Source organism: Schistocerca gregaria, chromosome 8 (genome assembly GCF_023897955.1).
Source record: "Schistocerca gregaria isolate iqSchGreg1 chromosome 8, iqSchGreg1.2, whole genome shotgun sequence".
NCBI classification, from domain to species: domain Eukaryota; kingdom Metazoa; phylum Arthropoda; class Insecta; order Orthoptera; family Acrididae; genus Schistocerca; species Schistocerca gregaria.
The window spans coordinates 390,073,118-390,145,206 of NC_064927.1; the positions used below are offsets into that span (position 1 = coordinate 390,073,118).

Here is a 72,089-nt window from a genome sequence, read left to right on the forward strand (position 1 = left end):
AGTGACAGATTGCTAACTCTCATTAAATATTCAATAATGTATAATTGTACTTTTCATAAACGAAAAAACGTAACAAGCTATGAGGACAATGTCAATGAGTCACAGTTGAAATCAGTCAACTCATACTAATGCCAGGGTGTAATACTTTGTAAGGATATGAAATGAAACGATCACATATAGTTTCTGTCGTAGATGAAGCACGTGGCAGAATGCTCTTCATTGGTAAATGACTAGAGATATGCAATCAGTCTACAACAGAGATTGCTTACAAAATGCTCTTTTGACCTATGGTTGAATATTGCCTATGAGTGCGAGGCGTGTAACAAACAGCACTAAGAACGGCTATCGAATAGATAAAAAAAGCACAGCACAAACTTCCACAAGTTTATTTGTCCCATGAGAGAGCGTAGCGAAGATGAACTGAGCTAGCGGACCCTTGAAAATAGAAGCAAACTATCACGTGAAAGCCTACTTACAAAGTTTCTCGAACCATCTTTGAGTGTTAAATCTAGGAACGTACTACAAGCCCTTACGTATCGCTTCCGCAGTAATCCCGAAAAGAAGGTCAAGCTAAGTACAGCGCACACACAGGCGTTAAGGATATTCTTAGAGAGCAAGTCAATTACCTATAGGCTGAAGCGAAAGGTGATATTTGCTGAGCAGATGCTAAAGTCTATTTGAGGGCATTACACACTGAACCACTACATTCTTTACATACGTTTCTACTAATAATATGTGTGGAACTTCGCTGTAGTACTTTATATGACGCCAATATTGATAATTTCCACACTAGTGAAGTAAGAAGGAATGTTTGGACTCTTGCCTTCAAAAGAAAGAATTTTTAAGCAAAAAAGCCTCACAGCTAACATATTTCGCCAGACAATTTTGTATTTGAGAGATGTGATATCTGAAGGATTAGTGAAGTCGTATGTTATGCCACAAATTTTCCTTCAATTTTTTCTCCTTAGCTATCAACCGAGGAATAAAAAAACCTGAGAACTATTCGTCCAGAGCAATGCCTTCGAAGCGCATTCTGCATCGTGAAATGTATAAGCTGCGTTTATTCGCAGTTTTATCGGTTTAAGGTGATGGGTAAAATCGTGTGCCATTTCTTTTAACCTTTAAGTACACGCAGGGGGTCCGTGAGGCCAAAGGGAATATTTTCATATTAACCAATGTCTGACAATAGCTTCGAAGCAGCTATTTTCTCAGCCTCTTTTAAGTGTCAATAATACTCGTCGTTTAGTATGGCGGGACCTGCTACGTTAGCAGTAACACTTTCGGTTAGCTTACAACTAGCTCTAGGTTACCACGGACCAGCCGCGTGCATTAGTGTCAGTTTTTTGTTAGTCTGCTTACTTTATTCCCGCGCGCACATGTATGCGTTGTTGAGTTTGTTCAGTATTAGAACAGACGTTTTCTTGCTTGGTACCTTGTTTTATTATCTTGTAAGTGTTGTAACAGCATCATGGAATGTACTTACGCGGCAGAAGAGGGGAAAATTAGATGTCACTATTATTTTCGAAACAAATTAAAAGGAGCAATTAAGAAGAAGAGCATTCTTGAGGCTGCTTTCTGTTGCTCTTCTGCAAGACCATCTTCAGCAAAGGGCAATGCCAAAAACTTTGACAAAGAAAGATAACTGAGGTAATTGGAGAGCTTTGTAGTCTGGAAAGCTCTGAAGTGGAATCAACTGCATGAGAACATGTGTGAACTGCAAAAGCAAAACCAGAAAAACTAGATATGTTTGTAAAAACTGCGAGACCACTTTGCCTTGAGCATTCTGGTACAGTGTACCAAGACCGTATTGACAAAAATATTTCGTACAGTATATGTATATTTTGGTAGCACCTCAATTTTTTTGTTTCTTCGTGTAAATGCTTTTGATCAAAATATATTTTTTTATTTTAAATAGATATACCGAACTATCAATTTAATAAGTCACGGCTGCAAAATACTAACGCGAATTCTTTACAGACGAATGGAAAAACTAGTAGAAGCCGACGTCGGGGAAGATCAGTTTGGATTCCGTAGAAATATGGGAACACGTGAGGCAATACTGACCCTACGACTTACCTTAGAACCTAGATTAAGAAAAGGCAAACCTACGTTTCTAGCATTTGTAGACTTGGAGAAAGCTTTTGATAATGTTTACTGGAATACACTCTTTCAAATTCTGAAAGTGACAGGGGTAAAATACAGGGAGCGAAAGGCTATTTACAATTTGTACAGAAACCAGATGGCAGTTATAAGAGTCGAGGGACATGAAAGGGAAGCAGTTGTTGGGAAGGATGCTATTCACTCTGTATATTGAGCAAGCAGTAAAGGAAATAAAAGAAAAATTCGGAGTAGGTATTAAAATCGATGGAGAAGAAAACTGCTTGAATACTGCTCAGCAGCGTGGGATCCGTACCAGATAGGGTTGATAGAAGAGATAGAGAAGATCCAACGGAGAGCAGCGCGCTTCGTTACAGGAGCATTTAGTAATCACGAAAGCGTTACGGATATGATAGATAAACTCCAGTGGAAGACTGCAGGAGAGACGCTCAGTAGCTCGGTACGGGCTTTTGTTTAAGTTTCGAGAACATACCTTCACCAAGGTGTCAAGCAGTATATTCCTCCCTCCTACGTATATCTCGCGAAGAGACCATGAGGATAAAGAGAGATTAGAGCCCACACAGAGGCATACCGACAATCCTTCTTTCCACGAACAATACGAGACTGGAATAGAAGGGAGAACCGATAGAGGTACTCAAAGTACCCTCTGCCACCCACCGTCAGGTGGCTTGGGGTGTATGGATGTAGATGTAGAAGCACAATAATAACTTGTTTGATTGTTGCACCTGCCATAGTCTATCCAGGGCTTTCATTGCGCGTAACGCTTTTTTCTGTTATTAACTCTTGTGTTTGGATTCAGTTCAGTCAGGACGTTGCAGCTACTCGTTTCTCTGTCCGAGGCTTATTGTGCTCAGCTCATGTTTGCGTGTGTGGGAAGTGAACTCCAAATGCCAAAGCGAAAGTGTTGCTTTGAAGACAAATGTACAGAAGAATGGGTTTTCATCAAACGAGGATGACATTTTGCTGACGTGGGATATGTAATTCATATGTTTCCATTTACGTGGAGGAAGGGCAGATATTACAGATCATTTAGGCAGCCAAAAGCATTTATCAAACATGTGCTCTGCTAGCACTTGAAAAAAAATTGACAGCTTTTTTTATTTCAAAGTCATGAAAACAGAGCTAGTCAGTAGTAGCAGCAAAATTAACGATGTGTTATCATACCATTAAACATCAAATGTCTTTGAAATCCGTAGATGTTCTTTTAGGCTAAGCTTCAATCGAAGAGTGACATTGGCAATGGTTGAAGGAGAGAAGGAGATAGAAGATCTAGATTTTGGAGTAGGAGAATCCGATGTGCCTCCAATGTCACTGGCTTCTGATTGTAGCACTGAAGGATTTAAATATCTTGCTGGATATGTAGCTTACCGATGCAGACAGTATGACAGACCACTGGCTACACCCACTGGAGAGTTACTGACACTGCCTGAGGAGACATCGAGAGGATGGCTGGGCATGGTTTCTCGTGGGGGTTTTCTTGTGCCTTCAGAAACGTGGCTCGAAACAATTAGCAGATTTGAATTAATTTTTGCCCAGATCCATGGACACGAAAGTTTTTCCAGGGAAACTGGTGTCGTCAAGAACCTGTGCACTATACTTACCGAGCGATTCCCCGCTATTTACCCAGAAATCATTAAGATTTACGCTAGGACGAGAACATTTAACCGACTGCGTTGGCTGTCTGCAAAGGACAAGTCGAAGAAAGCAGTTGCCGCTCAGCAACGGAAAGCAAGGAAGTGGTATTTGTCATCGCTTTAGAATGTAAATATACACTATTTGTGAAAGTTAAATAATATATAAACTTAGTGATAGAAGTGAAGGTCCTCTGTGTGTTTCACAACTAGCAAGAATCTGCACTGACAGTGTCAAGGATTGGCTTATTGTTTCCCACACTACATACCAACTTTGCTGAACGGCGGACTCGGTAAGTTAATTTACCGCTATTTCCTGTAAATCGTATTTTGCAGCACTTTTTTTGATTGAATCCCCTTTTATATAAGTGAATTTTAACAACGAGGGCAAACATTATACAGCCACCTTGATAAAAATACAAACCAAAGGTTTAAGGTGTGAGAAAATTAAGATTTTGTGTGTGTGTGTGTGTGTGTGTGTGTGTGTGTGTGTGTGTGTGTGTGTGTGTGTGTTTGTGGCAGTTCAGGTAGGTAATTCAAATGCTTCCTACAAATAAGGCAATTACATAATTTCTTGAGTGAAAATTTCAGTGTTTTTGTAGACATGATATAAACAGAATAAAAATGAGCGTCACATAGAGCTTGTCTATAAGTTAACGCTTTTCCCACAGCCAAAGTTAGAAAACTGAATGCTCATTTCGAAGGTTTACTTCGTAGAGAACTGCAAAACATACTGTACTTTGCACTTATTTTTGTATAGTTTGATCTATGGAGGCTTCATTATATTAAAGTCAGCACTCAGCAGTGTCTTTTTAAAAGCTGGTCAAGTTACAGAATATAGCAGTAACTTTCTAGAAATAGCAAATAACAATTTACCTTTTACTATTTCTGTAGAAACTGAAACATTTCACAAATACATCGCTTAAATGCGCGGGCTGCGTCTTGTAGCGCTGTTCAGAGGCAGCGGCGGTTCCTTCGTGACGTCACAGCCTCAGCCAATGGCAGGACAGAACGCTTACTGCTCAACCTTATTTTTTTTTACGGACCTTCGGCAGAACCAAAACAGCAGTTTGAAAGCAGATTTTTACCACACTGTCAAATATGCCACGGCTTCTCCCTGCTCCGCTATTATTCAATAGCTACAGATTCGAGTAATCACAACGTTAAAAAAATATTTCCGTTGTTTGTTCAATATTTTACACCTCAGAATGGCATTAAAGTGAAATTGCTGAATTTAGTTTCGTTGTCAAATGAAACCGCCTACTGCATTAGAAGAAAATAAAATTGATCAGAATAAGAGTATTGCAGTGTCAGTGCTAATACTAATTTTGGACGAGTGCGACGAGCAGATACAATGTATTTGCTAGAATGAAAAGTGAAGTAAACGAAAATCTTTTAGGAGTTGGCTACCCTGCTCACATGTTACACACTGCTGCCAAGACAGTCGCTCACGTGCTGAGTGTTGACGGAGAAATCTTTATAATTAAACTTTTCAGTTGCTTCTCCATATACACAGTAGGAAAGGAGCGTCTAAAAGAGTTTGAGTTTCCGGACATAGAGTATCACGCATTGTTGTCACATACAAAACAAGGTGGCTATCTTTGTTTGTTACTGTAGAGAGAGTACTGAAGTTGTATGATGCTCTTAAATCATTCTTCGTCGTAGAAAAAAGGGACCTAAATTTCTGACATCCCTTTTCCAGAATCGAAACGGAAGTCTATCTGCGTGGTTCCTGTATAGCCAGTTGAGCGTGTTTCAGAGACAAATACTTGAACTTGAGAAAGCAGACAGCAGTGCTATAGAAGTAGCTGCGATTTTGGAAATTACTAGCAGAATCTTAGAACATCGTAAAGAAGGAAGTTTTGTTCCGCTCAATGTGGAACGGCGAGGTTGCATTAACTATTTAAAATCAAAAATTTCATGTTGGTGTAGAACAGTTATGAAAAGTGCACAGCTTATTTAGAAAAATGGTTAACAAATCTCAGTGAGTTCTTTGTTTTCAAATGGATGTTGCTGGACGCGGAACCTGAGTGGAGCAATGTGACAAGGTTGGTTGGTTTGTGGGGATTGAAGGGACCAGACTACAAAGGCCATCGGTCCGTTTTTCCACGATCATGAAACACCCACAACGTGACAAGGACATTAACATTTGTACAATGTAGAGGGTTGCCAGTAGGTTGCAGTTTATTGTTTGACCTGTTTTCTTTACTCAAACAGTTCACTGAGTCAGAAATCAATAAATAACTGGGGTAGCAAATCATGTCAGGAGAAATGGAGCTATTTCTTTCGACAGATAGGATGCGAAGAACAGTATTCTCAGTTGCTGAATCTGTGTGAATTCGCCTTCAATATTCCGGGGCATAATGCAAACGTGAAACGAATACTTTCTCTTATGAATGCGCAATGAACGAAACAAATTGCAACTACCAACGGTCGAAGCAATAATTAAATGTTTTTAATTATCAAGTGAATTGCTCTAAGTTTTATGAATACATCATGCAGCGGAAAGATCTTTCCTCCAAAGCTCAATATTCAAATAAATATGAGGTGTAAGACAACAAATTATGTGAACTTTTCACTTCAACATACAGTGTAGTAGATAATTTTGTATCTGGTATTAATGTTTCAAAATAAAAATTTTTTTGTTAGCAGTACTAATATTGTTAAATGTTATTACCATCTGAATGCCCTCTCTTGGGTTAGAGTGTAAAGTGTTCATTTATTTATTTATTTTACTAAATCAATTAAATACAACAGTAATTTGCACAAATATTTCACTTTTTTAACGTTAAGAAAAGTGACTCGAAGTGTCCCGGTTTATGATACATAAATAATGACCGGTGTTAGTTAATTTTAGAGAAACGTCCCGGTTTGCTAGCAACAAATTCTAGTACCCCTACGCAAGGCGACTTAGGTACTGGCTTCAAACCTCAATAAGGCCGGTGCGTTAATGTTTGTTTAATAAGCCGCCTGCAGACGAATTCCAGCCATCAGCTGACATGAATGTTGGTTTCGTACAAAAGCATCACGCGCGGTCTATATTATGCATGGCCTTATCCAGGGGCTATAACTGCCTCTGTCCGTGTGTACACCCCTAGCTTGCACACTGCTGCGCTGCCTCTGACTGTAATACAGCCTCCTCGAAAAGCGTTGATTGTCGCACGTGGATGCCTGCGGCAGCTTCCTCTGCCCTCGTGTACACCCCTGCCCACGCTGTGCTGCGTTGCCTCGCGGGCCAACTTGCTTGCGCAGCAGCCGTCCCGCGCTTCAGTGTGTGTCGAGACGCGAGTACTGCGCCGCGTGCTAGCCTGTGCAAACCGGTTTGTAACGGAAAAGCTGCGCGCGCACGGACGAGAATAGCCCAGCTGGCGCAGGTCGATAAGTGTCGCTTGTGGAACCGTCGGCCTGGCGAAGGCCTTAACTGCACAAACTCAGTTTGCACGGCGAAGCTCTCGAGTGTGAAGGCGATAAACGTTAGCGAAGTTGCTTCCATTACCATTGCAGTTACCGAAGACTTTTTTGCGTATGTTTAAAAATGACGGACGTGCGTTGTTATCCTAAGGCATTTATAACAGAATTTATTGAACTGTACAAATCTCTACCTTGCCTTTGGAAGGTAAAATCGAAAGAATACAACGACCGAAATAAGAAAAACTTGGCATATCGTAAAATGGTTGCCAAATTGAAGGAGGTTAGTAAGTGTTAGAATTTTTGTTTCATTGTTGCTGTTTATTGTACTTAAGAATTATTATGCGTCTTGTGATGTGTACTGATAAGGTTTCCCGCATAAACTATTGCAGATGGATCCTAGCGCAGACAGGGATTCAGTAATAAAGAAAATCAACTCACTCCGGAGTTCTTATCGCAAGGAAAAGAGGAAAACAAACGAGTCGATGATGTCTGGCGCAGGCGAGGATGACGTGCACATTCCCAGGCTTTGGTACTACCATCTACTTCAATTCCTAGATGGCGAAGAAACGCAGCATGGAATGACAGTATCAAATTACGAGGAATCAGTGTCACAGGTATGTAATGTAAAGGGTTTTAAGTTATAGTATTTATTCACAGGACAATGTAACTTGGTAGTTTTTGTTTATGCGAGCAGAGGAATCGGTGGGAGTCGATTGATTTCGGGCCGGTACGGATTACAGTATATCCGCCCTTACCAACCTAAGGTAACAACGCAGCGAGCGCCTTGTAGTAGGCAATGTCAATGGAATGTAATATACGGGTACACTAAGTTGACGCTGATGGGAAAGACCATAAAGGCGCTTTCTATTTACGGTCGCTCCCATCAGCCGCCGCGTCAAGTGTCAATGTTGTTGGCGCGAATAATAGAATCCACTGTGGTGCATGCCGGGCGATGGTGGGGTGAGAGAGGGGTAGGGTTGACTCCCCCTCCCTGCGCTGCCCCTCACGTGGCGGCACCCCCCCCCCCCCCCCTCTCCACGTGCCCTCTACAGTGCACGTGCTAGGCGGTGATACCGTGCTTACCCTCCCAGCAACCCTTGCGAAAAGTGCCAAGTTAAATCGTGGGTATAATACGCTGCTGTGGGCATCACACAACTTATTATTTGCAAGTCGCGAACTAAATTATATATTACTGAGAAAGCTTTTGATTCGATTTCAACAACTCGTCAGTCAGCACGCAAGGAAAGAGGCATTAATTATTATAATGAATGTATCTTCGTCATTGTTAGTTGCCATCTGGATAGCGAGTGATATAAAACTGAAATATACAAACAAGGAAAACCCATTACCGCCAAAACTATTTTGAGCAGGCCTAGATAGATTTTCCAGATACCTAAACTTCAAAGCTGCAGAAGGAATACATGTGAATGGAACATAGTGAACCACCATCATTTTGCAGATGACTTTGTACTGTTTGTCTAGCTTAGATAAATGAAGAGCTGCTTGTTGAGAATCGCAAGGACAGACAGGAAATAAACACAAAAATCATCAGCAGACTTTTTCTTCACGTGATTTAGAAAGTAAAACAATGTTGATCTTTTTCAATATCACTTAAATCAAAACACTTTGTTAGTAAACTTGGTGATTGTGACGATTATAACCATCTCCGTCACAGATACTTCTGCGTATTGCAGTTGATTTTTTTTTTTTTATTTTAATCTTGGTATTTCCGTGGCCGAGCGGTTCTAGGCGCTTCAGTCTGGAACCGCGCGAAGCTACGGTCGCAGGTTCGAATCCTGCTTCGGGCATGGATGTGTGTGATGTCCTTAGGTTAGTTAGGTTTAAATAGTTCTACATTCTATGGGACTGATGGCCTCAGATGTTAAGTCCCGTAGTGCTTAGAGCCATTTGAACCAGCTTGGTATTTTCGTTCTGCTGCTTATTTCTAGTTGGTACAAGAGAGCCAATTTTAGCAAGGGCTTGTATTCCATTCATTTAATGACCACATGCTCAGTAGTCACCAACTTTATTATTCGCTGCAAATACTTTCTCGGACTGAGTCGTTTATTGTGCAGTCCAGTCCGGTACATCCGTGAACTGTTCTGAGAAATTTCATTTTAGTCGTGTGGACGCTACATTTGCTCTTGGCTTATTTTATTTTCTTCTTATCTATGTTTTGTTGCATAAAAAATTCGGATACGATCATAACTTCACGAAATTTAATTTTTGTATCTTGTCACTAGTGTTGGCCACAAAGCTCATGTAATTGTTCCGCACATTCTTGAAACGTTGGATGGTTTTATTTTCAAGATCTCTACAACTATGTGCAACATGAAATACGTAAAATGAGATATGTTGTAACGTTATTTAAATGGCTCTGAGCACTATGGGGCTTAACTGCTGAGGTCATCAGTTCCCTAGAATTTAGAACTACTTAAACCTAACTAACCTAAGGACATCACACACATCCATGCCCGTGGCAGGATTCGAACTTGCGACCGTAGCGATCGCGCGGTTCCAGACTGTAGCGCCTAGAACCGCTCGGCTACACCGCCTGGCTTAACGTTATTTAAAGATATTGTTGAGCGCTTAATACGTTTGCAATAGATTACCATCGCTTTAGTTTTCGTTTCTGAAATCTCAGAATTGTTGCCTGCGGTGGGCTTACTGTCCCAAGCAGATAGAACCTCGTGTCTAATCTTGAAAACTTCTGTGCTCAGCAAGGACGAGATCTTCAAGTAGCTGGTCTTACATTTTTCGAACAGATCAGATGACAGGGATATATATACAGGGTGGTCCATTGATCGTGACCGGGCCAAATATCTCACTTCCATGAGAAGTCGCAGGGTCAGTATTGCCTCTCGTTTTCCTACATGTCTCCGAAATCCAAACTAATCTTCTCCAAGGTCGGCTTCTAACAGTTTTTACAGTCTTTAAACGATTCGTGTTAGTATGTTGCAGCCATGGCTTATTAAACTGACAGTTCGGTAATTTTCACATCTGTCAACACCTGCTTTCTTTGGTACAGTTTTCTCAGAACTGGCTCTCCCAAGGCTGTCAGTAGTTCTAATGGAATGTTGTCTACTCCCAGGATCTTGTTTCGACTTAGGTCTTGCAGTGCTCTGTCAAACTCTTCATGCAGTATCATATCTCCCATTTCATCTTCATCTACATCCCCCTCCATTTCCTCGCCCTTGTATAGACCCTCTATATACTCCTTCCACCTTTCTGCTTCCCCTTTTTTGCTTGGAACTGGGTTCCCATCTGAGCTCTAGATATTCGTACAAGTGGTTCTCTTTTCTCCAGAGGTCTCTTTAATTTTCCTGTAGGTAGCATTTATCTTACCACAAGTGGTTTATGCTTCTGTATCCTTACATTTGTCCTCTAGCCATTTTGCATTTCCTGTCGATCTCTCTTTATATGTTTGTATTCCATTTCGCCTGCCTCACCTACTGCATGTTTATATTTTCTCCTTTCATCGATTAAATTCAATATCTCTTTTGTTATCCAAGGATTTCTACTAGCCCTCATCTCTTAATCTACTTGAACCTCTTCTGCCTTCACTATTACATCTCTCAAAGCTACCCATTTTTCTTATACTGTATTCCTCTGGTTCTTTCAGTTTATCTCCTTATACTCCCGCGTTTTTGCGGCTTCTTCAATTTTAATCTACAGTTCATAACCAATAAATTGTGCTCGGAGTCCACATCTGTCCCTGGAAATGTCTTACAATGTAAAACCTGGTTCCCAAATCTTTCTTATCATTACATAGGCCTGTTGTTGTTGTTGTTGTGGTCTTCAGTCCTGAGACTGGTTTGATGCAGCTCTCCATGCGTCTCTATCCCGTGGTTTGCGGCTTTGCAGGAGTTTGGTAAGCAGAGGCATTGTGCGAGGTCATGTAAAGGTATTACCCAGCTGGGCGTGGGGTTTGCTGATAGACACAGACTTGTTGTGGTTGTGGTCTTCAGTCCTGAGACTGGTTTGGCGCAGCTCTCCATGCTACTCAATCATGTGCAAGCTTCTTCCTCTCCCAGTACCTACTGCAACCTACATCCTTCTGAATCTGCTTAGTGTAGTCATCTCTTGGTCTCCCTCTACGATGTTTACCCTCCACGCTGAACTCCAATACTAAATACATAGGCCTAATCAATCTGAAACCTCCCGTTGTCTCCAGGTCTTTTCCACGTGTACAACCTTCTTTCGTGATGCTTAAAACAAGTGTTAGCTATGATTAAATTTGGCTCTGGTCTCGCGGTTCTAGGCGCTCAGTCCGGAACCGTGAGACTGCTACGGTCGCAGGTTCGAATCCTGCCTCGGGCATGGATGTGTGTGATGTCCTTAGGTTAGTTAGGTTTAAGTATGGGACTAATGACCACAGCAGTTGAGTCCAATAGTGCTCAGAGCCATTTGAACTATTTGAACCTTATCACAAATTAGATTTTTGTCACTCTTAACTATCTCAATAATCTATCTCATCATACACTTCCGCAGTCTCCTCCATTCTTCTGATTGGTTTGATATTGCCGGCTCGAATTCCTATCCTGTGCCAACCTCTTCATCTCAGCGTAGCACTTGCAACCTGCGTCCTCAATTATTTGCTGAATGTATTCTAATCTCTGTCTTCCTCTATAGTTTTTGTCCTATACAGCTCCCTCTAGTACTATGGATGTCATTCCCTGATGTCTTAACAGATGTCCTATCACCCTGTCCCTTCTTCTGGTCAGTGTTTCCCATATATTCCTTTCCTTCCCGATTCTGCGCATAACCTCCTCATTCCACACCTTATCAATCCACCTAATTTTCAACTTTCGTCTGTTGCACCACATCTCAAATACTTCGATGCTCTTCTGTTCCGGTTTTCCATGTTTCACTAGCCCGACATCGTAGCTGAGTGGACAGTGCACTGGCTTGTCATGCTGAAGGGCCCGGGTTCGATTCCTGGCTTGGTTGGAGATTTTCCCCGCCTTGGGACTGGGTGTTTGTGTCGACTTCATCTTCATCATTTCATCTTCACCGACACGCAAGTCGCCGAAGTGGGGTCACCTCAAAATCCTCGCACCAGGCGATCAGCTCTACCCGTTGGGAAGACCTCGCCACAAGATACTTCATTTCACTGCCATACATTGCTGTGCTCCAAACGTACATTCCCAGAAATTTCTTTGTCAAATTAAGGTCTATGTTTGATGCTAGTAGACTTATCTTGGCCAGGAATGCCCTTTTTGCCAGTGCTAGTCTGATTTTCATGTCCTTACTCCGCCCGTTAATTGGTTATTTTACTGCCCAAGTAGCAAAATTCCTTAGCTTCATCTACTTTGTGACTGTCAGTCTTGATGTTAAGTTTCTCGCTGCTACTGATTACTTTCGTCTTTCTTCGATTTACTCTCAGTCCGTATTTGTATTCATTAGACCATTACATTCAGTAGATCTGTAATTCTTCTTCACTTTCGCTCAGTATACATCGTTAGCGAATTGTATCATTGATATCGTTTCACCTTGAGTTTTAATCTCACTGCAGAACCTTTCTTTTATTTCCATCATTGCTTCTTCGATATACAGATTGAACATTACGGGTGAAAGACTACATTCCCATCTTACACCGTTTCTAATCCGAGCACTTCGTTCTTAGTCGTCCACTCTTATTATTCCTCTTGGTTCTTGTACATATTGTATATAAACATCTCTTCCTATAACCAACCCTGTTTTTCTCAGAATTCCGAACATCTTGCACTATCTTACATTGTCGAACGCTTTTTCCATGTCGACAAATCCTGTGAACGTGTCTTGATTTTTCTTTAGTTTTGCTTCCATTATCAACCACAATGTCACAATCGCCTCTGCGGAGCTAGATGGCATGTAAACTTATACTACTGTGGTGGGTGTGGGCTTCGTGTCCATCTTGGCTACAATAGCCTGCCGAAGTGGCCGAGCGGTTCTAGGCGCTACAGTCTAAAGCCGCGCGACCGCTACTGTCGCAGGTTCGAATGCTGCCTCAGGCATGGATGTGTGTGATATCCTTAGGTTAGTTAGGTTTAAGTAGTTCTAAGATCTAGGGGACTGATGACCTCAGAAGTTAAATCCCACAGTGCTCAGAGCCATTTGAACCATTTGGCTACATTAATGCGTTCATTATTCTGTTCGTAGTAGCTTACTCGTGTTCCTATTTAGTTATTCGTTGTTAAACCTACTCGTGCATTACCCCTATTTGATTTTGTACATATAACCCTGTAATCACTTGACCAGAAGTCCTGTTCCTCCTGCCGTCGAACTTCACTAATTCCCACCATAACTTAAACCTGTCCATTTTTCTAGCCAAACTGTTGCCCTTGCAAGTACTGAAAAGGCTGTTGCCTCTCATCATGAAGAACCATGATGAGAGGCCATTGTCTGGCCTGTCGCCGCCCCCCCCCCCCCTCCCACCGTCCTTCGTGGTTGAAACTGTGGTACGACTATCTGTATCGCTGAGGCACGCAAGCCTTCCCACCGAAGGCAAGGCACATGATGTAAGAGATGAGCCTAATGCAGATAATAATTTGTAGATATGTATGAGTTTCGAAACACAGTGAGTACAAACAGTTTGTTAATGAAGCTACATGCTAGTTAGTTATATTACAGGGTGATAATTATTGAACTAGATGAAAAAACGTAAATTAGTTAAAAATTACGGCCTGCATACGCTTTATTCAACATGTAAACGTCGTTACAGATATTCAGATTTAGGTTATGACATGCATGATATGCCTACCATCATTGGCGATGATGTAGCACAGACGAACAGCGACGTTCTGCGTGATCTGCTGAGGTGTCGGAACATTGATGCCGTTGATGACCTCCTGAATGGTTGTCTTTAGTTCACCAACGGTTTTGGGGTTATTGTTGTACATCTTCTCTTTAATATAGCGCCAGAAAAAGGAGTCACATGTGTTCAGATCCGGAGAATATGAAGGCCAATCGAGGCCTATGCCAGTGGCCTCTGGGTACCCCAGAGCCAGAATGCGGTCCTCAAAGTGTTCTTCCAGAACATTAAACAATCTTCTGCATCGACGAGGTGGGGAACTTTCTTTCATGAACAACATCTTCTCGAAATTGTGGTCACTTTTGATCATGGAAATGAAATTATCTTCCAAAACCTTCATGTACCGCCGGCCGCGGTGGTATCGCGGTTGTAGGCGCGCAGTCCGGAACCGTTCGACTGCTACGGTCGCAGGTTCGAATCCTGCCTCGGGCATGGATGTGTGTGATGTCCTTAGGTTAGTTAGGTTTAAGTAGTTCTAAGTTCTAGGGGACTAATGACCACAGCAGTTGAGTCCCATAGTGCTCAAAGCCATTTGAATCATTTTTTTTGAACCTTCATGTACCGTTCGGAAGTCACCGTGCCATCAAGCAATATCGCACCGATTATTCCTGACTGGACATAGCACACCACACATCCACCCGTTGAGGATGAAGAGACTTTTCGATCGCGAAATGCGGTTTCTCAGTCCCCAAATGCGCCAATTTTGCTTATTGACGAACCTATCCAAACGAAATTTTTGGAAAAATTGTGGTAATTTCTATGGAAACAAATAGCTCAGGGCATCGGTTCCTTAGTTTACACACTACTTAATCTAACGTAAACTAACTTACGCTAATGACAACACACACACACACACATACATGTCCGAGGGAGGACTCGAACCTCCGACAGGGAGAGCCGCGCGAACCGTAACAAGGCGCCCCAGGCCGCGCGGCTACTTCGCGCGGCCCATCCAAATGGAAGTGGGGTTCACTAAATCAGCAACTAACTCCCATCATGCTCCACGGGCGACAGTACAGTTTGGACGCCATAAAGCAAACCGTTCTGACGATTTTATTTCATATAATTCAATAATTGTCACCCTGTAAATAACAACAGTAACAAGCCTGAACACCGCCTTTCTTGCGTTACAACCCTTAACTCACAAGGTGACCTTTCTGTAACGTATATCACGAGGTGGCGCCTCTGGGCCCTTATGTTTTAACCAAGATTTAGGGCGCAAATCATTTGAAATTTTTGATTTAAGTTATGTGAAATTAATCTTTACAATTTTTTAATTGTTGTTTAAATACACCTCTGTGTATCATCTCATTTCACATCCTTACAAAGTGCTATATCCAGGTATTTGTGTGCGTTGATCGAGTCCAGTTATGACTAATTTATATTATTGTCATAGGATCCTACGGTGTTTCATTTTGTGAAGTGCACAACTTTACATTTCTGAACATTTTATGAAAGTTGCCAATCTTTGTACAGCTTTGAAATTTTAGCAAGATCTGATTGAATATTTATGCAGCTTCAAAATGTTCAAATGTGTGCGAAATATTATGGGACTTAACTGCTGAGGTCATCAATCCCTAAGCTTACACACTACTTAACCTAAATTATCCTAAGCACAAACACACACACCCATGCCCGAGGGAGGACTCGAACCTCCACTGGCACCAGCCGCACAGCCCATGACTGCAGCGACTTAGACCGCGCGGCTCAGCAGCTTCTTTCAGACGGTACTTCATTACAGATAAGTGAATCATCTGCAAAAAGTCCGATGTTACTATTAATATTTTGCGTAACGTCACTAATATATAACATGAATAGCAAGGATTTCTACACACTTCCCTGCGACTCATTCCAAGTCACTTCTACATCTCTTGATGGCTCTGCAAGTTAACGTTCTACGTCCTCTCTAGTCACAAATTTCTGTTGACGTACCACACGATCGTGCTTTTGATAAAGCTTAGTCAAATGGTTTTCAGAAATCAAGAAATACGGCATCTACCTAAATGGCTTGTAAGAAGTGAACAAATTGAGTTTCACGTGATCTATGTTCTCGGAATCCATGCCTGTTGGCATCGAAGAGGTCATTCTGTTCAAGATACCTCATTATGTTTGAGCTCGGGAAATATACTGTAAGATGGTGCACGAAGCTGATGTCAAGGATATTGCGCGGTAGTTTTGTGGATCACTTCTACTACCCGTCCTGTAAAATCTACATCTACATCTACATCTACATCCGTACTCCGCAAGCCACCTGACGGTGTGTGGCGGAGGGTACCCTGAGTACCTCTATCGGTTCTCCCTTCTATTCCAGTCTCGTATTGTACGTGGAAAGAAGGATTGTCGGTATGCTTCTGTGTGGGCTCTAATCTCTCTGATTTTATCCTCATGGTCTCTTCGCGAGATATACGTAGGAGGGAGCAATATACTGCTTGACTCTTCGGTGAAGGTATGTTCTCGAAACTTTAACAAAAGCCCGTACCGAGCTACTGAGCGTCTCTCCTGCAGAGTCTTCCACTGGAGTTTATCTATCATCTCCGTAACGCTTTCGCAATTACTAAATGATCCTGTAACGAAGCGCGCTGCTCTCCGTTGGATCTTCTCTATCTCTTCTATCAACCCTACCTGGTGCGGATCCCACACTGCTGAGCAGTATTCAAGCATTGGGCGAACAAGCGTACTGTAACCTACTTCCTTTGTTGTCGGATTGCATTTCCTTAGGATTCTTCCAATGAATCTCAGTCTGGCATCTGCTTTACCGACGATCAACTTCATATGATCATTCCATTTTAAATCACTCCTAATGCGTACTCCCAGATAATTTATGGAATTAACTGCTTCCAGTTGCTGACCTGCTATTTTGTAGCTAAATGATAAGGGACCTATCTTTCTATGTATTCGCATCACATTACACTTCGCTACATTGAGATTCAATTGCCATTCCGTGCACCATGCGTCAATTCGCTGCAGATCCTCCTGCATTTCAGTACAATTTTCCATTGTTGCAACCTTTCGATACACCACAGCATCATCTGCAAAAAGCCTCAGTGAACTTCCGATGTCATCCACCAGGTCATTTATGTATATTGTGAATAGCAACGGTCCTATGACACTCCCCTGCGGCACACCTGAAATCACTCTTACTTCGGAAGACTTCTCTCCATTGAGAATGACGTGCTGCGTTCTGTTATCTAGGAAATCCTCAATCCAATCACACAATTGATTTGATAGTCCGTATGCTCTTACTTTGTTCATTAAACGAGTGTGGGGAACTGTGTCAAACGCCTTGCGGAAGTCAAGAAACACGGCATCTACCTGTGAACCCGTGTCTAAGGCCCTCTGAGTCTCGTGGACGAATAGCGCGAGCTGGGTTTCACACGATCGTCTTTTTCGAAACCCATGCTGATTCCTACAGAGTAGATTTCTAGTCTCCAGAAAAGACATTATACTCGAACATAATACGTGTTCCAAAATTCTACAACTGATCGACGTTAGAGATATAGGTCTATAGTTCTGCACATCTGTTCGACGTCCCTTCTTGAGAACGGGGATGACCTGTGCCCTTTTCCAATCCTTTGGAACGCTTCGCTCTTCTAGAGACCTACAGTACACCGCTGCAAGAAGGGGGGCAAGTTCCTTCGCGTACTCTGTGTAAAATCGAACTGGTATCCCATCAGGACCAGCGGCCTTTCCTCTTTTGAGCGATTTTAATTGTTTCTCTATCCCTCTGTCGTCTACTTCGATATCTACCATTTTGTCAACTGTGCGACAATCTAGAGAAGGAAGCACAGTGCAGTCTTCCTCTGTGAAACAGCTTTGGAAGAAGACATTTAGTAATTCGGCCTTTAGTCTGTCATCCTCTGTTTCAGTACCATTTTGGTCACAGAGTGTCTGGACATTTTGTTTTGATCCACCTACCGCTTTGACATAGGACCAAAATTTCTTAGGATTTTCTGCCAAGTCAGTACATAGAACTTTACTTTCGAATTCATTGAAAGCCTCTCGCATAGCCCTCCTCACACTACATTTCGCTTCGCGTAATTTTTGTTTGTCTGCAAGGCTTTGGCTATGTTTATGTTTGCTGTGAAGTTCCCTTTGCTTCCGCAGCAGTTTTCTAACTCGGTTGTTGTACCACGGTGGCTCTTTTCCATCTCTTACGATCTTGCTTGGCACATACTCATCTAACGCATATTGTACCATGGTTTTGAACTTCGTCCACTGATGCTCAACACTATCTGTACTTGAGACAAAACTTGTGTGTTGAGCCATCAAGTACTCTGAAATCTGCTTTTTGTCACTTTTGCTAAACAGAAAAATCTTCCTACCTTTTTTAATATTTCTATTTACGGCTGAAATCATCGATGCAATAACCGCTTTATGATCGCTGATTCCCTGTTCTGCATTAACTGATTCAAATAGTTCGGGTCTGTTTGTCACCAGAAGGTCTAATATGTTATCGCCACGAGTCGGTTCTCTGTTTAATTGCTCAAGGTAGTTTTCAGATAAAGCACTTAAAAATATTTCACTGGATTCTTTGTCCCTGCCACCCGTTATGAACGTTTGAGTCTCCCAGTCTATATCCGGCAAATTAAAATCTCCACCCAGAACTATAACATGGTGGGGAAATCTACTCGAAATATTTTCCAAATTATTCTTCAGGTGCTGAGCCACAACAGCTGCTGAGCCCGGGGGCCTATAGAGACATCCAATTACCATGTCTGAGCCTGCTTTAACCGTGACCTTCACCAAAATCATTTCACAATTCGAATCTCCGTCAATTTCCTTCGATACTATTGCACTTCGTATCGCTATAAACACGCCTCCCCCTTCACTGTCCAGCCTATCTCTGCGGTATACATTCCAATCAGAGTTTAGGATTTCATTACTGTTTACGTCTGGTTTCAGCCAACTTTCTGTTCCTAGTACTATATGGGCGTTGTGACCGTTTATTAATGAGAGCAGTTCTGGGACCTTTCTATAGACGCTCCTGCAGTTTACTATTAGCACATTAATATTGTTATTCCTTGTTGCATTTTGCCTACTCCTGCCTTGCCGCGTCTCAGGAGGCGTCTTGTCGGGCCTAGGGAGGGAATTCTCTAACCTAAAAAAACCCCATGTGCACTCCACACGTACTCCGCTACCCTCGTAGCCGCTTCCGGCGTGTAGTGCACGCCTGACCTATTCAGGGGGACCCTACATTTCTCCACCCGATAGCGGAGGTCGAGAAATTTGCACCCCAGCTCTCCGCAGAATCGTCTGAGCCTCTGGTTTAAGCCTTCCACTCGGCTCCAAACCAGAGGACCGCGATCGGTTCTCGGAACGATACTACAAATAGTTAGCTCTGATTCCACCCCGCGAGCGAGGCTTTCCACCTTCACCAACTCCGCCAACCGCCTGTACGAACTGAGGATGACCTCTGAACCCAGACGGCAAGAGTCATTGGTGCCGACATGAGCAACAATTTGCAGTCGGGTGCACCCAGTGCTCTCTATCGCCGCCGGTAGGGCCTCCTCCACATCTCGGATGAGACCCCCCGGCAAGCAGACAGAGTGAACACTGGCCTTCTTCCCCGACCTTTCCGCTATTTCCCTAAGGGGCTCCATCACCCGCCTAACGTTGGAGCTCCCAATAACTAATAAACCCCTCCCCCCGTGTGCCTGCTCGGACCTTGCTGAAGGATCAGCCACATGTCCACTCACAGGCAGAGCGGGCGATGCCACACGGCCAGCCTCCACATTGACCCTCCGCCTCGTGCGCCGCGAACGCCGCTGAACCCGCCACTCCCCTTGGGGAGAGGGTGGCCCAACCGCGCCCGGTACCCGCGAAGATGTCTCGACAGCAGGGACAGTGGGTGAAGCATCTAACACCTGGGGTGCACCATGCGACGCACCAGACTCCCCACTGCCGCTACACTCCGAGGCAGCAGCCTGAAGACGGCTGACCGCGGCCATCAACACGCTCAGCTGTTCGCGAAGAGTGGCCAGCTCCTCCTGCGTCCGTACACAGCAGCCACACATCCTAGCCATCCTAAGAAATCAATTTACTATAGAGTGTTAATCAGCTTTTAACTAGACTGCTAATTCACTAAAGGCGGTTGATTATTGACTAAACTGTGATTGCTAACCACTTCTTGTAGAAACAAGGAAAATAGCACTACCTGTCTCTGGACGGTATTGAAAACAAACACTAGCACTACTAGCACTACGGCTGACTAAAGGGACTCTCTGACTGTATTTAAAACAAACACGAGATCTATGGAACACTTAATAGCACTCGACTATTAAAGCTTCCTAAAAGCAAAAACACGCAGAAGAAGAAGTGACAAGTAAGAAAAATACAGATAATACTTAAATTAAGGTAGCTCGCTGCACAGCAGACGTGAAGCAGACGGCGGTTAGGGCGACCTGTGCTTTCTTCCCTGAAGACTGTGGAACAGTTTATGATGGATCACGGCAAGCGATGTTGTTATTGTTGTCTTCAGTCCTGAGACTGGTTTGATGCAGCTCTCCATGCTACTCTATCCTGTGCAAGCTTCTTCATCTCCCAGTACCTAGTGCAACCTACATCCTTCTGAATCTGCTTAGTGTATTCATCTCTTGGTCTCCCTGTACGATTTTTACCCTCCACGCTGCCCTCCAATGCTAAATTTGTGATCCCTTACTGCCTCAGAGCATGTCCTACCAACCGGTCCCTTCTTCTTGTAAAGTTGTGCCACAAACTCCTCTTCTCCCCAATTCTATTCAATACCTCCTCATTAGTTATGTGATCTACCCATTTAATCTTCAGCATTCTTCTGTAGCACCACATTTCGAAAGCTGCTATACTCTTCTTGTCTAAACTATTTATCGCCCATATTTCACTTCCATACATGGCTACACTCCATACAAATACTTTCATAAATGACTTCCTGACACTTAAATCTACACTCGATGTAACAAATTTATCTTCTTCAGAAACGCTTTCCTTCCCATTGCCAGTCTACATTTTATATCCTCTCTACTTCGATCATCATCAGTTATTTTGCTCCCCAAATAGCAAAACTCCTTTACTACTTTAAGTGACTCATTTCCTAATATAATACCCTCAGCAACACCCGACTTAATTCGACTACATTCCATTATCCTCGTTTTGCTTTTGTTGATGTTCATCTTATATCCTCCTTTCAAGACACTGTCCATTCTGTTCAACTGCTCTTCCAAGTCCTTTGCTGTCTCTGACAGAATTACAATGTCATCGGCAAAGTTCAACGTTTTTATTTCTTCTCCATGGATTTTAATACCTACTCCGAATTTTTCTTTTGTTTCCTTCACTGCTTGCTCAATATACAGATTGAATAAAATGAGGGACAGGCTACAACCCTGTCTCGCTCCCTTCCCAACCGCTGCTTCCCTTTCATGCCTCTCGACTCTTATAACTGCCATCTGCTTTCTGTACAAATTGTAAATAGCCTTTCGCTCCCTGTATATTACCCCTGCCACCTTTAGAATTTGAAAGAGAGTATTCCAGTCAACATTGTCGAAAGCTTTATCTAAGTCTACAAATGCTAGATACATTGGTTTGCCTTTACTTAATCTATTTTCTAAGATAAGTCGTAGGGTCAGTATTGCCTCCCGTGTTCCAACATTACTATGGAATCCAAACTGATCTTGCCCGAGGTCGGCTTCTACCAGCTTTTCCATTCGTCTGTAAAGAATTCGCGTTAGTATTTTGCAGCTGTGTCTTATTAAATTGATAGTTCGGTAACTATCACATCTGTCAACACCTACTTTCTTAGGGATTGGAATTTTTATATTCTTCTTGAAGTCTGAAGGTATTTCGCCTGTCTCATACATATTGCTCACCAGATGGTAGAGTTTTGTCAGGATTGGCTTTCCCAAGGCCGTCAGTAGTTCTAATGGAATGTTGTCTACTCCCGGGGCCTTGTTTCGATTCAGGTCTTTCAGTGCTCTGTCAAACTCTTCACGCAGTATCGTATCTACCATTTCATCTTCATCTACATCCTCTTCCATTTTCATAATATTGTCCTCAAGTACACCGCCCTTGTATAGACCCTCTACATACTCCTTCCACCTTTCTGCTTTCCTTTCTTGCTTAGAACTGTACGGCTGTAGCGATACCATCAGGATATTACCGTCATGGAGGAGAGATAAGTGTGGAAGTGGAGTCCTGCTATTTTGGCAGACTCCTGCAGAACGGTTGCTGGGGATGTTCCAGCTGCAAGTTGGACGCGACAAGCCGGGCGAAAACGCACAGCCGTTTTACAGTTTGATCATAAATTCTCCAAAATGTCAGGTCAGAACATTGATGAGACTAAAAGTGTTTCTAGTACGAAAAAAAGCGCCAAGTGTGAACAGGATTCGCGCACTAAGGGTTCTGTACAATCTTTATTATGTAGTAGATTCTTCATACATCCCCGCGAACCTCGACGTTTTTTGTCTGTTATCGATATCGATGCTGACGCGGCATCCGTCCCGGGAATTCCTAGACAGTACCAAAATCTCTTTATAATAGTTCCTGAGACTAGCCCTAATATTCCATACAAAAAGAAGCGAGCAGAGGATTTCGGTTCATGTATGTAGAGAGAGAAGATGTAATAAAATATTTGATACTTACGTATTAAATCTTGACTAGAACTTATATTTTATATTTCCGTGCAGCAATATTTTTCGATTAGTCTTTTGACGGATGATAATTGCAGTGTAAGTTCTAACGGCAAAAAAATACGCTTTATGTGATATAATGGCAAACTAACAATTTTGGATTTTTTCTTTTGCTTGTACTGTGAAACCCTCATTTTTGGTCCGTTAGACTGTTGGACGAATTTAATGATTCCAGGTCAACGGAACGTATCCTACAGGCTTTGATCGTTGAGTTTGCGAGAGTCAAACTATGTGACATAAATGGTCTTATCTTTTGACTGCATGGACTTAGGAGTTAACGTTCATTATAACGGCAAGGGACCATTGACCTTAGCATGTGATATATATTTCAGCTTGATACGTGAAACTGTTCCTGAAAAAAAAAAAAGGGGCTCTTAACAGATGAACAGACATACTAGTCGGATAACGATTGACAATTTTTTTTTCCTTGTGGTATTGGTTATTTCGATGATTAGTCGACCTAATCCCAAAAGCGGGTCTATGACTGCGCCATCATTTCGGTCGTCTCTTTCGTCTCCCCTCGAATTTTGGTTCTCATTATTGCTGCTTTGCCAGTTCGACCTGTTGCCTTCGTTCCTCTGCCAAATCGATCTGTTGTCTTTGTTCCCCTGGCAGTTCGATCGATTCCCATCGTTCCTCCTTTCGCTTCTCTCCCCGTTCCAAGGACCTGCATTCCCCAGTTATGGTGACAGGGTAGCCAACTCATCTCTCCCCGTGCGGTTGCATTCCCTGGTTCTGCTCCTAACGCGACTGGAATCTCGTGATTGTGCTCCTTTGGTATTCTGTGGTGCCCGTACTTCGGCTTGTCCACATTAGCCTGAATCATTTTGTAATAATGATTTAAGTGAATCTATGTCGTCCTTACAGCGACGCCGCGCGGGATTAGCCGAGCGGTCTCAGGCGCTGCAATCATGGACTGTGCGGCTGGTCCCGGGGGAGGTTCGAGTCCTCCCTCGGGCATGGGTGTGTGTGTTTGTCCTTAGGATAATTTGGGTTAAGTAGTGTTAAGCTTAGGGACTGATGACCTTAGCAGTTAAGTCCCGTAAGATTTCAGACAAAAAACAAAACAAAAAAAAACTTACAGAGACCAGCAAGAATGATGTGACGAAGATGTTCGGACAGGTTTGTCGCCAAATTCGCATCATTTCCGCGGGGCTGAACGGGTTGTAAAGACATTGGTTTGTAATTGGTTCAGATTAGGCAGGCTGATTATTCTATGTTTTACCGAGTCTTGCGCCGCTTTCGCGAGGAACACGCTATGAAATTCCCGCACTGTGGCGCACGTTCCGCGGACCCCTTTGGATTAATGTTTCGCGATCCAGAAATCCACATACGAATTCGATTTTGTAGGTATTTGACCAAGTAAGTGGAAGTGGACATTGGAACTGTTCTGTACAGCCACGAAGATGAAGCGCATTTACCGAATTTTTGATAACCTCGACCTTCCGCACTGAAAGTGTAATCGAAGCAACGCACTTCCTGGCGGGGCGCAAGCTCGTAGGGTTCCGTGATTCACTCCCATCTATTGGCGGTATTTCTTCGAACAGCCCTAATATATCGTCCGCAACACGCGACACTCTCATTATTTTCTCTACTTGCACATTTTCGTGCGCGCCCAGTATTTCTTTTAGCTGGAGCCATTAATTCCTCCATGCGTTCTGTGAGCGTTGCTATCGCGTCTTTACGTTTTTTATTTTCGTTCTTGTTTCCGATTTGAAGACTTGACATGCTTCCTGTTATTAGAGGATGGCCGCAATATTCTTGTCTATCTTGTTCTTTACGGACTCTTGTGCACTCATTTTGAGCCACAGAGACCTCACACTTCGTCCTCAGGGCGTAAAATTCCGCTTCCAAATTGTCACTTTTCAATTTAATGGCCTCACTCATCCTCGTCTGCTCTCTTTCGAGCGCATCGAGTCTTCTGTCTCGCCCTGCTCCCTCCTGTTCAACAGCTGCATCTACCTCAGTAAAGATTCAAAGAAACTAGTACTCCTGCCTACATCTACATCTACATCCATACTCCGCAAGCCACCTGACGGTGTGTGGCGGAGGGTACCCTGAGTACCTCTATCGGTTCTCCCTTCTATTCCAGTCTCGTATTGTACGTGGAAAGAAGGATTGTCGGTATGCTTCTGTGTGGGCTCTAATCTCTCTGATTTTATCCTCATGGTCTCTTCGCGAGACATACGTAGGAGGGAGCAATATACTGCTTGACTCTTCGGTGAAGGTATGTTCTCGAAACTTTAACAAAAGCCCGTACCGAGCTACTGAGCGTCTCTCCTGCAGAGTCTTCCACTGGAGTTTATCTATCATCTCCGTAACGCTTTCGCAATTACTAAATGATCCTGTAACGAAGTATGCTGCTCTCCGTTGGATCTTCTCTATTTCTTCTATCAACCCTATCTGGTACGGATCCCACACTGCTGAGCAGTATTCAAGCATTGGGCGAACAAGCGTACTGTAACCTACTTCCTTTGTTGTCGGATTGCATTTCCTTAGGATTCTTCCAATGAATCTCAGTCTGGCATCTGCTTTACCGACGATCAACTTTATATGATCATTCCATTTTAAATCATTCCTAATGCGTACTCCCAGATAATTTATGGAATTGACTGCTTCCAGTTGCTGACCTGCTATTTTGTAGCTAAATGATAAGGGACCTATCTTTCTATGTATTCGCATCACATTACACTTGTCTACATTGAGATTCAATTGCCATTCCGTGCACCATGCGTCAATTCGCTGCAGATCCTCCTGCATTTCAGTACAATTTTTCATTGTTGCAACCTCTCGATACACCACAGCATCGTCTGCAAAAAGCCTCAGTGAACTTCCGATGTCATCCACCAGGTCATTTATGTATATTGTGAATAGCAACGGTCCTATGACACTCCCCTGCGGCACACCTGAAATCACTCTTACTTCGGAAGACTTCTCTCCATTGAGAATGACATGCTGCGTTCTGTTATCTAGGAACTCCTCAATATCGTGCATGGTCTCCGCGAGCACGCAAAGTGACGCAACACGACCTGGCGTGCACTCCACTAATGTCTGAAGTAGTGCTGTAGGAAAGTGACACCATGAATCCTGCAGGGCTGCCCATAAATCCGTAAGAGTATGAGGGGGTGGAGATCTCTTCTGAACAGCACGTTGCAAGACATCCCAGATGTTCTCAATAATGTTCATGTCTGCGGAATTTCAATGACTACAGGTGACAGTTTACGTTATGGATCTGGAGGGTTATTATTCACAACAAAAATAAAATCTACAGGAAAACTTCTGAATACTTACTTAACGTAGGTATATAGACTTTGTGACAGTGGCAAAAATACTCATTCTATTTTGGATTAAATTTTAAAAGGAACATAAAATTGGACTGCATTTCGTTGGTAGCCCTAGTTTTCAGTCCATGAATACAACAACCTAACCCCATGAACCATGGACCTTGCCGTTGGTGGGGAGGCTTGCGTGCCTCAGCGATACAGATAGCCGTACCGTAGGTGCGACCACAACGTTGGGGTATCTGTTGAGGGGCCAGACAAACGTTTAGTTCCTGAAGAGGGGCAGCAGCCTTTTCAGTAGTTGCAGGGGCAACAGTCTGGATGATTGACTGCTCTGTCTTTGTAACACTAACCAAAACGGCCTTTGCTGTGCTGGTACTGCGAACGGCTGAAAGCAAGGGGAAACTACGGCCGTAATTTTACCCGAGGGCATGCTGCTTTACTGTATGGTTAAATGATGATGGCGTCCTCTTGAGTAAATATTCCGGAGGTAAAGTAGTCCCCCATTCGGATCTCCGGGCTGTAACTATTCGAGAGGATGTCATTATTAGGAGAAGAAAACTGGCGTTCTACGGATCGGAGCGTGGAATGTCAGATCCGTTAATCGGGCAGGTACGTTAGAAAATTTAAAAAGGGAAATGGATAGGTTAAAGTTAGATATAGTGGGAATTAGTGAAGTTCGGTGGCAGGAGGAACAAGACTTCTGGTCAGGTGACTACAGGGTTCTAAACACAAAATCAAATAGGGGTAATGCAGGAGTAGGTTTAATACTGAATAGGAAAATAGAAATGCGGGTAAGCTACTACAAACAGCATAGTGAACGCATTATTGTGGCCAAGATAGATTCGAAGCCCACGCCTACCACAGTAGTACAAGTTTATATGCCAACTAGCTCTGCAGATGACGAAGAAATTGAAGAAATGTATGATGAAATAAAAGAAATTATTCAGATAGTGAAGGGAGATGAAAATTTAATAGTCATGAGTGACTGGAATTCGTCAGTAGGAAAAGGGAGAGAAGGAAACGTAGTAGGTGAATATGGATTGGGGGTAAGAAACTAAAGAGGAAGCAGCCTGGTAGAATTTTGCACAGAGCACAACCTAATCATAGCTAACACTTGGTTCAAGAATCATAAAAGAAGGTTGTATACATGGAAGAATCCTGGAGATACTAGAAGGTATCAGATAGATTATATAATGGTAAGACAGAGATTTAGGAACCAGGTTTTAAATTGTAAGGCATTTCCATTGGCAGATGTTGACTCTGACCACCATCTATTGGTTATGTACTGTAGATTAAAACTGAAGAAACTGCAAAAAGATGGGAATTTAAGGAGATGGGACCTGGATAAACTGACTAAACCAGAGGTTGTACAGAGTTTCAGGGAGAGCATAAGGGAACAATTGACAGGAATGGGGGAAAGAAATACAGTAGAAGAAGAATGGGTAGCTCTGAGGGATGAAGTAGTGAAGGCAGCAGAGGATGAAGTAGGTAAAAAGACGAGGGCTGCTAGAAATCCTTGGGTAACAGAAGGAATATTGAATTTAATTGATGAAAGGAGAAAATATAAAAATGCAGTAAATGAAGCAGGCAAAAAGGAATAGAAAGTCGGAATATTGAGATCGACAGGAAGTGCAAAATGGCTAAGCAGGGATGGCTAGAGGACAAATGTAATGATGTAGAGGTTTATCTCACTAGGGGTAAGATAGATACTGCCTACAGGAAAATTAAGGAGACCTTTGGAGAAAAGAGAGCCACTTGTATGAATATCAAGAGCTCAGATGGAAACCCAGTTCTAAGCAAAGAAAGGAAAGCAGAAAAAATGTGGAGGGCATATATGGAAGGTCTATACAAGGGCGATGTACTTGAGGACAATATTATGGAAATGGAAGAGGATGTAGATGAAGATGAAATGGGAGATATGATACTGCGTGAAGAGTTTGACAGAGCACTGAAAGACCTGAGTCGAAACAAGGCCCCGGGAGTAGACAACATTCCATTAGAACTACTGACAGCCATGGGAGAACCAGTACTGACAAAACTCTACCATCTGGTGAGCAAGATATATGAGACAGGCGAAATACCCTCAGACTTCAAGAAGAGTATAATAATTCCAATCCCAAAGAGAGCAGGTGTTGACAGATGTGAAAATTACCGAACTATCAGTTTAATAAGTCACAGCTGCAGAATACTAACACGAATTCTTTACAGATGAATGGAAAAACTAGTAGAAGCCGACCTCGGGAAAGATCAGTTTGGATTCCGTAGAAATACTGGAACACGTGAGGCAATACTGACCCCACGACTTATCTTAGAACATAGATTAAGTAAAGGCAAACCCACGTTCCTAGCATATGTAGACTTAGAGAAAGCTTTTGACAACGTTGACTGGAATACTCTCCTTCAAATTCTGAAGATGGCAGGGGTTAAATACAGGGAGCGAAAAGCTATTTACAATTTGTACAGAAACCAGATGGCAGTTATAAGAGTCGAGAGGCATGAAAGGGAAGCAGCGGTTGGGAAGGGAGCAAGACAGGGTTGTAGCCTGTCCCTCATGTTATTCAATCTGTATATTGAGCAAGCAGTAAAGGAAACAAAAGAAAAATTCGGAGTAGGTATTAAAATCCACGGAGAAGAAATAAAAACTTTGAAGTTTGCCGATGACATTGTAATTCTGTCAGAGACAGCAAAGGACTTGGAAGAGCAGTTGAACGGAATGGATAGTGTCTTGAAAGGGGGATATAAGATGAACATCAACAAAAGCAAAACGAGGATAATGGAATGTAGTCGAATTAAGTCGGGTGATGTTGAGGGTATTAGATTAGGGAATGAGACACTTAAAGTAGTAAAGGAGTTTTGCTATTTGGGGAGCAAAATAACTGATGATGGTCGAAGTAGAGAGGATATAAAATGTAGGCTGGCAATGGCAAGGAAAGCGTTTCTGAAGAAGAGAGATTTGTTAACATCGAGTATAGATTTAAGTGTCAGGAAGTCATTTCTGAAAGTATTTCTATGGAGTGTAGCCATGTTTTGAAGTGAAACATGGACGATAAATAATTTGGACAAGAAGAGAATAGAAGCTTTCGAAATGTGGTGCTACAGAAGAATGCTGAAGATTAAATGGGTAGATCACATAACTAATGAGGAAGTATTGAATAGGATTGGGGAGAAGAGAAGTTTATGGCACAACTTGACTAGAAGAAGGGATCGGTTGATAGGACATGTTCTGAGGCATCAAGGGATCATTACTTTAGTATTGGAGGGCAGCGTGGAGGGTAAAAATCGTAGAGGGAGACCAAGGGATGAAAACACTAAGCAGATTCAGAAGGATGTAGGTTGCAGTAGGAACTGGGAGATGAAGATGCTTCACAGGATAGGATAGCATGGAGAGCTGCATGAAACCAGTCTCAGGACTGAAGACCACAATACAACAAATAATGTTTCATTTGGCAGAGAAATACTTTTTTGGGCGCTTCATGAGAAAATGACGAGCAAGATTAAATGTAATACCTTCTTTATATGTGACAGGCTTCTCTGTTTATCTTCAGCCATGCTCTCTTTAAGTTAACTCAGGCGCTGTAAGAACTTAAAACATTGCTTGCATGTTACTGCATGGTTCGGCCATCGGTTGGTAAAATTATGAAGTATTGCGAAGCTTTATTGTACGAGCGAGGCGAAGCGAGTGTAGCTGCGGCTGAGCGGCGAACTGGACAACTTCGCTAGGTTTTCGTGCTTTGTGAATGAACTACTTCATTTGAACGCTTCACGGCAAAGAGTGAAATGAATGAAGTAGTTCACGGGAATGAACGAGTTGACCCATCTCTAGTTGACTGGCCCAGGCGAGGCGTAAAGCTTTGTGCCGTGCAGTCATCTTGGTTACAAGGGGGGGGGTCTTCGGCTCCGAAAGCGCATATTGATGATATTTCGTTGAATATTTCGCACACTGACACTTGTTGATTGACCAGCATTGAAATCTGCAGCAATTTGCGGAAGGGTTGCACGTCTGCCACGTTGAACGATTCTCTTCAATCGTCGTTCGTCTCGTGAGCTGACTCTTAACACCACGTTCAAACTCACTTAAATATCGATAACCTGCCGTTGCAGCCGTCGCCGAAAGAAGCGCCGTATTCTGCCTGTTTACATATGCCTGTATTGAATACGCATGCCTATACCAGTTTCGTTGGCGCTTCAATGTAATTACGTTAGTTAAATTTTGAAGTCTTGCTTCATTTCCTTCGAGTATCGAAACTAATTGTGCGTTACCGGTTTTTATTACTTTTTGCCTTTGACCTGTTGTCTGATTCCGCTTGTCTTGCTGTTCTCCTCTCTTCTAATTCTGCTTGTCTTGCCTTTGAGTGGTATTTTCTCATCATACGCACAACTTGTAAGAAATAAAGGTTCAGTCTTTCAGTTACTGTCGAGCTTTGTCTATTTCTTACTGGTGTCCACCCATCGACACTCGCCCTTGGAGCAGGTGTAATTCGGCTCGAATTATACCCTCCTTTGGATGGTGTGTGCAGAGCATATTTAAAATTTAGCAAGCGTGTCGTCTCACTAGGGGCATTTGTCCCCGTTTGCACCTAAGTTTCGTTATCATTTATCAGGTATTTTATCTCGCTGTCTGTGCTTCCGATACATCATCGTACTCTCTGAAATAGCTACCTCACTAGGGACTCCGTGCGACTGCTACGGTCGCAGGTTCGAATCCTGCCTCGGGCATGGATGTGTGTGATGTCCTTAGGTTAGTTAGGTTTAAGTCAGTTGAGTCCCATAGTGCTCAGAGCCATTTTGAACCATCACTAGGGACTGTTGTCGCTGTTTGCGCCTCAGTTTCGTTATCTTACAACGGATATTGTGTTCCACTAAGAGCGCTTCCGTCATTGTTGGTCTCTTTCGTCATCATACTTTCTGAAATAGCTTCCTCCGTACACGCCATGTCCATTATTGTTCCACTGTTCTCATCGTTGTTCCTTCTTGCACCGCTTTTGGATCGACAACGGGTATCCATATCTCAGGCTTTTAGACGAACGAGAGAAAAAGGGACAGGACTTCTAACGTATTTCAGACAAAAACAAATCTCCTTTCACTGTCCAATTATAAGCACACTAAAACTTAACTCTTCACACGCAACAACTACCGTCAGAATATCAACGTACAGAAGCCCGTTGCTCAACACGATACGGAAATCATGTTCAGCCAGGACGATTTGGATTTGTACAGAAATTTTCTTTCGATCTAACGTACCATCTAACTACTACACTAGAAAATTCCAGCGATAATAGAGGTACTAGGCTATCGAGTAACGAATAGGAATATTATTTCTCTGAACACAGGCTCGCTGAGTGTAACGTACTTGTTTAATTATGTAATTAGCTTGGCTGATGGAAAATTATTCTGTTACATAGCATGATACATTATCATGCGAATTTCAGTTGGGAATTTATAAGAGAACATATCTCGGGTGGGCCGCCTGAATTGGTCAACTACTTATTAACCCTGAACACATGCTTCAACAAAACAACAGTTCGTGAATAGGCCTCAGTTCAGGACAAATTAATATAATCCTGATGAACCTTGATAATTCTTGATTAATTCTGGCACGAGAATCAGCTTGGGAAATGCTCTTAGAAAAACAAATATTCATACTTGTATGAGCTGAGATGTCTTGGAAGACTCTCGATAGGAAATTGGATAAACAGCGGGTGAGTTAAAGAACATTAGGATTGCGTTTTACTACACATTTATTTCATTGTTAAATATTTAAAACAGACACACACGAACAAACTTATATTTAACAGAAAAATACCACCTATCGTGGAGTGTTGGTACTGAATATTGCTGGTAAAATGAACTGAAATCGATACGAGAATAACACAATCGTTTGAAATCAGGGGTGCCTTGGGAGAGATGGGTTACCCATGCTCACATTGACCAATCATTCATCACAGAGAAAGAGGTTTTTCTATGTTTTAGTAAAGAGAAGAAGATCTAAATTCTGTTAGAGAGAGACTAGCTTCGGTGGTCGGATACTTTAACAGAAAATCATTCCCAAATTTATAAAGAAATGACGCAGGATTGCAATGAAGAACAATGAATGGAAACTATGTCGTGTAAACAGTTCTTCCAAAAGATAGGAGACACCGAATTTCACTAGTAACCACGTGGCTACACACTGCAGAGAAAAAACGATAAAATGTATAAAAATCAATAATCAAACAATAAAGCTCGAGAATTTGTTTGAGCAGGGAAACTGGTTCATTTGCATGCGTAGATTAGTAAAGCACAATCTCACGAACAAAGCACATGGTAAAGGTTACCGACCATGCACAAAGACAACTTACTCAGATCTGCACAAAACACACTGGCCTTTTATTAATATAACTACGGATTGTTAAAGCTATATGCACTGCTCGTAATCAGGTACACGATTTATTCAGGAATCTAGTCACAACAATAGAGTCACGTAGCTTCATGCCCCAGAATCACAAAGTTATAGAGCACATGAAAACACTCCTAAAAATTCCAAAAATCACAAAATTATTCTCAATCCCTTTCCACGCAAGGTATCCCGAGTTATTCTATAATAGCTGAATCCACTAAGAATTGAATTATCCCAGGAATGTATGAGGGGTTGGAGAAGCATAGGATGATGAGTAGTATCTGAGAGACGCCTGGCTCAAAACAACTTCTATAGGCTGGTATTAAAGAAATATTGTATAGGATTGAGCGGTTTTTGACGCAGAATGAATAAGAAGGTATTTATCATGATGTTGTGAATGTATCTCAATATAATATGAAATATGACATTATAAATTACGTTAGAATTTTCCAGAGTTAAATAACTAACTGTCAATTTCACTGGTTCACACCAGAATATTTGCTCATTAAATGAATACTCTTCACAAATAGTGTCACTATCTTCTTCGCATGTATAGTATTTGGAAAAGGATTGGCCGTTCTGTCTTATTAACGTGGGCACGTGAAGCATCTTCCTTTTGTTGATCTTACAGTTGCCGCAGTCATCGTTCGTTGGCTCATAATTTCACAATGTCCTCGGCTTGGAGAATTTAATATAGGGCCGTGGCTTGTTTATTCTCCTCTCCATATGAGAAAAGTTCTCTTTTTATCAGATCTGCCTTCCGCGTGGCTGGGACATTACTGTGAAAATAAACACAAAATATTTATAACTATTAGATCCGATAGAGGTTGTAGGTGGGACTTTATGTAGATCACTTTTTACGTTGGAACCCATGTCCGGATACGTCATACAACGACGCTACAGAGCGTCAAAGTTACAGGCGCTGGTACCTGTTCATGTGTGTATACAGGGCGGTCCAATGATCGACACTGGGCCAAATATCTCACGAAATAAGCGTCAAACGAAAAAAACTACAAAGAAAGAAACTTGTCGAACTTGAAGGGGGAAACAAGATGGCGCTATGGTTGGCCCGCTATTTGGCGCTGCCATACGTCAAACGGAACTGCGTTTTTTTTTTTAAACAGGTACCCCCATTTTTTGTTACATTTCGTGTAGTACGTAAAGAAATATGAATGCTTCAGTCGGACCACTTTTTTCGCTTTGTGATACATGGCGCTGTAATAGTCACAAACATATGGCTCACAATTTTAGGCGAAGGGTTGGTAACAGGTAGGTTTTTTAAATTAAGATACAGAACGTAGGTACGTTTGAACATTTTATTTCGGTTGTTCCAATGTGATACATGTACCTTTGTGAACTTTTCATTTCTGAGAACGCATGCTGTTACAGAGTGATTACCTGTAAATACCACATTAATGCAATAAATGCTCAAAATGATGTCCGTCAACCTGAATGCATTTGGGAATATGTGTAACGACATTCCTTTCAACAGCGAGTAGTTCGCCTTCCATAATGTTAGCACATGCATTGACAATGCGCTGACGCATGTTGTCAGGCGTTGTCGGTGGATCACGGTAGCAAACATTCTTCAACTTTCCCCACAGGAAGATATCCGGGGACGTCAGATCCGGTGAACGTGCGGGCCAATCCACTTGTCATGAAATATGCTATTCAATACCGCTTCAACCACACGCGAGCTATGTGCCGGACATCCACCATGTTTGAAGTACATCGTCATTCTGTCATGCAGTGAAACATCTCGTAGTAACATCGGTAGAAGCATTACGTAGTAAATCAGTATACATTGCACCATTCAGATTGCCATCGATAAAATGGGGGCCAATTTATCCTTCCTCCCATAATGCCGCACCATACATTAACCCGCCAAGGTCGCTGATGTTCCACTTGTCGCAGCCATCGTGGATTTTTCCGTTGCCCAATAGTGCAATTATGCCGGTTTCCGTTACCGCTGTTGGCGAATGACGCTTCGTCGCCTAATAAAACGAGTGCAAAAAATCTATCATCGTCCCGTAATTTCTCATGTGCCCAGTGGCAGAACTGTACACGACGTTCAAAGTCGTCGCCATGCAATTCCTGGTGCATAGAAATATGGTACGGGTGCAATCGATGTTGATGTAGGATTCTCAACACCGACTTTTTTGAGATTCCCGATTTTCGCGCAGTTTGTCTCCTACTGATGTACGGATTAGCCGCGACAGCAGCTAAAACACCTACTTGGGCATCATCATTTGTTGCAGGTCGTGGTTGACGTTTCACATGTGGCTGAACACTTCCTGCTCCCTTAAATAACGTAACTATCCGGTGAACGGTCTGGATACTTGGATGATGTCGTCCAGGATACCGAGCAGCATACATAGCACACGCCCGTTGGGCATTTTGATCACAATAGCCATACATCAACACGATGTCGACCTTTTCCGCAGTTGGTAAGCGGTCCATTTTAACACGGATGATGTATCACGAAGCAAATACCGTCCGCACTGGCGGAATGTTACGTGATACCACGTACTTATACGTTTGTAAGTATTACAGCGCCATCTATCTCAAAGCGAAAAAAGTGGCCCAACTAAACCATTCATATTTCTTTACGTACTACACGAATATGTAATAAAATGGGGCACCTATTAAAAAAAAAAAACGCAGTTGACATCCGTTTGAGCTATGGCAGCGCCATCTAGCAGGCCAACCATAGCGCCATCTGGTTTCCCCCTTCAAGCTAGACGAGTTTCGTTCTTTGTAGTGTTTTCGTTTGATGCTTATTTCATGAGATATTTGGCCCGGTCACTACCAACGGACCACCCTGTATACAAGGCGCTTCCGTGATGATGTTACAAACTTTCTAGGATGATGGAGACGGATAAATTTATTAATTTCAGCTAGGGGTTCTGGTTTCGAAACAAATATGTCGAAAGTTATACACGAAACTGATTCTGATATCTCTGACTGTGGAATACATGTGCTGGTACTATTGTTGCTAAGAACATAGGGTAGGCAACTTTCAGAGATAGTAGTATGGACCAAAACAAATAAAAATGTCCAGACACAGGTGCTCGAAAATGCATACCTGAGGAGCTATGAGCATTTTTTCATCTTCGCTATTGCAAAACACATCTCGTCATAGATCTTGAGGAATGCAGTTTAGAGCCCATGTTTGCTAGACATTTTTTCTCGTTGTGGTCCGTACTACTTCGTCTGAAAGTTGCCTACCCTACATTCTTAGCAACAACAATACTGGTGCATATATTTCACTGTCAGAGGCATCACAACGGTTTTTGCTTGTAACAGTTTGTTTCGTTGGTTTCTGGTACAGGGATTTCTACCTCAAATTGATACATTCATCCTTCTCCATCATCCTTCAAAAGTTTGTAACATCATCACGAAATCACCCCGTATACACATACATTTACAGATGCCGGCGCTTACAGCTCTGAAGCTCTGTAGCATCGTTGGATGACGTTTCCAGAGATGGGTTCCTATGTGAAACTTGATCTACTAAGTCGACATGAACTGTGAACCACGCTGTTTAGGCTATGACGCTTGCTTTTCTGTAGCAAATTAAACTCTTAATAAGTATCTAGCTAATGTTAAAATGATTTAGATATGACATAGAGCTCAGATATGGTAATTTAATATTGAAATATCACTATAGCTGCATGTCTGCCAGGTGTAGCTCTCGTGCTCTCGGTTTTAATTAACAGTTGCACCGACACCTAATTGATGCTGTTCAGAATTGTAAAAGTGGATATCAACTCTTATAGTTAATGAAACGACTATAAAAATGCTTCATATAAATGGCCGTATCTTTTAACTGCGTTGGCCAAGCCAAGGAAACATAGACCTTAATATGCGACACAAATTTCAACTTCATACGTCTACCCGTTCCTGAGTTAAAAAGAGTTCTTGAAAGTCAGACGGACAACAAAGCAACCCTGATAAGGCAGTGGTCGCTATACTGCGGCTCTGTGACCCGCATCAAGTATTCCGGAAGCCCGAGCTTCTCATTTTTTTCTTATAATAAAGTGCACCTAGCAACTAACAGCCGAATCCAAAGATGTCAACTAAGGTGAAGAGTTTATTAAGACTGCAGTTCTCCTGTTCAGTAACAAAAATACAGAGCCAGTAATACTTTAAGATGTTCCTAATTTTAATTGACGTTGGTGAATTCGGCTGTGAGCCAAGTAAAAGTTGGCCGCTTACCTCAGGGGTGGAAGGATATGTTGCTTGGCGAATGTGAGGTTAGAGGATGTGAGTAGGGGAATGAATTATTGTGTGTTTTTCAGTGCTGACAACTCGAAGGCATGCCCGACTCATCTGATCAGCTATTATGATACTTTTGGCACAGAAGTAACATGGATTTGTCAATACATTATGGAGACGGTCATCTTCTAAAGCGGTACATACACTATATGTTCAAAAGTATCCGGACACCCTCAAAAACATACGTTTTCCATATTAGGCGCATTGTGCTGCCACCTACTGCCAGGTACTCCATATCAGCGACCTCAGTAGTCATTACACATCGTCAGAGAGCAGAATGGGGCGCTCTGCGGAACTCACGGACTTTGAATGTGGTCAGGTGATTGGGTGTCACTTGTGTCATACGTCCGTACGCGAAATTTCCACACTCTTAAACATCCCTAGGTCCACTGTTTCCGATGTGAAGTGGAAAAGTGAAGGGACGCGTACAGCACAAAAGCGTACAGGCCGAGCTCGTGTGTTGACTGGCAGAGACCACCGACAGTTGAAGAGGGTCGCAATGTGTAAAAGGCAGACATCTATCCAGACCATCACACAGGAATTCCAAACTGCATCACGATCCAATGCACGAACTATGACAGTTAGGCGGGACGTGAGAAAACTTGGATTTAATGGTCGAGCGACTGCTCATAAGCCACACTTCAATCCGGTAAATGCCAAATAACGCCTCGGTTGGTGTAAGGAGCGTAAACATTGGACTAATGAACAGTGGAAAAACGTTGTATTGAGTGACGAATCACGGTACACAATGTGGCTATCCGATGGCAGGATGTGGGTATGGCAATTGCCCGGAGAACGTCATCTGCCAGCGTGTCTAGTGCCAACAATAAAATTCGGAGGCGGTGGTGTTTTGATGTGGTCATGTCTTTTTTTTTTAATTGGCTCTAAGCACTATGGGACTTAACATCTGAGGTGATCAGTCCCCTAGACTTAGAACTACTTAAACCTAACTAATCTAAGGACATTACACACATCCATGCCCGAAGCAGATTTCGAACCTGCGACCGTAGCAGCAGCGCCGTTCCGGACTGAAGCGCCTAGAAGCGTGTTTTTCATGGAGGAGCCTTGCACTCCTCGTTGTTTTGCGTGGCTCTATCACAGCACAGGCCTACATTGATGTTTTAAGCACCTTCTTGCTTCCCACTGTTGAAGAGAAATTCAGGGATGGTGACTGCATCTTTCAACACGATCGAGCACCCGTTCATAATGTACGGCCTGTGGTCGAGTGGTTACACAACAATAGCATTCCTGTAATGGACTGGCCTGCATAGGGTCCTGACCTGAATTCTATACAACACCTTTGGGATGTTTCGGAACGCCGATTTCGTGCCAGGCCTCACCGACCGACATCGATACCTCTCCTCAGTGCAGCACTCCGTGAAGAATGGGCTGCCATTCCCCAAGAAACTTTCCAACACCTGATTGAAAGTATGCCTGCGAGGGTGGAAGCTGTCATGAAGGCTAAGGGTGGGCCAACACTATATTGAATTCCAGCATTACCAATGGAGGGCACGACGAACTTGTAAGTCATTGTCAGCCAGGTGTCCGGATACTTCTGATCACATAGTGTATTTGTAACAAGGAATATGAAATTAAATTAAGGCTGCCGTAATACGAAGCATCTAGTACAAGAAAAATGACATACCAAATATGTAGTAAGCATTTGTGATCGTGTGTAACTCACTCAAATACAAGTACAGTTGCTGTGATTAATCAGTTAACCATCTGCTCACATAGACAACAGCACTTCGTCAAGAAATTACAGTGTCACAACTTAGGCGTTGCGGAGGATAGCAGCAACATGAAACGGAGAATAGGCGACACGAAGTGTTTCGAATCGTGCCGACTTTTAACTATCAGTGCTTGGCCAGTGGCCAACTTTTCGCGCCTTTGCTATAGCTCGGCTGATGGGGGCTCATTAACGTACTAATTTACGTAGGTTACGAAATAAAAGTAAGATGGATGCATATGCCGCCTAGGTGGTGCGCCACCACGTCAGCACTGGTTGTTGAGCAGAACACTCTGACGATCACTGGCGTGGACGATACACGTATTAGCAATGAGTGTCATATTATTATTAAAAAGGTTCCTTAAACACATTTTAAGTTCCGTCTATAACACGCTACAGTTTGTAGTGCTGTTATTGCACATGAATAGACTTTGACAGATGGGGATCCGGTGCAAACTCTTATCTGACTGTCTACAGTTTTAATTCTTATCTGACGTGGAAGTCGATTACACAAACTCATGTTGTTAATGTACTCACATAAAATAATATATTCTCAGACATTAACTGCTACAGAGATTGTATAAGAATATGGAAGGCGCAAGTCTATATTATCCATATTATTTTGTCAATATACACGTCTTAGTTCTACTTAAGATGATATGAAAGTCATCAGTTTATTATGACAACCGCTCATGTTAAGGTAACGTTATCACATTTTTCCACACAGTTGTCAGAGTTGGACTGTTATATTTGCTTGGGATTGACATCTCAGATGTCTTGTGGGCATGGGGCTTGGTACACTGATAAATACATATCGCTGGCTTCGTACATTAATAAATACATACCGCTAGCTTGATACATTAATAAATACATACCACTGGCTTGGTACATTAATAGACACATAGCGCTGAATATGCATTTTTGTTGCCCAGAGTAGCACATTGCACACAAAAAAAGAAAGAAATTTTGTTCCTTGTGGTTGCTGGATCAACTCCCACACTCTACCCCATGGTTGTGGGGTATCCACGTCACAGCCTATCAAATAGTGTTCAATCAGATTTACAAAGTAGCTATTCTGATCGTATTGCTATGCTAAAACGCATTCCACTCTTTGTCCTACACTTTCAACATTGCAGCACAGTCAGCAATCGCGATAATCTAGTACATAAGAAACTATCAGCCTCGATTGCGGTAATGAAACCAAATTTTACCTAGGTTTCAGCCCAGATAATTGAGCCTCCTCCAGAAGATATACCTGAATCTATAATTTGTCTAAGAAGGCATGGTCTAGTACTTATGTACCGCATTTTTAAAATGTGACTGCGCCTACTCAGGCTGTTTTAGTTTTATTTCTAGATCATACCCTCTTAGACATATTATAGATTTAGGTATATTTTCTGAAGAAGGCTTAATTATTTGGGCTGAAACCTAGGTAAAGGTTGGTTTCATTATCGTAATCGAGGCTGATAGTTTCTTATATATTAGTTTGTCCTACACATATACAAAGACAGACAGACGTGGAATCTAACCCAGCTTCTTTTGGAGAATTAAAGTAAGAATGGCTGACATGTGGGAAGTACACACATTCCAGCTAATCAGGGCCGATAGTGGATTATAAGACTATACTCTGTATGTCTATAGTTTAAATTATTTTGTGTCGAGATCGATTATACAAACTACCAAACAGCACTACTGACATGCCGCTTCAATTCAGGATAAAACTCCAAGCTTTCGACCACTACCTCCATGTTCGTCGTCAGGGCTAAAACTGACTGTCGTGAACTAGCTAGGTTCCCACTTTTGTTGTTCCCACTTTTTCATATAAAAGTGGGAGCCTCGCTAGTTCACGAGTCAGTTTTAGCCCTGACGACGAACATGGAGGTAGTGGTCGAAAGCTTGGAGTTTTATCCTGAATTGAAGCGGCATGTACACCGAGAGATTTTTACTCAAGAAATACGTCGCGAAAGGCTTCGTAGCACTACTTATAGTTCTATTGTAGACTTTATCTTGGCAGAATTCTATGGTCTTCATCTGTACGGCTGGATCGTTTTGCATAGTGGATAGTAATGTTGTGGAATGAGTCATTTTACATTCACATCGCTATATAATTTGTACGTACGGCTACATTCTGAAGACTTACGTTTTTTTACGGAAAGAAAAAAAGATACGGCTGTGAGTTAGTAATCCCTATCCACCATATTTTACACGTTACACTAATAGAATAGAAGGAGTTGTCACGGACAAACTTTCTCAGTTTCTTACCAGATTTTACTTTGCCGCCTGTCAGACATCTTATTTTACTGGCCAAGTGATCAAAATGGGCTCGTAAAATTGCTCTTTAAAAATCATTTTGTTTGAAACGGGAAACAACCGTCGCTCTCCAGCGACACTGCGCATCGCATGAAAGACACGATGAGCAGTATTTGTTTGGGATGACTCCAGTTACTCATTACAACAACGAAACTAAAAGTATCTGCCGAAACACAGAGAAAATGCACCAGGTGACTCTTAGGATAGACACGCTGTGTATGTAGTTCTGCAGTTTGTCTGTTGGCGAGTAACAGAAGCTTATAAGTTGATCATGTGATCATGATGTCATTTCCGGTCATGACTCCAAAAAATGAGAATACATATTGACTCTAAGGGTAAAAAAATTACGTAACATGATTAGTTGGTTTAAGTTCTTTTCGATTTGTGTTAGACGCTGCTCTAACTTTAGCAACTTATAACATTATACCTGGAAGTGCATCAAACCCCATCACGATCGATCTTATGTACAGTTATTTATCGCTTACACACCATGTCTCAGGAAATGATTAGGATTTTGGTGTTTTGTTGCATAAAAACATTGGGTTACGAGGCTTGCTAGTGTGCCTGAGACCATTACCAGGTTGAATTAATAGACAGTATATATTTAGCACGCAAGCTACCTTAAACATATGTTCTGCAAAAAATTAGCCAGCAGAGTTTCACGAGAACTTTGAAGCCAGTCCATGGCTTACATACGTGTATGCCCGAACAACTATCAGACAGAAACGCTCCCTAATTCTGCGCAAGTCACAGATTTTTTATACTTTTTTAAACACACTTCGCTGCTGTGCAGGTGTGTACAAGCACCGCTTGGGTTCCCCTACGCACTGTGGACGTCTGTATGCATTTTGTGCCGCCAACTTCTCATTGTTGTGGATGAGTTACTTCTGTATCTTGATGAATAAATAACTTTCGAGTATTTATTATACAATATATGTGCCCCGTTGCTTGTTATCATTTGTAGAAAACCTTGTTTCGATATCTTGAATCGTTGATAAGATATGACGATTGTTATGACCACATGCCTCGCAATACGACAAGGATGTGAATGGGTGTGTTAGACACGACAGTCTGTCGGGTGTAAAACCCAGTAGCTCGAGGACGACATGTCATATCATTTTGTTCTCAATTTTAACTGAAGTTTCCATATCATCTCTGCATTTCATTCACTGCAATGTATGAGCTAAAATCATTCATACAAAAAGTTTGTGCAGTGAATTTCTACCACCGCAAACTGTTTAAAATTAAATGCAGTGTTTTACTTAATTTGATGGTGCGCGGTAAGTATGACAGACAACGAAAAAAAATTCAATTCTTTATCGAGTGAAGATATGAAACTGTAAGATGTACAAAAATCAAAATTTTTCACGCAATAGTTTTCGAAAAATCGGATGATAAGTATTTCGTTAGCCGGACGCCGTCTTCTAGGAAAGGCACCAGAATTTCACGAGCATACAGTCATAACAAAGGCCATCCTCAGCACTGAATGGAGAGAGCACATTTGTAGCAGCGAAAATGTTAATGCTGGCTCGAACTCTAGGTGGCTGTGTGCTTATAAGTTAATCGCTTGATCATGACATCTCTCCCTAAATTTTTAGAACACACACACTCTGCAAACCACCATGTACTTCCTGGTCGAGGACATTTAGTGTCGCTCGCAAAAATACATCAGAATGTTTTTTGCTGAATAAATGTGGAGCCGCACCAAGGTTTACATAGGAATATCTTCTAACGACTATCGGACTGAATCTTGGAACAACAGATATACATATATTGCAGATTCTTCTTGTTTTTAATGTCTCAGTTAATACAGGGTGGACGGGAAGTAATTAGGCATTGAAACTGACATATAACTTTTATCCTCGCAGAGCTATTTATTTGAAATTAATACAGTATGTACACTGTTATATGAAGGGCTTATTTCAATAGCGGTACAAGACCATTACCTCCACTTTTCTGCCTATAATACTTCTGAAATTGATGATCCAAACAAACAGAAAGAAAGGTTCATCTCTAGCAAGAAGCCATATGCTCGAATATTTCTGGTATGTCAACTGCAGATTTTCCAGCGCTCATTTAACTTTAGGATTCTGTATCTCAAAATGAACGTAAATGGACTTGTACCACTATTGAAATAAGCCCTTCATATAGGAATATGACTGTATACGTTAAAAGTCCATTAAATTTCGATGTAGGTACCTGTTTCGTCGACCAGTCTCGAAAAACGATCTGGAATGAAACGCAGGTTTCTGGAGGAAGTTGTGTTGGATGTTGATAAGAACTTCTCGAATCCGTGCTTCCAATTCGTTCACTGTGCGAGCTTTCGTCTGGTACATCTCCTTTTTTGGTCAGACCCATAAAAAAGGTCACAGCGTTTCCGATCTGGGCACCTTTCAGGCCATTCATGAGGTCCTTTCTCTGTAGTCAATGTCCTGGAATCTTCACAACCAACCAGTTCCACACGAAGTTTGGATTGTGAAGCGGTGCACCGTCTTACATGAAATTAATTTTGTCGACGTTTTCCCATCTAGATACCGTGGTCCAAACTTAATCGTGAAGCATTTGAAGGTAGCGATTCCTGTTTATTGAGTCACGGAGAAGATGTGCGCCGATGATATTTGTAGCCGTTATTCCATACCACATGGTCACTTTTGGATGAGAATGCATCTTTTTCACAGTAACTCCGGGATCTTGTGCCGCCCAGTAATGGTAGATGTGCCGATTGATGAAACCTTCGACATGGAATACGGCCTCATGATTTGAGGATGATGTAAAACATTTGAGGCCGACCTTTGTGCCAGCCATCTGGTGCTGCATGTAATGGGATGTCCATGCTCGGAAGTTTAAAGAATCATTTCTCAAAATTTGAAAATGATATCCTTTTAGAATTGGTCGGCTGTGATGCGAAAATTTTATATTGCAAAAAGAAGGTAGGTGTAGTTTTCAGAAGATTCTGGACTTGTCGATGGCTGGAACAGAGGATAAAGCTGTAAAAAGATCTGACGTCCATACTAGTACAAGTTACTCGTTCACTCAGTTGAATCTTCATCCCATTTCCGGTATTAAAATAGTTGAATCTTCATCTCATTTTCGAGTTTAAACTGAATATAGTTAAAGTATAGTGACTAATACAATTTTGCACATGAATAATACTCGTATATGTGACACTGACTACCACAACTTTGAAGAAACGTGCTTCATCATATAATTTCTGGATCGAGATTAGTTTCGTAATTTCTGTAGAATGGAAGACTTTTTTTCGAAGCTGCTCATCATCACTGAAAAAGATATTTACTAACAAGATAAAATCGTGAGGTGGTTCTTAAGCCTATGAGATTCGGAAATACATTTTAAACGAAGTGTCATCACATAAACTTCTAATCTATAAATTGTTTATTTTCTAACATAGATTCACAGCTACGTTAAGATTTCTATGCACTGGCGTAAAATTCCTGAGGATGGCCTTTGCAACAAGAATTGTAGCAAATACATTACTTATAATAAATAATATCGACTATTGCGTGTAATGCTTCAATTAAATAAAGAAGAAAACCTTAAAATCTTTTAGAAAGCAGAAGGTGAAACAAAAATGAAAGAAGATGGATGCAGACCTGCTGCTTCTCTCTTCCCAGCACTCGACGCTTTCAGTTACAGTATGCTTTCAAAAAACCAGTTACATCTGCATTTTGTTACACATTGTGTCGATGTTCGATATTTAACTATGACAAACTGTATCAAAACTATATTAGATGCACCATTTGCATATGCCTGTAATGTCATTAGATGTCTATTCATTGGTGAGATGGTGTTATTACGATAAGCAGGAAATTCTAAGCTCTCGTTGATTTGGTCTAATAATCACCACATTGTTTCTCCTGAACAACAAAATCTTTATTCAAATGTCCTGTCCCCGTAATCTTCAAAATGATTTCCCCTTTTCACAAGTCCACCAATATAGTTTCTGCGACAACTTATATGATCAAGATTATATTTTTCATCTTCAGTGCCATCTAAAACATCAAAACGCATCGCCAGCTTGGTGCAGTATGGTTTTTTTTATTCTGACCATGATCAGTTGAAGATAAACGATCCTCTGACCTCAGTCACTTGTAATTGTTATCAGGTCCCTTGTGTAATTTTAAATGTGGCAGGTGCAGTCGAATTTTGCGTTGACCAGGATTAAATGTTGACTTAGCAATGATTAACTTTTGATCAACATTAGTGCAGTCAGGTCTAAGAGTGTTTAGTGGCTTCTACTAGCTATCGAAGTTTAAAGAGAAATTTTTTTATACTTTAGATACTGTCTTCCTCTATCGAATTACGTAATACATATATATAAAAATAAACATAAAAATGTGCCATTGGCGAAAAGAGTATTTGTGAAATAACAGAAATCAAGTAATTTAAAAACGATGAAAATTGTAAATGTTTGTTTCTTTCTCGTACTTCTTTATATGAAGACAAGCTTCTTAAGATTACAGAGTAATAATAAATTCAGATGGGAAGGGCATACTACAGAACTACTGGATTCCCAAATCTGAATGTTGTTATCTTGTCAGACATTCAGAGCATAAAACTAGAAACTATATCACAGTTCAAAGACTTTTATCCTGTGATATTGCGCTGTATCCTATCTCAAGCTAAGCTACCACTGTCTGGATTCAAAAGCGTGTAATATAGTTAACATATGGAGTGAATTAAGAAGTCTGACAGAAGACTATCCAATGGCTTGTAATAATTGACGAGTTTTAGTTATTTTGCTCATTTATCATATGGATTATGTTGAATATGATAATGATTTGATCTCGTAATTTGTAATACATTGTAATAGAAAATAAAAATTAGTTACTGAAGGTGCCTGTGAACATATTATTTGTTGTATACCGACAATAAGTCAGCCATGATGGATGCAAAACATGCATCTTGATACTGAATAAAATATAGACTTCCTACATATGGACGTGAAGTAATTTACTGTTGTTCAGAATGGCATGTCGTATTCAGCAACACACATTTTCTGTAACTTATGAGAAGTTGTAAAAGTTTGTCCACTAATAAAGTACAGATTATAAGGAGTGTGGAATATTTATGGGTGACAAACTGATAATGAAATAAATCACTGGATTTTTAAAATAACTAAGTAACACACACATGATTAATATTAGGGATAATCTGAGTTCATTATATTTGATTTTTGTACATCTGAAGTACAGTAATCTGATACTGAAGTATTTTAATTCTTCTGTGAAATTTGTATTCTATATTTCGTTATTCTTAATGTTCCTTATTCAGGAGGTCTCATCATTTTGGATTTATGTGATTAAAAAAGTATCTACTCTTCATTACTGTTCTTGCAATTAGAAACAACCACAGATTTTTTGAAAACATAAGCATCATATAAATTAATCAAAGAAGAGATAATGAACAATTGGAACCTGAGGGTTCTCAATTTAGAAAACAAAACAACACCAAAAATTTTTCCAGTATTAATTTTGATTTCTTATGACTATGTTAAAGCAGCTTCTTCTTTATCTATTGTAATCCATTAACTGTTCAGCCTTATCTGTTCCCAACAGGCTGACCTTGGAATTTTTTCATGCAAATTATATATAATGTAATGTCTTGCATTAAGCCTCATAAAACCCAAGCACCTTCAAATTCATTGTGCTGTTGTGTTTGCCACTATTATGGATCAGTTCCTCAATATAAACAAATTAAAAGTATTAATAATGATTCTTGAAGTTTTTCTGATGTAAGTAGTATTTCAAGCTTTCAGGATCAACTCGATGATGCCTACATCTAGCCATATATTTCAGATGACCATCTGAAGACGGGTGAATGGTTGTCAAACCATAATGGTGTGGTCAATTATCTACACAATACGCCTCCAATCCAAAAACTTCAAATAAAATTAGTACCATCTAATTGTGATAGTTGAATGCAAAACTTCATCAAAAGCTTTCATCCAAGATATGCTTTGTGCTGTACTGCCTCTATATTACACCACAGATGTGCCTAACTAGATGTAGAGATTGTGCTCAGGATGGCTAGAAGTCAAAATACACAGGAATAACACATACCAGTCTCCAAGAGCATTCTTATATATTTTTGGGAACAGTCATGTCTGTGTGAGTGCTACACTGTAAATTATTTGTTTATGAAGGGATTTCCTCTTTGTTTTTGAAGGGATTTCCTCTTTGTCACACAGAAAAATTGACTGCTGCTACGTGCATATGGTCCAAGTTCCCAACTGTATTTGTAGGAAGATTTAGATGTGTAGTAACATCTTTTCCGTTGGTGGATGATTTGAGTAACTATTTTACACACTTCCAGAATTCTGAACTGATTTTGTGATGTCCACTGTGTGGAACCTGCAACAGGTAGTGAATTTAATTAATGATGAACTGGTCTGTGCTTGTTTCAGGAATTTATAACTGAGCAAAGTGTTGAAAGTGTCCAAGAAACCGTTAGCGAAGATGATGTCATTGAGGAAGGAAATACTGTGTTTATAGGAAATGAGAACAGAGGTAAGATGTTTTAATTGGGTTATGTTTTGAGTGAAAGAGACTACTAAAGTAAGAAAACTGATAAGGTTGACAATAAATTTCGTTTTTCTCTAAACAGATCATTGGTACACATCACGAGTTAGCGCTTCTGACTATGTACCACAAGCGAAGAAAAGAAAATATGAAACAGAGGAATGCAAAGAGAGAAACGATGCTGCATATACCACACAGTACGAAAGGTACGTTGGTGAGGCAGACGAATGCGACCTGTATGGCCAACTGATTGCAACAAAGTTAAAAAAGATGGACGAAAGGAGTAGAGATATTGCAATGAATAGAATCGACAATCTCCTCTTTGAAATGAAGATGAAGTTAAACGATCAATCTTAATAGTGACAAAGAGCTATATTCATCCAAATATCAGATTTCCCGCTACATCTGTCCACTCACATCAGGGAAGTTCATCTCCACTATGTTATGCAGTATTATTTTCAACTTACAAAATAGAAGATTTACTACTATAGGTCATTAAATTATGCGAGCGCCCCCCCCCCCCCCCCGCGCGCGCTCTCTGAAATTCTAATTTCCATTCACCTTTAGGTTACTGGTGACTAATTTTCTATCAGATAATTTCAGAGGATGGATAAAGAGTGAAATCAATCGTGCATAAAGTATGAGTTTTTAATGAAAGTAAGTGAAAAATTCATTTAGTGATGCATTATGTTATCTTTTTTGAAAGTGTATTTTGGAAATGTAACAGCTACTAGAAATCTCAAATTGCATATCCTTTCGCCATTTTGGCTAAAATGAAGATTCTTATGCACTTACATTTTGCACACTGCTTTTAGTTCCTGAATTTCATAAATTGTATGAAAAATAATTGTTTTATAGATGAAAAAGACTGAAAATGTTGTTATATGTATGTTGGTTATTATCTGTACATTGATATAGACTGTAATGTATTAAAGTTGCAATAAAATGATCTCAAACTTTTTATCACATATCATTTAAAGATATAGATTGTTATCATGTTAGACAGTACATTTAGTTGTAGCTTTATATACATGTACCAATGGCCTTGCCACGGTGGTAACACCGGTTCCCATCAGATCACTGAAGTTAAATGCTGTCAGGCTTGAATAGCACTTGCATGGGTCTGCCAAATGCTGTTGGTATGTGGGGTGCACTCAGCCCTTTGAGGCCAATTGAAGAGGTACTTAATTGAGAAGTAGTGGCACTGGTCACGAAAACTGACAATGTCTGTAAGAGTGGTGTGGTGAACACACATGCCTCTGTATCCACATCCGGTGATGTCTAAGATCTGAGGATGACACGGCGGCCGGTCGTACTGGTGGCTTTGATAGCTCTTCAGACGGTGCTTATTTTTGATTTTTATATACGTGTGCTTAAGCAAATCCTGTAGTGCAATGTAAATCTATGAAGCTAATTACAATAATAAAAAACAATAAATGTCCAAACAGCGAGTTAGTATTGTTTCTGGACAGAATTAATTTTGTTCTGCAAGTAATAAGGGACTAGCGCCTGCCAAACCGTTTCAGAGTATGGCCAAAATTATCAGGAAATGGAAGCAAAAGTGCCCAGAAAGTGAAGTTCGTTGACAACAAAGTTCTGCTATTACATGTAATTCCTTAGCCTTCATTTTGATTTAATTTTGGGACACAAGCTCCAAATGATAACTAACCCTTTAAAATTGAGAAGGAACTGTTGTAAGGTTTCACAGCTGGAGTCGGTTACCACAAACCATATTTCATATTCCACAGTTACTTTAGTAGATGCCCCTTTCGAGTACATCTCCATCTTCCGCTTCTTGTCAGATCTTTCTTTATGTTGCCATTGGAAGCAACAGTTGCACAAAAATACGAAAATTTATCTTGACAATGAAAACACTACATGAGCAGTACAAGTGGAATCCATCTCTATTGCTTTTATAGCATTAGCTTACACTGGGTACATAATTTACATTTTTTTGTTATAAAATTCTAATAGCACTGTGACCAAACAGTTTCAGCCACAAAAAATTGTGTTCATCAGGGAATGTCGTTTTCATTAGTGGCTGAACAGCTGGTTCACTGTATTGGAGATAAAAATACATGTAGAAGTATGAACTGAAGACAGAAATAGCTTCACACAGTTGCACAAGCTAGAAACTTAGTTTAGACATTTGTAACCATTAGTGAAATATTTGTATGTATTAACAACTGTACCTTGAAAATCACTATAGGGTGCATGCAAGAGCCGTAAAAAAATGGTTTTCATAATGGATGTCAGTAACAATATTTTTTAAATTTGTATTTATAATCACTGTGGAAATCTGAGATTTATATTGCTCATCAGGTCACAACTCGAGGACTTTGAAGATTCTGAGTTGACAAAACGTTAATAATGTCACGCAAAAACGAAAAGCAAGTATCAGTTCCAATAGCAGGTTTGTCAACAAGATGTAACATTTCACACAGGCTGGCTCTGCTACGCCCACCAGGGGCTTCGTCGCAGACAGTGCGTGAAGCAGACATGGAAGTATATATGCAGCTGAAGTGGCTGCTTCAACAGAGAATGCTGCTATAATATACATACATAGAATTGTGTAGCAGATTACTTGGAGCACTATCTATCTGCCATCTTTAAAAGCAGACGTCTCCAACCCACAGTCGTAAGAGGACTTCCAACTCAAGTGTGTTAAAACATGTCCATCGATGGAAAACCTGTTTCGGCACCCTCCTCTAGACAAACGAAGATGTATGTGAAGTAGCCCATTTCTCGGCCACATCTTGGACATAAATCGAGACTTCAGTTTCGTATAAGTACGAAACGACTGTTACTATACTTTTCATGTTCATTCTATCGTACATGAATGAACGTGGATCGCCGGGGAGAGGGTAAGTCTTAGGATTTTTTAGTAGGTTGGCGTGTAAGAAGCGCAGATATTCTTGTAGAAAATCAAACAGCACACGGGTATGTCAGCAACATGACCATATACATATGAAAAACTATGGAAAACATACGTTAGATGACATTAAAATGGGTAAAAGTCGACGAAAACCTGGTATAACCACGAAAAATGACGACAAACGTAAAAACTGAGAGAAATAGTATGAAATATGTAAAATCGTGAAAACCTAGTAAAATTACAGAAATTGACTGAGAATTCATAAAATTAGAGACAAATACCACAAAGAGACAAATACCATGAAAAGAGTACTGAGCAAAATCAATGAAATTTTGTGTTCTGGAGGAGTGGAGTAGACTGATGCTACGTATACACACCTTAATAGTGGAGAGAGGATACATGACCAAAACAGCCTAACATAGGACCATGACTTCTGTGTGCAAGAGGAAAGTTACCAGCTGCGGTGGTAAACTGCGGTAAAATTGTTACATCTCCTCTGGCTACTGATCGTCGTTGTAAGATATCACTGTTTCTTCATATGCAATTTCGACTGTCGACGATCGTTTTATAGGGCTGTTGTGAGCATAATATTATTTCCAAACAGTAATCGGGCACGAACTTCAATAACAGAAGGTACCATACGCCTCTGGAACCCTATGCAGTATTTGTGTCACATAGAATTGATGTTCTCTTATTTGTGCAAGGTATATTTTTTATTACTTTACAGTTTGTTACCATAATTTACAGAACAGAAACTTGCATGAAGAGTGTATGTCATGCCCTGGCGATATATTTCTTACATTGGAATATTAACAGCGTTGCATTCCAAGTTACTAATAGGTTGGAAACCGCACCGCTCTAGTTATATCGTGTTTTAAACGCAGAACCGTGTAGCCTTCGGAATGCTTGTGTTTATGTTCGAATATCATTTTTCTGTCGCCAGTACCTTCTTGGCACTGACCACAGACACTAGAACAATACATCTGAATTGATAGCACAGGTGATTTACGTTATATGTTTCAAATTATGTCCGTTTGTAGTTCAATCATGCATAAACCACACGTTTCTTCCTCATAACCGTCTGCTACATCGCCACAATACTGTCATGTCTACTATACAATGGCAACCACCTCAACATCTACGCATCTGGAGAGATCATGTGCACTTTGATCGGTGCCATGAGTAAGATTGGTGCGAAACAATTTTCGCTGAAGGGCAATTATGGACTGAACTCACTCTGTTCCTTCACGAGACATGGAAGCTAACGGTCTGCTTCTGGTCAGCTGCAAATTAAATCTGCTATAGCGTTGCATTAATCTTTGGTCAAAGACAATGCGAGGTGACCTTTCAATGTGTAACTTTATCTTAACAATGCAAGAGTCCTCTGTGACTCCCATCCAAATAGGGTAAGATGGACACTTACGAGTGCCCATCTGAAATTACGCCCAATGATCAAAGTGCTAGAATATGTAGGTCACTGACTGGTATACTTCGGTGTACACGTTCGAGAATCAACAATGAATGGATGTACTGCACAGTCATCTACCTACATTCGCAATGTAGTATATGGTACCCGCAAAGTAGTGGAGGGGCAGTTTATCTATGATACAGGAATTGGGAAGCATGCTGCTGTGTCATCGGTTGGTAAAACTGATTACACTATCAACTGTGGTGCTTATTACAGTACATTGACGGTGTCTTTTCCACCACATCTGTACCTTAGTACACTGTACATTACCAATAATGACTGGCTGACACCACTTGTTTAAGGTGGAGAAAGAATCTTGGTGGAGGGGCAACAACTCCTGGGGATGGCCAGCACCGAAACGGTGATCGCCTACATGACTAAAATATGACGGATCAACTGAACTGGAACACCAAGCCATCTGCTACCCTTCTCTGTGAAAGATGACTTTAAATGTAGAGGCTCTCATTCACCCTTGCACAAGTGTTTGGAAATACTCCACAATGCCGCAAATCTCTTCCAGTTTCCTTATGGTTTGGGTTGTTTGGGGAAGGAGACCTAACAGCGAGGTTGTGGATCTCATTAGATTAGGGAAGGACGGGGAAGGAAGTCGGCTATGCCCTTTCAGAGGAACCATCCCGGCATTTGCCTGGAGCAATTTAGGGAAATCACGGGAAACCTAAATCAGGATGTCCGGGCGCGGGATTGAACCGTCGTCCTTCGAAATGCGGGTCCATTGTGGTAACCACTGTGCCACCTCGCTTGGTAGCTTCCTTACGTTATTACTTCCTTTTTTATTTAAAATCATTCTGTCTTTATTTTGTGGGAGCAGCAGCAACATGATTTACACCATGTGATGTCCAGCTTTCAGTCAGAGCCAATGGATCGAAACTTGTTAATGTCAGTTTAAAACCTGACACAAACCTCGAAGTCATGGTGGAAAAAACAAAATGTATGGCGGTGTACAAAGGCGTAGTAATACACTGGTTAGACGTGTTAGAGAAAAAGAACAATAAATGAACCAACAAAACAGGACTGTCTTTTGCGACTGATAGTCTGTGGGATCTAGTCCACCTGCAGTATAGGTGATGGAATTTTACTCTGGTCTGTGTAAGCGACTGTGATCAGTAGCCACCTGCTCCAATGAATCTATACCTGTATATTTAATAAGATCACCAGACATGCTCACTGGCAGCACACACACATTATTTGTTTTTGATATATTGGCAAAGACAGATGTGGTAAAATCTTATCAAGTTCTCTCTCAGATGAAGTTAGTAGAGCTTTTATTGTTCATAGTTTTTCTCTGTTGGATGGTGCAAAATAACGATGATAGAGAGAATGTTTGGGTGACAGTGTGATGGCACCCTGAGGGTCACAGATCTCCTTCGGACTGTAGTGCCTGCAAGTAGTTTGGTGACACACAGAATGCAGTAGCAAAATCCTTGTTCTTCTTTCTGTTCCTACTGTCTTTTGTACTAACTCGTTTTGCAGGAGAGAGCTTCATTTTGGCACCGGCCTTACACATCGTTTAGAGTTGGCAGAGCTACCTAAAAATGTCCCCATTTCCACCGGTGGTTAAAAGAGACGGTCCTGTCGCATTAACTCAGCTCAGCCTGTTTCTCCACAGAGTGCAGAAGGTGGTAGTTGTAGTGCTATCCGTCTTGTGTTCAGTTCCGACTTAAATGGGGATGATCACATGAAGGAAGCGAGTTGGGGTAGAGACTGAAGAACATTTACAAGATGCAGAGGGACTGTCTAAAGTCACATTGGAGTTTAGCAGTAGCAGATAGGTTCTAAAGATGTGACACTTTGCGAGATACGAGTGTGGCACGAATATGATTCACCAGTTGCTGTAATGATTAAAAGACTTTTCCATAGGATCTGAAGCTAGTATGTGGTTGAATGGAGAGACTTGATTCCAAATCGCAGACAGCATTTCTACGAGAAAGCGTAACGCTATTAGTGATTCTTGTGTGCGCCTGTAGTACCAAGACTGCTTTTTAAGCAGGGTGATGGTAACACAGTCGTTGCGATCATGTTTTTAATAGCGTGGTCCTTATGTGAAATGTATGTTGCTGCCGATAGAATCCTTCTGTGGCCATCTTTAAATGTCAGTTCCTCAAAAAGAATGTCATCCCTTCGGGGATTCCCATTTTAACTACCTGGTGAGTCTCATCCGACTGAAAAAGAAAAATTATTTGCCATGAAAGTGAGGCGATGGCTAGGGCACCAAGGATATGATTCTTGACTTGTCTTTTTTTTTTTTTCCTCACAGCAATATGTTTTAACGATATCTGAATCTCTCAACTACACAGGAGGAGACGACCATCGTAGTAAAATCAGATCTATTACCGAATTTATAGAGTAATACGTAGAATAGACCTTACATGTACAGCTCCTCTGTGCTGTTACCTTAAGAGACTGTGTATGTTACAAGACATTTGGATACCTTAAGAGAGAGACCGAAAGTGAGGATACGTCCGGTGACAGAAGTAGTTTTAGCACTCCATCATGAGCTAAAAATGAGTTTAATATTCTAGTCCTGTGATGCGTGACGTGAGTGATAAGAAAAAATTTTTCGTAGCTGATGAAAAAATATGTAGATGAATGTAGCCTATACCATACCGTTACATAATTTTCACAAGTACAGATACTTCAGCGCTGTGAAAAAGCGTGTATATGCCTCGTTATTTTCTATCGTCGAAAATGATTTGTATAAAAGGGGAAAATCTACATTTCACGTGAGCAATTCGCGCTATATGGTCAACAACTTTGCTGCGTTGGATTCGGTAAAGTGGATTTTTTTTAAACTGCGGGGTCTGTTGGAGAGGAATTGATTGGAACTACTGTTTTTTTTGCAGTGCACTGTGGCTGGCTGCAGCGGGGGTCACTAGGAGACAGCAACCGGAAGTAACGGATTAGCTCAGCCTGTGAGGGGCACAAAGAATGCGCTGACCTGTCTGATTTTGTCCATGGTAGCGAGGGCTCGCGAAGTGACCAGTGTGCTGGGTGAACGCCACAGAAGCAGACATTCGTGTGTTGCATAAGAGGAGATGTTTGCTCTGGACGTATTGATAACATCGGAGTTTCTACCAGTCCAATCATACACGGATGCCCGCCATGGCCGGGGATGGTGTACTCTGGCATACACCCGCACTCACGACTTCTGCTACAATCGCAGCAGTAGTTTTTGTCGACCTCTGAGTGTTAACGCTGGTGGCATATGAGACGATTGACGAACTGCAATGGTCCTCGGCACATGAGCGCTCGGGATGTTAGAGTGTTTCAGCAGTCTCCGACATCTAGCCATGACTACTGCTATAGACTGTATCGTCGTTTAAGTGTGTCATGTTCAGTGCTTCTCAGTACATCGCAGCGGACTCTGTCTTGCAGTGTTATTTCTGTTGTCTCTATTGTATCACATAGTGGGACCTTCCTCCTCCCCTCCTTGCGAATGTAGCATACAGAAACTTTTAAAAACTCAGCCGCGAAGTTAAATTCCCGACTGACCGATTTATTGTTTCCAATAGTTATATTTGATACAGGCAGGCGCCTCGCGATCACTTGTTTGTGTGATAGGTATGTTTTTTGTCACCATGTATGTTTTGTGGAACGTTGAGGTGGAGGACGCTATTTGTGCAATCAAACGTTGGTGCCTACAAGACCTCAGATATATTTAGCACTGCGATCTATTTGTGGTGCAAATTTCAGTATTTGCTTTGAATAATGTTTATGTGTGACACTCAAACGTCGAAGAAATGTTTTATTACGAAGTATCATCCTAAGGCGCTAGTGAGAGTTCTAAGCAATCTATAAGACTCCTGTAAATTGTTGAACAATTAATTTGATATGGTAGTGCAAATGGCTTATTTCACTCTATTTTGATATAGAAATGGCGTCAGCTCTCCCTTTGTCTCCAACATTATCCAATAGGAACACTGTATTCGGAGAATAGATGTAGACCTCTTTCTGCAGGTTTCGGGATGGTTGTTCACACAGAGAAACAGCGAGTGGCCTCTTGAGAAAGACAGAGACAGGAAGCAAGTCTGGAATTTTCCGATCAACAGAATAGTTTGTTTGGGGTCCGCGAGATCAGAGGAGGTCAATATGCGGTCGGTGGTCGGTCTAATTTAGTAATGTGATCTGTAACTAGGACATTGTGGGTGGGGTCTGTCGTTCGTGCTGCTGCCCTAACGATAGACACACGCACGGGAGACTCCAAACGGTGGCACTTAATTCCGTTCGTGATCTGTAGACCCATTTTACAGGGTTTAGCTTTCAATGCAATATGTTTCTCAATCTGTACAAAATAGTTTGCTGCTGAGATTCTAGTAATTTGTCTATCTGCAGAAAGTGGCGGTGTGTTTCAAAAAACGGTTCAAATGGCTCTCAGCATTAAAGGTCTTAATATCTGAAGTCATCAGTCCCCTAGACTTAGAACTATCCTACTTAAACCTAACGAACCTAAGGACATCACACACATCCATGCCCGAGGCAGGATTCGAACCTGCAACCGTAGCAGCAGTGCAGCCTAGAAACGCTCGGTCACAGTGGCCGGCGTGGTGCGTTTCGAAATATGTCATGCACTTTTAGATATGTAATTGTTCTGATTTTCCCATTTGTGCTTAGACAGCAGTGTGCTTCTAAAAGTAGGGAAAGTAAAAAATAAGAGCCTTAACACCCCTGACTCCAGGATAAACTAAGCCTACTCAGCATTTCCATGAGCGGTCAGAATAAAATAACGCCACAGTTGTTTAAATATTCCATACTGCAATCGACTCCCTGACAAATTGTTTAAATAAACATTGTTCCATACACTGCAGTCAATTTCCTGACAAATTCTATTAACTAAGTAAGTAAGCTATACGCCAAATCCACCTTGTATCAAATAAATTATTTAAATAAACTATATTCCAAACATTGTTTAAGTTGTTAAAACAATATTCCATCCACTGCAATCGATTTCCCGCCAAATGGGCAATCAACCGAGTCTTTCTCCCGCTAATTTCCAGGTGGAAGGACTGGAGATTTCCCAGAGAGGGAGGGGAGAATTATTTGATCGATTTGATTGATTAGTCAATCAAATTGACATCAAAAGTATGCTTGTTTCAGTGAGGGGAGTTCCCAGAGGGATGTGGGAAGAGGGTGGGCAAGAGTATAGGAGGGGGTTTCTTGGAAAAACCAATTAATCGAACTATAAGCTCTGTCAATCAAAAGGACACGTTATACCTGGGGGGGGGTCATAATCAACTTAGCAGAACTACAGGTTGAGGAACTGTCAATCAAAAGAGAACAATAGGATTTCTCCTGAAAGTAAGGACCTCACACTAACAAACTGTGCTGGAACCCCCTTTGTGTCATTGCTGACAGTACATGCAGTAGTCCATAAATTGCTTCATTACTCGCTTCAAAACAGATAAATGAATTAAAAGGATAGCACAACACAGCAGTAACTACGTAAGGGCTACTGTAGTGCCATACACAGTATTATTATTATTATTACATTTAGTGGTTGTGAGTAGTGGGACAACCTTCACAGCAAGACACGCTACATTGTTGCCAAATTTATTCAAGATGGCGGCATGTAGACTTGCCAACATTGCATGATGTCATCCAAGATGGCGGCTTTTGGCGGGAGAATAGTCCAATTGTGCTATGTCCACTAACCTAACCTTCAAAAAAAATGCGGGAATTTTGAATTTTGGCGGGAAAATAGCCAAATTGTGTTATGTCCACTAACCTAAGCATGCAGAAGAAAAAATGGCGGAAATTTTTAATTTCAACTGGATAATGCATACAAAAACCGTACTCGTCTTTATTATTATTACTGATTATCATTCATTGTCATTTATTATCATTCATTATCATTTATTATTATAAGCCTAAATCCACTAGAAAATACCGCCAAATTCAAATTTCAACATGATAATGTCTCGAAAACTGTACTTCTATGTATTATTATCAATTATTATTTATTCAAGATGTCCCATTTTCTCAGCGAGAAAGCCATTTTCCTTACATCCTTAAATGTATCACAAGTTCAAATCCCAACACCATAATTGATCTCATTTACGAACTTTCTCCGTCATTTATGTGTTTTCACTGGTAGCCTATCATAATCGCATCACATAATAAACTGCTCTTATAGTAACTTAAGTCACGTCCTTTGAATGTGCAGGGGGGAGGAGACTGAAGACTTTATTTCAAGCAGTACGGTCATCACTTGTTCTCCAACACAGTCAGCACACACATCTTTCACATCGCAGTGCAGTTACCACGACGTCCGCGCTCCAACTGCATTAGTTCAAACCCTCGCCACCCCCTGGCCAGAGTGCGGAGACACTGCCTACGCCTGTCACGTGAGGCGCCTGGCCACTAGCGCGGGGGGCGAGCCCAGCGATCGCTCCCACGTCGTAAACATGTTTCCGCTGGACACGCTGGAACTTGTCGAGTTTGACGTCACAGCGGCCCCTTGTCCACTCACCAAGTGTATTCGTCGCCTCCGCACGTTTCCCGCCAAAATTGTCTGCCTCGGAGCTGAATCACACAACGGTCGACGGTTTGCTGCCGCTCTTTTGGCGCCAAAGTTAGTTTCCTGGGCACGTTCAAACCTGTCGATGCCGACCGCTCACCGTCCACCACGTATCCCTGTGCGAGCGAGAACGCAGTGTTACACTTCCGGCGGCAAAGTTTGCTCGACAGTGGAATCCGCCATGGCTATATAACAGCACGTTTGGACCGCACTAGAACTCCCGCTAATTGACTGCTCTCGCGCGCGCTTTATAACTGTACAATCGCTGCGCCGCCGCCCCGCTTACGTCACACACCCTCCATACATGCAGCGCACATAGCCTTCTGTAAATACCTGGAAAATGACACTCTATTTCAGAAATTACGGTCATGCAGGTGTGTTCCAAATGAATTCTCCATGCTCACACAGTGAAACTCCAGAGCGCAACTGATGTATGTGCGGTCAGCTGAGCTCGCTCCATCGGCAGCTTCCTGGCCGGCTGACGTCAAGCAACCAGCGGTGCCCTCACTTCCCCACGGCCAGCGCGCCAGGTAGGCGGCGAGTGACGCCTCAGGGTCCCGCCACAAACGGTCAGCCGAGCTTGCCTCAGAGTCCCACTACGTAAACATCTTTCCACGCCCGCGAGCACTTAACGCTGGACAGGATGGAAACTGTCGACCGCATGCCGGACAAAGGATACGTTTGGCGCCAGAGTTTGACCGACAATGGAATCTACCTTGACCGTATAACAGCGCGTTTGTTCGTCGCGAGAACGCTCGCTAATTCACTCTCACAACCCCGCTATATTAAATAATCGAATTGACAATTTCATATACGTATGCAAACGTGTTCGACTCCGGGCAGGGTGCAGAGTGGGGGTACCTGCGCACGTCTGCTGAGTTATTTTGCGAGCGGATCTGCATGCTCTGCTATGCGTTATTAGGATAGCTTACGAGTACTGAGCGTATCTACACATCTGAGTGATGTATTATTTAGTAGCAGTTTGCTATAGTACGTACTGAAATTATGATTGAGTGCGTGTCTGTGGGCTGTGCAACATGGCCCAGGGCACATCTGGGATTGGTGTTGTGTGATAGCGTGATAGATATACTGTATGGTTAAATAAGTTGTTCGAAAAAAATAAATAGAGTGTTCTCAGTGATTACACACACGTGCAGCGCAGATCAGAGTGATTGGTTTTCCATCACTATCTCAGGTGCATGCTAGTAGTAAATGTTTTTCCCGGCCGCGTTAATCGAGTGTGTCAACGAGCTATGAGGTATTTTGCCAATAGACGTGAAGGCAGGTCCAGACCTGCCAGCGGTACACATGAGAAGAACAATGAAGTTTTGAAATGTGTCGGCTGTCACGAGGGCTCGGAAGCTGAACTTAGCTGGAGACTCTGGAATCTCCTTCCCCGCCGACCGCACACGCGCGCGGCCTGCCTTGGAGCGTAATCTAACGCGCATAGGCGATATCAGTTTCTCCGGTGATAGGTGCGAATGCGACTGTGTTGAGGTCATGTTTGGGGGAAGTCGAGCAGAGACTTTTGGTCGGTTTGGCAGCTGGTGTTGCACTATTTTGCGAGCATGACTGTGCACTGTGCGGTGCTTTATTTGGAGAGTTTAAGAGTACAGAGCTCGTCTGCTGATATTGTGTACTGCATTATTTAAGAGCTGTTTGCTATTGTGTGGTGAAATAAGGTGTTGTTTACGTGTTTGTGGCCTGTGCCAGATGACCGCAGTGGGATCAGTGCGAGTGTTTTGTGACAAATATACTCCACCACTAAATAAAAGGACTCCAAATAAATAGAGTGCAGCCTTTCCTTACTTCCCCGAGCGGCACAGTGCAGTCTGAGCTGTTTTTGCGCAATAACGGCAATCTGGTCAGAATGTGAGTGAGTAGACAAATAAACTGCACAAATTTATCTGCAGAGGAGTTACAGGTCTGGATTGGAATGAATATCTTGATGGGTGTGGTTGTGTTGCCAAGTGTAGTGCACTACTGGAGTTCAGAAACTGCCTTAAGTGAGCGTTACATATCGAAACCTATGAGAAGTAAAAGTTTCAAAAACATATGTCGCTAGTAAATAAAGTACATTTGTTCCTCCTTTCATCAGCCTATGCACTGAAATTATTTCCGAAAACTAGCAGCTGTTTGGCTATTTGGAGGTAAATGTTTTGCATTATTTACGAGTGGTTCGCATGTCTGTAGGCTGTGCTATGAGTTATTTTAACTGTTTACAATTAGCAAGTGTGTGTCTAGAACATTATAAATGAGTTATGTAGGAGTGTTTTGCAGGTCTGTATGATGTGGGACATGTCGGTGTGATACATATACTCCATTCCTAAATATAGTAAATTCGTTCCTCCATCCTTGGACCTAGTACAGGGAGAGTCCGTTTACCAGAAACGTGTAGGAAGAGGTTGAGTGCTGGCGGCTTAGTTTGAAATAATTTTTTTTAGGTTGGTGGCGGAAGCGCAAGTGACCTTTGTTGATTGGCAGATTTCAAACTTGGCGCTGGTTCTTAGGAGGAGGAGGTGGCGGTCTGGTCCTCGAAAAGTAGCTGAAATTATGGAGTTGAACACGTTTGCATATGTATGTGAAATTTTAAATTCAATTATTTAATATAGCAGGGTATTGAGAGTGAATTAGCGAGCGTTCTCGCAACGAGGAAACGCGCTGTTATACGGTCATGGTGGATTCCACGGTAGAGTAAGCTTTGCCACCAGAAGTGTAGCACTGCGTTCTCGCTCGCACAGGGACATGAGGTGGACGGTGAGCGGCTGGCATCGACAGGTTTGAACGTTGCGCCAAAAGTGTGGCAGCGAACGGTCGACCGTTGTGTGATTCAGCTCCGAGGCAGACAATTTTGGCGGGAAACGTGCGGAGGCGACGAATACACTTAGTGAGCGGACAAGGAGCCGCTGTGACGTCAAACTCGACAAGTTCCAGCGTGTCCAGCGAAAACATGTTTACGACGTGGGAGCGATCGCTGGGCTCGCCCCCCGCGCTAGTGGCCAGGCGCCTCACGTGACAGGCGTAGGCAGTGTCTCCGCGCTCTGGCCAGGAGGTGGCGAGGTTTTGAACTAATTCAGTTGGAGCGCGGATGTCGTGGTGACTGCACTGCGATGTGAAAGATGTGTGTGCTGACTGTGTTGGAGAACAAGTGATGACCGTACTGCTTGAAATAAAGTCTTCAGTCGCTTCCCCCCCTGCACAATCAAAGGCAGTGACTTACGTTACTATAAGAGCAGTTTATTATTTGATGCGATTATGATAGGCTACCAGTGAAAAAACATAAGTGAGGGAGAAAGTTCGTACATGAGATCAATTATGGTGTTGGGATTTGAACTTGTGATACATTTAAGGATGTAAGGAAAATGGCTTTCTCGCCGAGAAAATGGGACATCTTGAATAAATAATAAATGATAATAATACATAGAAGTACAGTTTTCGAGACATTATCGTGTTGGAATTTGAATTTGGCGCAATTTTCTAGTGGATGTAGGCCTATAATAATAAATGACAATGAATGATAATGAATGTTAGTAAATGATAATGAATAATAATAAACAAAAGTAAGTTTATGCAGCCATTATCGTGTTGGAATTTGATTTTGGAGGGAATTTTCTAGTGGAGGCAGGTCAATTATAATAAATACTAATAAGTGATAATAAATAATAATAAATGATAATAAATAATAATAAATGATGATGAATGTTAATAAATGATAATCAATAATAATAATAAAGACAAGTACGGTTTTTGTATGCATTATCCTGTTGGAATTCAAATTCCCTCCATTTTTCTTCTGGAAAAATGGTTCGAATGGCTCTGAGCACTATGGGACTTAACATCTGTGGTCATCAGTCCCCTAGAACTTAGAACTACTTAACCCTAACTAACCTAAGGACATCACACACATCCATGCCCGAGGCAGGATTCGAACCTGCGACCGTAGCAGTCGCGCGGTTCCGGACTGAGCGCCTAGAACCAATAGACCACTGCGGCCGGCTTTCTTCTGGAAGCTTAGGTTAGTGGACATAGCACAATTGGGCTATTTTCCCGCCAAAATTGAAAATTCCCACCATTTTTTCTGAAGATTAGGTTAGTGGATGTAGCACAATTGGACTATTCTCCCGCCAAAAGCCGCCATCTTGGATGAAGTCATGCGATGTTGGCAAGTCTACATGTGGCCATCTTGGATGACGTCATCGCCGCCTTCTTGAATAAATTTGGCACAATGCAGCGTGTCTTGACGCGAAGCTTGTCCCACTACTGTTGTGGTCAGACACAAATCATGAACAGCCTGAGAGCTTCCAATTTCTGCCAGTAAGGAGTGAAGCAATCAAGTATAGTGCACACATCTGGACTTGTTGCATTTTAAATGACGTTCCAGTGGGCAGGTCAAGGAAGTGCCACAATGTAGAGGAGTGATTCAGGGTTATCATGTTTTGTAACAAGTGTGTACCCTCACTGTGGATAGTTAACTTTCTTTTCTGAGGTGAAGTTGTGGTTAGCACTTTTAATGTACCATGAATTCTTAATCATTCATTCAAACACATACACACACACAAGCACAAACACACACACACACACACACACACACACACACACACACACACACAACCTAAATATCATTCATCTTTCATCCTTTTAAAAATAAAATTGTTGTAGTTAGATGTTTAAGTTCGTGATAATGTGGAGGAAGGAGGGCAACAGATGCCTGAGGGGAGAGTGGGAGGACAGGGGTACTAGCTTAAGTCTGATTGCACACAGAGGTAATGGTCTAAGAATGGCTGGGAAACATTGGTCTAGAAACTCAGTGAGGATGTATGAACAGCCACGAAACATGTGAAATATTAGTAAGCGACCAATATTCTTCAGCATGAATCATCGTTTGGGAATTTTATAGCACAAGGGCCATTGAAAGAAGACAGAAGCCACTTGTGAGTGCTGTGAAACCATATGTATTTCATGATGGAGTGGCTAACTGCCTATTAGATAACCTCCAGAAGAGTAGATGCATCCCAGAGTCTATCAAACGTGTGGCTCACCAACCTTTACAGAGTTCAGGAAAATTTTTCGAGGACCACTTCTGGTTCAAATGGCTCTAAGCACTATGGGACTTAACATCTGAGGTCATCAGTTCCCTAGAATTACAACTACTTAAAGCTAACTAACCTAAGGACATCACACACATCCATGCCTGAGGCAGGATTCGAACCTGCAATTGTAGCAGCATCGCAGTTGCGGACTGAAGCCCCTAGAACCGCTCGGCCACAGCGACCGGCACCACTTCTGGAATAACTAATGAGACGTCGATGTCTACAGTGTCTGCCACCTCACCTAATGAGTAATATAGTCTCTCGGACGCAACCTCATCAGTTTGATCAGGTACTCTTTCAACACTTTCTGATAGTCTCAGTAGATCGGTTTATGTTTCAAGACCCTTGTTATTGGTGGCAGCGCCCCAGTACTGGTGGAGAGCTTTTCATTTATTTTGTCCTGGCGAAGATGATGATGATAATATTTGGCTTGAAACTTCCTGGTAGATTAAAACTGTGTGCCCGACCGAGACTCGAACTCGGGACCTTTGCCTTTTGCGGGCAAGTGCTCTACCATCTGAGCTACCGAAGCACGACTCACGGCCGGTACTCACAGCTTTACTTCTGCCAGTACCTCGTCTCCTACCTTCCAAACTTTACAGAAGCTCTCCTCCAGTTTTAATCTGCAAGGGAGTTTCATATCAGCGCACACTCCGCTGCAGAGTGAAAATCTCATTCTGGAAACCTCCCCCAGGCTGTGGCTAAGCCATGTCTCTGCAATATCCTTTCTTTTAGGAGTGCTAGTTCTGCAAGGTTCGCAGGAGAGCTTCTGTAAAGTTTGGAAGGAAGGAGACGAGGTACTGGCAGAAGTAAAGCTGTGAGTACCGGGCGTGAGTCGTGCTTCGCTAGCTCAGATGGTACAGCACTTGCCCGCGAAAGGCAAAGGTCCCAAGTTCGAGTCTCGGTCGGGCACACAGTTTTAATTTGCCAGGAAGTTTCATATCAGCGCACACTCCACTGCAGAGTGAAAATCTCATTCTGGAAATACTTGGCTTGTTGGGTGCTCAACTGCACGGTTATCAGCGCCCTTACAAATTCCCAACCTTTGCTCAGTCCAATCGCGCCACTTACATGAATGATGATGAAATGATGAGGACAGCACAAACACCCAGACATTTCGAGGCAGGTGAAAATCCCTGACCCCGGCCAGGAAGCGAACCCGGTGCCCCGTGCTCGGGAAGCGAGAACGCGACCGCAAGATCACGAGCTGCGGACCCTGGCTAAGAGCCATCTAACCACCATGCTAAGGGTACCACGTTTTTCAATGCTAAATATCAATGTGTTCACACTGTTGTCATAAATGAGATTAAATGCTCAAATGCTGTCACTGATGGATGGATAGATGTGTCCGGATACCAAGTGATTAATTTCACCGTCACGACAGAACCAATTTTCCTCAAGAGTATTCGTTCTGGCGATAGTAGACACAGCACAGTTAAGAATATAAAATACCAATGGGCTAACACTGAATGATGTGCAGTTCTAATTATATGCAAAACAAGCAATACAACAAAGAGATGTCGATGGCTCCGAGTTTCCCTCTAAGACATTGTTACTTTTCTTTCCCTATAAATGCTACTAGTATTATCGGTAATCGTACCATTTACTTCTTGATTTATTTACTGTACCAAAATTACCAAACTATAGCCTTGGTAGAGCGCTACTCGAACCACAAGGCATTGCTCAACCTCCTCGCAAGGCAACGAGCTGCTGTTTCAGGAACGACACGCTTTCTGGATATGCATCTAGTGAATGGTTCTTCGTTTGGTGAATTCTCACGTTGTGGTCGTGTGTCACGTCCTCACGTTCACTGCGACGTTGATGTGGATTTACTTCCGCTGAGGCGTCGCGGTCATTGGATAGATATTCATGTTCCTTGTATTGGAAGCCCCTAATGTCGCTCTAGGCCTCCGAACTACACAGATGAACCAAACCACCAAGACCACTGTACACCGCGAGACTGTGTGGCACTTGATGACGTTGCAGACGTACGACACGGTAAGGAAAGTATGTACGCGAAGCAGAAATGAATGACGAACTATCCTAGTGACGGTACAGAGCAAAAATTGGGAAAAGCCATTGACATAAACAACTTTTACGAAGGGCAGATAGTTATGGCTTGGCGCATAGGAATGAACATCTCGGAAGTGGTAAAGCTGATCGGCTGTTCGCATCCTACTGTCATGAACGTGTATGCAAAGCGACTGACGGGTGGTAAAATCTCGAGCATGATTCAATGCGTTGGATACTCGGGGAACACGGACATTGGAGGCTTGCTCCCTTTGTAAGGCAGACTAGGCGATCTGTGGCAGATCTGATGACAAAATACAATGGTGGCGGAGGCACACGGTCCAGTGAAAATTGTTGAGCAGAGGACACTACAGCGACGAACCCCACGTGTTCCAATGTTGACCCAATGATATCGCCAGTTGCGGTTCCTGTGGCCACAGGATCATCGAGATTAAACCGTGTATAAACGGAAACGCGTCATCCAGTCTGACGACTCAAGTTCCTTCTTAAAGCAGGTTGATGGTCATATCCAGATACTACACTAATGGCCATTAAAATTGCTACACCAAGAAGAAATACAGATGATAAACGGGTATTCATTATACAAATATATTATACTAGAACTGACATCTAATTACATTTTCACGCAATTTGGGTGCACAGATCTTGAATAATCAGTACCCAGAACAACAACCTCTGGCCGTAATAACGGCCTTGATACGCCTGGGCATTGAGTCAAACAGAGCTTGGATATGGCGTGTACAGGTAGAGCCGCCCATGCAGCTTCAACACGATACCACAGTTCCTCAAGATTAGTGACTGGCGTATTGTGACGAGCCAGCTGCTCGGCCACCATTGACCAGACGTTTTCAATTGGTGAGAGATCTGGAGAATGTGCTGTCCAGGGCAGCAGTCGAACATTTTCTGTATCCAGAAAGGCCCATACAGGACCTGCAATATCCGGTCGTGCATTATCCTGCTGAAACGTAAGGTTTCACAGGAATCGAATGAAGAGTAGAGCCACGGGTCGTAACACATCTGAAATACAACGTCCACAGTTCAACGGGCCGTCAATACAGACAAGAGGTACCCGAGACGTGTAACCAATGGCACCCCATACCATCACGCCAGGTGACACGGCAGTATGTCGATGATGAATACACGCTTCCAATGTGCGTTCACCGCGATGTCGCCAAACACGGATGCGACCATTATGATGCTCTAAACAGAACCTGGATTCATCTGAAAAATAGACATTTTGCCATTTGTGGACCCATGTTCGTCGTTGAGTACACCATCGCAGGCGCTCCTGTCTATGATGCAGCGTCAAGGGTAACCGCATTCATGGTCTCCGAGCTGATAGTCCATGCTGCTGCAAACGTCGTCGAACTGTTCGTGCAGATGTTTGTTGTTTTGCAAACGTCCCCATCTGTTGACTTAGGGATCGAGACGTGGCTGCACGATCCGTTACAGCCATGCGCATAAGATGCCTGTCATCTCGACTGCTAGTGATACGAGGCCGTTAGGATCCAGCACGGCGTTCCGTATTACCCTCCTGAACCCACCGATTCCATATTCTGCTTACAGTCATTGGATGTCGATCAACGCGAGCATCAATAGTGCGATACGATAAACCGCAATGGCGATAGGCTACAATCCGACCTTTATCAAAGTCGGAACCGATATGGCACGCATGTATCCTCTTTACACGAGGCATCGCAACAACGTTTCACCAGGCAACGCTGTGTATGAGAAATCGGTTGGACACTTTCATGTCAGCACGTTGTAGGTGTCGCCATCGGCGCCAACCTCGTGTGAATGCTCTGAAAAGCTAATCATTTGCAGATCACAGCATCTTCTTCCTGTCGGTTAATCGGTTAAATTCCGAGTCTGTAGCATGCCGCCTTCGTGGTGTAGCAATTTTAATGGTCAGTAATGTACATTATTCAGGTAAATGGCTGTTCGAAACATACACCAGACCACATGTACAGGCCGATGGTACACTGTTCTACTGTGAGGGACATTCACCTGGGCTTCCGAAGGACCCGTGGTAGTAATTGAAAACACCATGACAGCCGTACACTATGTGAGCATCATGTGGATCACCTACTTCCCTTCATGCTTGCTATACTTCCTTACTGCGATGGTATCTTCCGGCAGGATAATAGCCTGTGTCACAAGGGCAGAATTGTGCTACATTGGTTTGAGGATCATGATAGTGTACTCACGTTGTCTTCATCACGACATTCATCTGAAACTCTTCCGCACCCACGAATCACCGACCGGTAATTTATGGGAATTTCGTGACCTGTGCGTAGGCAGCCGGTGTATGCGGGCAAACCAAGTACAACTCTAGGACGAGACATGTGGAATCATAAGATTAAAAAACCGTGAGTAGAACGAAATACACTGAAGAGCTAAAGGAACTGATACACTTACCTAATATCGGGTAGCCCCTCTCGATCACGCAGAAGTGCCGCAACACGACATGGCACCGACTCGACTGAAGTCTGAAGTAGTGCTAGAGAACTGACACCATGAATCCTAAATGGCTGTTCATAAAATCATAAGAGTACGTGGAGGTTGAGATCTCTTCTGAACAGAATATTGCAAGGCGTTCCAGATATGGTCAATAACGTTCGTGTCTGGGGAGTTTGGTGGGCAGCGGAAGTGTTTAAACTCGGAAGAGTGTTCCTGGAGCCACTCTGTAGCAATTTGGACGTGCAGGGTGTTGCATTGTCCTGTTGGAACTGCGAAAGGCCGTCGGAATACAAAATGGACATAAATGGGTGCAGGTGATCAGAAAGGATGCTGATGTACTTGTCACCTGTCAGAGTCGTATCTAGCCTATCAGGTGTCCCATATTACTCCACACGCCCTACACCATTACAGAGCCTCCACCAGCTTGAACAGTCCCCTGCTGACATGCAGAGTCCATGGATTCATAAGGTTGTCTCCATAATCGCACGCGTCCATGCGCTCAATACAATTTGAAACGAGACTCATCCGACCAGGCAACATGTTTCCAGTCATCAACAGCGCAATGTCGGTGTTGACGGGCCCAGGCGAGGCGTAAAGCTTTGTGCCGCGCAGCCATCAAGGATACAAGGGTGGGCTTTCGGCTCCGAAAGCCCATATCGATGATGATTCGTTGAATGATTCGCACGTTGACACTTGTTGATGGCCCAGCACTGAAATCCGCAGCTAATTGCGGAAGGATTGCACTTCCGTCACGTGGAACGATTCTCTTCAGTCGTCGTTGGTCCCGTTCTTGCAGGAATTTTTCCGGCGGCAACAGTGTTGGAGATCTGATGTTTGACCGGATTCCTGATATTCACGGTACACTCGTGAAATGGCTGTACAGGAAAATCCCTATTTCATCGCTACCTTGGAGAGGCTGTGTCCCATCGCTCGTGCGCCGACTATAACACCACGCTGAAACTCACTTAAATCTTGATAACCTGCTATTGTAGCAGCAGTAACCGATCTAACAACTGCGCCAGACACTTGATATGTTATATACGTGTTGCCGACGAAGTGCCGTATACTGCCTGTTTAGATATCTCTGTATTTGAATATGCATGCCTATACCAGTTTCTTTGGAACTTCAGTGTAGTGATTGAACATCATGAAACTGGGACCCCAGAAAGTTGACCGGCCGAAGTGGCCGTGCGGTTCTAGGCGCTGCCATTTGAACCTTTTGAACCAGAATGTAGTTTTCTTCTTAACACTAGGAGAAAATAAAAGAAAAATATTGTAATGTCTCTGGAATCAAAACATAGCCAAATTATCGTAAGAGGCAGTAAATGAAAACGAGGCAGATGGAAAAAATAAGTAAACTATTTGTTATTTCAGAAGTAATCAACATAACATACATTTAGCCCACTCTGAGACAAGACGGTGAATGGCTTCATGGGAAAATGTTTGCGGTTCCAGAATGAGATTTCCACTCTGCAGCGGAGTGTGCGCTGATATGGTAGGAGACGAGGTACTGGCAGAAGTAAAGCTGTGAGGACGGGGCGTGAGTCGTGCTTGGGTAGCCCAGCTGGTAGAGCACTTGCCCGTGAAAGGCAAAGGTCCCGAGTTCGAGTCTCGGTCCGGCACACAGTTTTAATCTGTCAGGAAGTTTCATGTTTGCGGTTCTCTTTGTAACTCTGATCGTATTGAAGCGTGCACCTCTTCACCTGAAGCAAAGCGACTCACATGAATGGCTTTCTTCGGTGATTCAAAAATATGGGAAACTCATAGGGAGAGATGGGAACTGTATAGAGGATGTGTAACTGCTTCCAAGCGAAACTTGTGCAGCTTAGGCGAAACAACCCTGGCAACATGTTTGCACGAGCATTATCCTGCAACAGAACGATGCCGTCCGTCAACATTCCTGGGTGATTGGAATTGATGGCGCGCTTACAGTTTTGCAAAGTACCCACGTACCGCTGTGCGTTAATCGTGGCTCCGTGATCAAGAACGTCAATGAGTAGCGGGCCTTTACAGTTCAAGAAAAAGGTCATCAGGACATTCCCAGGGCTAGCGTGCCTGTTATTTCCACTACGCTACAAAACTTTCGCTGGAAATGCGTTACGCATCCTCCATACAATCTGGATCTCTCCCCACGCGATTTCTATATTTTTTGAGTCCTGAAGAAAGACATTCTTGGCCGTCCATTTACTTCGGACTAGGAGCTGCTCGCCTCGGTACACTCATGGTTCCGCAGGCAACCGCAAACAGTTTTCTAGGAAGGTATTGGCCGTCTTGTCTTACAGTAGGGTAACTGTAGTAACTGATTTGGAGATTACTTTTTAAATCATAAACCGTTTACTTACTATTTTTCAATCTGCCTCGTTTTCATTTCACTGCCCTTTATATACAAGTTCAACGTTAATAAAACTGACAAACTGTGTGGACGGAATCCTGACTGTAAATGGAAGAGAAAAGGTCATATGAACATGTGTCCGGAAATGGATTGCGTACGTGCTACGACAACAAATCTTCTTGGAACACAATACAGAGTTGCATCGCATTCACGTCACAACAGATGTCCAAAGTGGCCTTCATCCTGACGCACCTCCTTAAAAAAAAAAAAAACCGACTCAGACGAAACCTAATACGACAGGTGCAGGGACGCTTGCATGACTGCAACACTCAAACCGCACTACACACATACAAAACGTCCATTCGTCCAGTTTTAGAGTATGCAGCAGCCACCCTGGGAGGCACCGATCACGAAAAGACTGTTTGGCACAGAACGCAGACTCCTACGCTACCACATATAACACCCAGTAACCAAGTCTATGAGGCAACCAGAATGGAGCCACTACAGACCAGACTAGCCAGACTGAGAGCCAGATGCGGAAATCACATCTTAAACAAAAGACCAGACATGGAAGATATTATCACAGTCAACCAAAAACACACAGAAAACCTAAATTTAAATACACAACACCCTCCAACACAATCCCACACAACACAGCAAAGACATACCCCGATCTCGCTCCCATCCTGTCACCACTCACAACAAATACCACCACCCTCCCGCACCTAGACGAAAGAACACACGAGTAAAACACAAACGCTACCATACACACAAGAACATGCCCCACAAGACATACCAAATAAAATCCAGACTCCCTTCCACTCCCTCTCCCTAGCTTTGCACTCTAATTAACAAAAACGAAAAAATCTATTACTGTTATTGTTCTTACTATTCCTCTTGATGACTCCAGTTTCCTGTGATATGCTCCCCACCTAGCTTCCTATGTAAAAATTAAAACTGTAAAATATATGTATAGTAACATTAAGAAATTACCTGTATTGTTAAACTATGTATAAATATGAACTACCAATGGTAAAGAACAAATTACATTGTAAAATTAGTTAAAAAGAACAAACTGCATTATATTATTACCTAAAATATTATTGTTAACGAGCTAAAGAAAATTTGCACTATGTAGCAAGAAAAATGTAATAAATGTTTAAAAATAAAATTGTTAAAACCTATGGCTGGAAAGGGCAAATAGAAAGCCCTAAAACAGCCCTCTCTGCCACCTCAGGGCAGAGAATGAAAAGTGGAAAAAAAAAGAAAAAAAGGATGCAGTGTCGTGCAGGATACATACTTGGGCTTACCTGGAGCTTCTACTAGGGTTCTTCTCAGTATCCTGTAGAACCCGGTCCTCCAGATGTGGTATACGCACAGTCCACCGTCTCCCTGCACGTTCGTCTGTCTGAAAGGACTCCTGACCTCACAAAGGGCTTCAAAGGGCTTGAAATGTTGTGTGTTTTGCTTGGCGTCTGTGAGGGTACTTGTTTTGGTATACCGTGTTACCTCTCAACCGTTTCCACCCGCTTGGCCATTCATAAACACCATCTCGGTTTGTTCCCGACATGATTATGGGACCGTTCTGCCGCTTACAGTATGCTGCGTCAACTACACAGCTTGTAACACACAAGCAACACACGACACGTGTTCAAAAGACCTGTCATTTCTCAGCGCTATCTAACGTAGCAACGATGCCTTTCCGGGCACATTAATGGTACGTTTTTTGCTTCAGTTCCAGTCAGAATCCGTCCCTGCAGTTTGTCCGTTTTATTAATGTCCATTCACACAAACACATGCTAAGGCCACTGAAAATGCTTCATTGTTGTTATTGTGGTCTTCAGTCTTGAGACTGGTTTGATGCAACTCTCCATGCTGCTCTATCCTGTGCAAGCTTCTTCATCTCCCAGTACCTACTGCAACCTACATCCTTTTGAATCTGCTTAGTGTATTCATCTCTTGGTTTCCCTCTACGATTTTTACCCTCCACGCTGCCCTCCAATACTAAATGCTTCATAAATAAAAAGAAGTCATATGCGTATAGCACATTGCAGAATTACTGTCAGTTACTTGCGTAGATAGACCACATTACCAAGACTATTGGAGCAATTTAGCATCGACGAAAAACATTAAAAATGGCGAAACTGAAATGATGCAGATGTAAGTCAACTGCTG

The 72,089-nt window shown here is 42.3% G+C and overlaps 1 protein-coding gene across 1 annotated transcript; it reads left to right on the forward strand.

Annotated features, from left to right (window-relative positions):
- The first annotated feature begins 7,019 nt into the window (after positions 1-7,019).
- Positions 7,020-48,086, forward strand: LOC126284474 (uncharacterized). Its single transcript, XM_049983429.1, has 4 exons — positions 7,020-7,440; positions 7,550-7,774; positions 47,012-47,114; positions 47,212-48,086. The coding sequence occupies exons 1-4, from the start codon at positions 7,285-7,287 to the stop codon at positions 47,481-47,483; spliced, it is 756 nt and encodes a 251-aa protein (XP_049839386.1). The 5' UTR covers positions 7,020-7,284; the 3' UTR covers positions 47,484-48,086.
- The last annotated feature ends 24,003 nt before the right edge of the window (positions 48,087-72,089 follow it).

Bases quoted from the DNA above. Each gene is read 5' to 3' on its own strand.
- LOC126284474 (XM_049983429.1), top strand. From the start codon at position 7,285: ATGACGGACGTGCGTTGTTATCCTAAGGCATTTATAACAGAATTTATT. The intron at 7,441-7,549 runs GTTAGTAAGTGT...AAACTATTGCAG, and splicing joins TGGTTGCCAAATTGAAGGAG to ATGGATCCTAGCGCAGACAG. The intron at 7,775-47,011 runs GTATGTAATGTA...TGCTTGTTTCAG, and splicing joins ACGAGGAATCAGTGTCACAG to GAATTTATAACTGAGCAAAG.